The sequence below is a fragment of the Periplaneta americana genome, chromosome 9 (assembly GCF_040183065.1).
Source record: "Periplaneta americana isolate PAMFEO1 chromosome 9, P.americana_PAMFEO1_priV1, whole genome shotgun sequence".
Taxonomy (NCBI): domain Eukaryota; kingdom Metazoa; phylum Arthropoda; class Insecta; order Blattodea; family Blattidae; genus Periplaneta; species Periplaneta americana.
In genome coordinates this window covers 177,539,225-177,602,839 of record NC_091125.1, presented here as the reverse complement: position 1 = coordinate 177,602,839, position 63,615 = coordinate 177,539,225, and the positions used below count along the sequence as shown (strand labels likewise).

General features: G+C 38.9%; 2 protein-coding genes across 2 annotated transcripts; one reads left to right on the top strand and one right to left on the bottom strand.

Moving 5' to 3' along the window:
* Positions 1 to 17,479: 17,479 nt before the first annotated feature.
* LOC138706817 (uncharacterized) lies at positions 17,480 to 19,491 on the bottom strand. The gene has a single exon (XM_069836546.1). The coding sequence runs from the start codon at positions 19,367 to 19,369 to the stop codon at positions 17,822 to 17,824; it is 1,548 nt and encodes a 515-aa protein (XP_069692647.1). The 5' UTR covers positions 19,370 to 19,491; the 3' UTR covers positions 17,480 to 17,821.
* A 7,014-nt stretch (positions 19,492 to 26,505) lies between these two features.
* Mcm3 (minichromosome maintenance 3) lies at positions 26,506 to 62,228 on the top strand. Its single transcript, XM_069836545.1, has 16 exons — positions 26,506 to 26,762; positions 27,526 to 27,638; positions 28,531 to 28,739; positions 32,006 to 32,136; positions 32,440 to 32,539; positions 33,075 to 33,213; positions 36,257 to 36,496; positions 36,750 to 36,914; positions 39,522 to 39,720; positions 42,560 to 42,708; positions 44,331 to 44,486; positions 50,080 to 50,230; positions 50,314 to 50,454; positions 51,191 to 51,304; positions 56,488 to 56,675; positions 60,711 to 62,228. Exons 1-16 carry the CDS (start codon positions 26,691 to 26,693, stop codon positions 60,910 to 60,912), a joined length of 2,469 nt encoding a protein of 822 aa, XP_069692646.1. The 5' UTR covers positions 26,506 to 26,690; the 3' UTR covers positions 60,913 to 62,228.
* Positions 62,229 to 63,615: the final 1,387 nt, after the last annotated feature.

Below are 63,615 nucleotides of genomic sequence, written 5' to 3'. Positions count from 1 at the left end.
CTTCTTGGTCATGTCGAAGATTAAGAGCGTTCATAAGGCCGCCAACATCATTACGAAAAAGATCTTCATCCTTCATCAAACAGAATGGAACATAAGGTTCATGCCGAACACGAAATGCTGACACTCTAGCATCTTCTGCTAGAGTCTGGAAGTTAATACTACTTCAGGTTAACTGAGGTCCAGATCTCAACCAAACCTTTTCGTTCTCCTTGTGTGATTGAGGCATTGTCGGGGAAAAATTTTTCTTCCGAGTCAGCGGGTTAATTTGCACTTCTGTTTCACTTGAGTGAATATGCAAAAAAATTATCACTTTTATCAACACACTTACGAGACATATTTTAATTCTAACTTGTAAAATATAATTAATAACAATAATTAAAACATACTGAAAAGAAAATTCACGTCTTGAACAGAATATCATCTACACTGAAGGTTGAAACTAAATTAAAGAAAATAAATACGACCTTTACTAAACCACTCTAACAGAGTAATAAATCAAGACATGCATCAGTAAATAGTTCTACAAAGGTGGTATACCCGTCTTAATATTGTCTTAAACATTGCATTGTTGTCATATTTGTACAGAGATGTGATAAACACGAAATAATGTGAATTTTCAAGGTTATATAATGCAGTATAATATAAAGTCAATGATTGTGTTTCTCAAAAACCCAAACTTGTTATTTTTTAATTCAGCAGGTCGAGATTAATAAGAATTTTGCCTCTGGCACAAATTAGCTGTTGGCCAGTGTTATCTAAATTAGAGTCCTGCATAACAGGTTACGGAAAAGACAGAACGCCTGGCGCTATAGACAGTATGCGAAGCTCTTGCGTCTCGGTTTAACAAGTCCGAGTCTCACTCGGTTGGACGGCTCTGGATCATGAAACACAGGTAATATTGAGCCATCCAGGAGTTCCAAGAATCGTTGCAAGGACGCGATTATCATCGTTTACCTTTCAAATGATATTTCCTCCTCTCTCATTGATTGAAGCACGCATAATGAAATTACAATCATTAGACTTGAGAGTGCTTTTATTTTTGTTAATAACTTATCTCCCTAAAAACGATTTATTAGAGAAATAATAATACATCCACTTAGAATAATTAAAAGACATAGGCTATATTAACAAATACTCTTTAAGAGGTAGCCTACGTATTTTGAGTTTAAAGTATGAACGTTACAATAGTAAGTGTGTACTTATTTACTCTTCTCTTTTGTAAGTAATTGTAATTTATTTTATTCTTGTATTTGTTTACACGTCAGATTTCATTTATGCATTACGCTTATTTCCTTTGTTGTTACCGGTGTCCATTAGTTGATTTGTATATTAGTTATGAAGATAAATGTACCAAAGTGTCCAATCAAATTATAACCCTATTTCAAGCTAACTTATTTACAAATGACTTCTAAGGAATCCCCGGGTTCATTGCTGCCCTCACATAAGCCCGCCATCGGTCCCTATCCTGTGCAAGATTAATCCAGTCTCTATCATCATATCCCACCTCCCTCAAATCCATTTTAATATTATCCTGCCATATACGTCTCGGCTTTCTCAAAGGTCTTTTTCCCTCCGGCCTCCCAACTAACACTCTATATGCACTTCTGGATTCCCCATATGTGCTACATGCCCTGCCCATCTCAAACGTCTGGATTTAATGTTCCTAATTATGTCAGGTGAAGAATACAATGCGTGCATCTACATTGTGTAACTGTCTCCATTCTCCTGTAACTTCATCCCTCTTAGCCCCAAATATTTTCCTGAGAATTTTAAGCTAACACTTTTTTTAATTAGGAAAAGTAAATTTCCTTCAATTGTTACTCCATTTGTGTAGTTAGAAAATGTCATCAGAGTTCCTGTGTTAAGAAATGCGCTTGGTATTCTGTCCTATATAGGGTGGTTCTGTCTAGCCAGGCGCAACCGCTTCAAGGTCGGATATTGAACGAATGTCCAACCTCGCCGGTTGATCTGCAACCGGTCGAATAGAAACCGGTTGTAAGCGCTGTTCTGCAGCACTCTGATCTAATTCTTCCCTGTCTGTTCTCTGCAGAAGATTAAAATAATTCACAACAAAAGGTAATAGTAACATGCGTTACAAGAGCGGTATGTTGAAGTTTTCATGTTCGAGGAAAAGTTTGAAAAAGCGAAACGTAGTTGAGCTTTTTTAATTTCCGAGAATTGAAAGAAAACATACCGCTCGTGTATCGTACATTATTTTGTGCGAAGATCGTTTATTACATACCTAAAAGAAGAATTTCTAATTAGTTGCAATGAAATCTCCATCTTGGTTTCTGTTCAATGACGGCAAATTTGCAAAACAAAAATATCTATCTTCAACATTGTTGCTTTAAAATGTTTTCTGTGTTTACTATACTCCAGCAGGCCGTGATATACGTCTGTCTTTTTTTTCCCCCAGTCTATGATGAGTCTGGAATCTTGTTGATTTTTTCACGGCTTCCTTAATGTTACTTGCATCACGAATGCAGTAACTTTAGTGGAGTTGTGGAGTTTACTTAATTTTTGCAAATATTTAAAAACAATAATTAACAGTGCAATTTAGGTGAAATTGCAGTGGTAAGTTTCCAATTTATAATTATTACTACCGTACATTGAACGTCTCTAAAAATAATATGTTAAAAGCCTAAAGCAGTAAAATCAGTATGTCACTTAAGCGGTAAGAAGAGGGAAATTGTTATGTATGTTAGGTTGGGAATACTGAATGTGGAATTTTAGACTTTCCGTGGATTGGTTTTGTGCGGAAAACAAGCAAATACGCACGATCTCGCACAAAAAAGTTTCTGTATCATTATCAATTCACGTTAACCAAACGCTTAGCAACCCGTCATATTTGCCAGTAATAGAAAAAACTCACGAAGAAAATCATTTGACGATCATTGAAGTTCAGTGCTGTGTGCTGTGACAAGCTAGGCCCGCTCCCACCACATGCTGCAATATCCTAGTTACAACTCGACTCTTCGCGTATACTTCAGGAACGCGAAGGATTTATGGGAGGGATATAAGCGCACTGCCCCACGACACGACAGCCCCGCATCTCCTCTTGGGGTGTAGGCCTGCGTACGGTACATGTTCGAAGTCGGACAATTTCTCTTTATAATAAATAGAAAGAGAAAGTAACTGTGATGATGTGAACTTCGAGATCTTCAAGGAAACATCGACGAGCCAGTTCAAAAGGAAAACAACTCAAAATTTAAAATTTTGAGATAACTACATTTTTAAGTTTCATGTTGCTGTCAAAAATCCAATTAACACACTCTAATTTGAAACTTACAGTACATATAAAACATCATTAACAGAATTTGGAGTAATTACAATGATCCAGGAATCTTGTTCTTTTCTGGCATATTTCGAGTTGTTGCCTTTTTGATCTGGCACTTCGGGTAAATTAACAGCAATTGTTTTGAAACAAAGTGATCTTAAATAGGGAGGAAAATAATTACAGTGAGAGATTTCTTAAACGATGACAACAGAATATTAAATTCTAGAAAATGATTATAGTCGGGGGTAAACAAATCTCGGGTACCAGGTTATCATGACGCCTAAACATTTTTATGTGGAGCCTGAGTTTCTTTACCGAGTTAAAAATGTTTAAGACCTAGCCTCGGCGGTGGTCTAGTGGCTAGAGTGCTGTAGTCTCAAGTACGATCCCTTAACCTCGATTTATAACTTTTGTTGGGTAAGCCCGTGATCCAGGTAACATAGGGATTTTCTCCAGGAGCTCCGGTTCCCCTGAGCCATCCCACAAATCTCTATCACCCTCATCTCATAATTTCGACTTCTGAAAGTGTGAACTCGAATATAAATGGCTCAGCAGTTTGTATTTGAATTTCGTGCCGATCATTTCTATTTGGCCTAGGCTATGTACATTTAGTAGTTGCCCAAAATAGTTTTTTCATTTGTTCAGGATTGAATGAGAGTCTGCAAGCAATTCACCATTTTCATCCTTGATCACGTTTACCCTTGCCTGATATCCATTCTTAAATTCCTTTATGTCCTTACATAAATCTCTAATGTTTTTATTCTTACTATTTGTTTCTACCTCATTCAGTTTTTCCTTCAAGTAATCTCTCTCTTTATTCCTAAGTGTACACTTATTTCTCGTCTTTCATTGAAATAATTATCTCTGTTCGCCTCAACTGGATCCTGTAAGAATTTCAATTTTGCCTGTTTCCTTCTTTCTACTACAATGGAACAATCGTCATCAAACCACGGTTTCTTTTTCTTAGTTTCATAATAACCTATGCTCTGCTCAGCTGCAACTTTGATATTATCTCTGATATTTTCCCACACTCTATTAACATCTAACTCTTCCTCAACTTCGTCGGAACTTCCTAAAGTGACAAACAAATTCGAAATTTCGACACGATAATGTTGTTTAGTTTCCTCGTCCTTTAATTTCAAAATATTAAATTTATTAATATTAATTTGTTGCTCTATTCACTTAGCTACTGATAGTCTTTTTCTTAGTTCTCCAATTACCAGATAATAGTCATTATTACAGCCTGCCCCCTGAAAGTTCTAATGTTTGCTATACTAGTATGTCTTCGTTTGTCTATCAAGATGTGATCTATTTGGTTGTGTGTCAATCCATCAGGAGAAGTCCACGTATATTTATGTATATCCTTATGGGGGAATGTTATACTTTTGACAATTAAATTTTGTGATGTCGCAAAGTTGACTAACCTAACTTCATTGTCATTATTGGTTATGTGTAGGCTCTCTTTTCCAATAGTTGGTTTAAAAATATCCTCCCGTCCTACTTTAGCGTTGAAATCCCCCAATAAAATTTTCACGTGATATCTAGATAACTGATGAAAAGTATGTTCCAATTCCTCATAGAAGCTATCCTTTATATGGTCGTCTTTCTCTTTTGTAGTCAACGCTGCAGCTCCATCATCCCGTCCAACTTCCTCAGAAGCAAATCTATATGTTTATTCTTATTTCCTTATTTAACACTTTCCAAAGAAAATAGTTAAACAGATATAAATAACGCAACACTTTGTATTCCTACCATGAGATATTTCAGCAGATGTCATCGTCTACGCTACAGAAACCAATGGCAGAACATCAATCTCCACATTATTATTATTATTATTATTATTATTATTATTATTATTATTATTATTATTATTATTATTATTATTATTATTATAACTTGTCTGTTGTGTATCCAAGATTCACTCAATGTTGTACGCAGCTTTCTTAAAAGCCAATCTGAGAGTGTAATGAGTCAGTATCAACCTGTGCGCAAAATTAATAATATTAATAATAATGTATTTTAATTTTTGTCCGTAGCAGTGGTCCCGAATTGCTGCACGCTCTACCCCTGTGCAATAGACTGAGCGGTGCGTGCCGGGCGCATCCCCCGTCCCAGCTGCCGCCTGGCACGCGACAGTCGATAGGGGCGCGCGCCCCGCCTGGGACTCCGGCCATCTGTCGCAGCAGGGATGGGTTGGATGTCGAACTGTCCACTACAACTGTTGAGCCGTGCCGGACAGTCCGTCGTAGCCTGATTACTAAGTCTGAGGTGGACACAGACAGTAAGAAGAAAAACATTAGAGATTTATATAAGGGCATAAAAGAATTTGAGAACGGATATCAGGCTAGGGTAAACGCGATCAAGAATGGGAAAGGTGACTTGCTTGAGGACACTCACTCAGTCCTGAACAGATGGGCAATTACTAAATGTAAGACTACATAGGTTAAATAGAAATAAACGAGACGAAATTCAAATTCAAACTGCTGAGCCATTTATACCCGAACCCATACTTTCTGAAGTCGAAATTGCTATAGAAAATCTGAAAAGTTCAAGTCTCCAGGTATCGATCAAATTCCAGCAGAATTAATACAAGAGGGTGGAAGCACATTATCTAGCGAAATTTATAAGCTTGTACTTGCTGTTTGGGAAAAGGAAATTTTACCAGAACAATGGAAGGAAGTTCATAATCGTACCTATCTTTAAGAAGGGGGACAAGGCTAACTGTAGTAACTTTCGAGGAATATCACTTTTGTTGACGTCGTACAAAATGTTGTCCAATATTCTTTTGAGAAGATTAACTCCATATGTAGATGAAATTAGGCGTAATAGATCGACTATTGATAAGATTTTTTGTGTTCAACAGATATTGGAGAAAAGTGGGAGTATAAGGGTACAGTACATCAGTTACTCATAGACTTCAAAAAGGCATATCAGTCGGTTAAGAGAGAAGTTTTATATGATATTCTTATTGAATTGAATTTGGTATTCCAAGAAAGTAGTTCGATTAATTAAAATGTGTCTCAGTCAAATGTACGGTAGAGTCCGAGTAGGACAGTTTCTATCTGATGCTTTTCCAATTCACTGCGGGCTAAGGCAAGGAGATGCACTATCACCTTTACTTTTTAACTTTGCTCTAGACTAGAGTATGCCAGGAAAGCCCAGAATAAGGGAGGGGATTGGGAATTGAACGGGCTACATCAGCTTCTTGTTTATGCGGATGGCGTGTCTATGTTAGGAGAAAACCCACAGCCTATTAGGGAAAACACGGAAATTTTACTTGAAGCAAGTAAGGAGATAGGTTTGGAAGTAAACCCCGAAGAGACAAAGTATATGATTATGTCTCGTGACCAGAGACAAAATGGAAATATGAAATATGAAAATTGGAATTTTATTCTTCGAAGAGGTATAATAATTAAAATATCTTGGAGCAACGGTAACAAATATAAATGATACTCGGAAGGAAATTAAACGCAGAATAAATATGGGAAATTCGTGTTATTATTCGGTTGAGAAGCTTTTATCATCCAGTCTGCTCTCAGAAAAGCTGAAAGTTAGAATTTATGAAACAATTACGGTATATTATTATGCAAATCTAGTCTTTCAGGTAAAGTTCCCTGTAAAGCAGATTTGAATAATTTCAAGGGAAAAATTGTTCCGGGGCCGGGTATCGATCCCGGGACCTCTGATTGAACGTACCAGCGCTCTTTACCAACTGAGCTACCCGGGAACTCCACCCGACACCGTCTCAACTTCTCCCTTTATATCCACACAACTCGCGTGGGCTGACGAAACGCCAGAGACCCATATCGGGTGCACACAATCTCTGTGTGACTTGGAATTGTGGTTTTCTGTTAACGTACACAGTGACGTAAATTATTCAGATCTGCTTTACAGGGAGCTTTACTGAAAGACTAGATTTGCATAATATACACGTCACTGTGTACGTTAACAGAAAACCACAATTCCAAGTCACACAGAGATTGTGTGCACTCGATGTGGGTCTCTGGTGTTTCGTCAGCCCACGCGAGTTGTGTGGATATAAAGGGAGAAGTTGAGACGGTGTCGGGTGGAGTTCCCGGGTAGCTCAGTTGGTAAAGATCGCTGGTACGTTCAACTAGAGGTCCCGGGATCTATACCCGGCCCCGAACAATTTTTTTCCCTTGAAATTATTCAATTATATTATTGGTTGTTCTGTCTGGTTGTGAAACTTGGACTCTCACTTTGAGAGAGGAACAGAGGTTAAGGGTGTTTGAGAATAAGGTGCTTAGGAAAATATTTCGGACTAAGACGGATGAAGTTAGAGGAGAATGGAGAAAGTTTCATAATCCAGAACTGCATGCATTTTATTCTTCACGTGACATAATTAGGAACATTTAAATCCAGACCTTTGAGATGGGCAGAGCATGTAGCAAGTATGGGCGAATCCAGAAATTCATATAGAGTGTTATTTGGGAGACCGGAGGGAATAAGACCTTTGAGGAGGATAATATTAAAATGGATTTGAGGGTGGTGGGATATGATGGTAGGGACTGGATTAATCTTGCACAGGATAGGAACCGATGGCGGGCTTATGTGAGGGCGGCAATGAACCTGCGGGCTCCTTAAAAGCCATAAATAAGTAAGTAAGCTTATTAAAGAGGCTTTCTTTCTTAAAATAGGAAATATCGCAGCTTGGATACTATTCACTTGTTCAATAGTTTCCCATCCAAAATAATTTTTGCTCGTAAGGTATCTGGCTCTTTGAAAGTTAAAAACTTCAGTTTCTTCATTGATATATTAAGATTATAATTTTTTTTAGATATTACTTAGTTGAAATGTAGCCTTCTGCAAATCATCTTCTAGCTAGATATAAGAACCTGGTCATCTGCAAAAGGTAGTGTATCAAAATATTGATTTTTTATTTTAAAATGTGATTCTAGGTTTGTCTGGCAATTATAAATAGCATCGTGCAAATTAAGCTTTCAGGAATAACTCCCTGTAAAGTTAATTTGAATAATTTCGAGGAAAAAAATTGTTCCGAGGCCGGGTATCGAACCCGGGACCTTTGGTTAAACGTATCAACGCTCTCCCGCTGAGCTACCCGGGAACTCTACCCGACACCGATCCAATTTTTACCCTCTATATCCACAGACTTCAAAGTGGGCTGACAACCGTCAAGCAACCAACATTTGAGTGCACACTAACTCTGTGTGACTTTAAATTGTGGTTTTCTGTTACGTACAGTGACGTGTATTATGCAAATTAAGCTTTCAGGAATAACTCCCTGTAAAGTTAATTTGAATAATTTCGGGGGAAAAATTGTTCCGGGGCCGGGTATCGAACCCGGGACCTTTGGTTAAACGCACCAACGCTCTCCCACTGAGCTACCCGGGAACTCTACCCGACACCGACCCAATTATTCATAAATAGCATCGTCAATATAGGCATTAAAAAGGGAAAGCGAAAAGCGGACACCCCTGTCTTACCCCTCTATTTATGATTGCCGTTGTATCTGTCCTATTTTTCATTCCAATTTCTACGAATATCTTGTTTTCTACGTATATACTTCTCATTACAGTTATTAAATGTTGAGGTACACCTTTCTGTTTCATGATATTCTATAGTATATTTATATTAACTTTATCAAAGCCTTTTTCAATATCTATGAATAGTACTGAAGTTGGTATATCATATTCTCTGTGTTTATCAAATATCTTATTAATAGTAAATATACAATCTGACCAGGATCTGCCTTTCCTGAATCCATTTATTTTTTTTTATCGTTTTGATTATTTATTTACGTTATTTTATTTTAACCCGAAATAAAGGGGATTTTAGTACATAAATAATATAGCCTATCAGTAATTTGTAGTAGTCCAGCTATTTAGTAGTATATGGTTTTATTATTATTATTATTATTATTATTATTATTATTATTATTATTATTATTATTATTATTATTATTGTGTTACACAATAGTGGTAACTGACAGGCACGCTGTTTTCCCGTGATGCAACGCCCGTAACCTAGTGACCCCAGCCTAGGCAGTTGAGGTCTGGATCGGGGTCGCCGCTGGCAGTCTCCCAGACCGCAGCGAAAGTTCACGCCGCACTTAACCCTTCGAGTCACCACCATTCCCTCTACAGTTGTTTGTTTAGTCAACTGTCCGAAGATAGATTTGAATCTCACGAGGGATACCAAGAAGGCAACACTTGTGAGGCTATACTAGGCCAGGAGATAATGGGGTAAGGTGGCCAGTTCCTTTCCTCCTCCATTGCATACATCGCCGACTAGAGTCAGACTTCAGATGCATACAAACAAATTGTTCTTCCTCTGACACATATCGTCAAGTGAGATGTACTGTCTGATCAGCCAGAACGTCAATCAGAGGATCCCCTCTACAGTCTTGCTAAGTTACAGGACGGATGGCGCACTGAAAGCAGAAGAGATACAAAATGCGCTGTTGACAGTTCAGGGAACAGAAGAAAAGCAAACTTCAAAAGCTTCAGTAGTAGCCTACTTTCCTACAATATGCAACGTCAGTTGTATTTCCTGCGATGGTCCGCATGGTCTATGAATACAATGATGCGACACCACGTGACCATCCTTTCGAAACCTGCTTGGGCGAATGTCAGGTAAGCCTATGGCGAATTATCGCTAAATGAAATGCGGCGCCGACGCTACATAACAGCGTAGTTGGTGCAGCGTCGTTTAACATCTCTGAACCCTAGAGCTTATTAAAGATTCCTTGCAAGCGAGAGATCATCTTATTATGAATGATGGCCAGAGCTTCGAAAATGTCGTGTTTTTCTTTATGTAACCGGAATGTTTTGATTTTAATTGCAAATAGTATTCTTATTGTGCCTATTAAAATGTCACAAGTGTAAGTAAAAAATGCGTTAGGTAAAGGAAGCTATGCTTAGGTGGGCCCCTAGCAATTAGGCTACAGTTGCTATGGAAGTAGATGAATGTTATTATTGGTCGGTTTCGATTTACATGCGAAATAAAATAATACAAATAAAACGCGTTGAAACTTGTTAATGGGAGAATCTACAGTACAATCTGTTAAGAGAAAGTTCAGAACAAATTATAACAAGAATTGACGTAACTTGGGTTCGAGGTGTTCAATGTGTGGCTCAGCCACTCCACAACAGTTTCTGCGTCATGTTAAAATCTTTTATTCTCCTCCTCATAACAGGGTCATGTACACTGCACTTCATATCCTGTCAGACATCGTCATAGACTTGGGAGTCTTTATTCAAATCGCAACACTTTCAATGTCGGATGTGATCCTTCTGCATCGAACCAACGATGAAAGTGAGTCCTCAAAGTCATATTTTTGTTTGAATATTTTGTCCGAATTAAAATTACCAAATGTGATGGGCTACTGCCCCAAAAACTAATTTCATAACGGACAATATGTCTTCCTTTGTCACCTCCAATTAGTGCTTGCCTCAGAAGGGTTTTCGGATTATTTTTAAAGTGGGTGTTAGAATTGATAGTTTAAACCGGATTGTTTGACAGATTTCCCAAGGCCAAGAGTAAGCTCTTGATGTACCAGCAAATACCTTACTATAATAATACCGGACAGCTAGCAGTTTTGCGTGCGAACGACGCTGGTGCTGCTACCTACTTGCCGGTGTGGAGATACTCGCGAAACAAGCTGTAATCAACTGCAATGTATATTGTTGCTGGGCTAGTTAATAGTTTCATTAATTAGTGCTGTGTTAAAATGTCAGGGTGTATGTGTGCTGTTCATAATTGTGACAATTGCAGCATTACAAATTGCTCCAAATCGCACTTTCGATTTCCGACAGTTCATAAAACGTGAGTCAACAAAATTCGTTATTAGGCCTAATGCCTTTGTCTCTGTGTTGATTGAACAATAAAAATTAGCTTTTTTATTTAGGCCTAATAAATGAATAGAAGTTAAAATATAGCCTATTGGAAATTTTAAGGTTTTAGCAAATTAACTTTTAATGTTGTCTACATGCCTTTACTAATAATTATTACAAGCATCAGAATACTACCATTTTTATTTTTGCAGTTGTCAGCAATGAGTATATAAAGCATTATTGTAAATTCATTCCTAATGTCAGAACTGATTTTGTCTCACTAAAGCAAAGAAAAAATATGTAACAATTAATAATTACGGAAAGTAATATGAAGTATGCAATATTCTCATAATATGCAGCTCTGATATAAAGTAATAATTTTACATTAAATACTATTCAACATTTCTTCAGTGTTTCATATATAATACCACAGTAGTAACTGACGTTTTAAACAATAGTCCGAATCCCGCTATGTTAATATTTGTATATGTAGACGTAATTCCATCCCGCTCCGCTAGATGTCAGGTCCGTGATATTTCGCACTCATGCCAATGCTACTAGTATGCAGTTGTCCGGTATTATTATAGCAAGGTATTTGGTACCAGTGTCTCCTAGAAAAGAAAGCGAGAGAGATATCTTCCCAACAATGAATGACGTCATAAGTCTTGGGCTATTTAAATTTGAATAGAAAATGTAGAAGTCGCATTTATTTATTTACATTCCATGGTATTCGTACATTGCTTCACAGCTAGACTATGGAACATGTCAAACGGAAAAAATCTTAATATTAAGTTACTATAAAGTCTTAATAAATAGTCACAGTCTAGTTGAAATATGTACGGAAGAGTTTTACAATGCAGCTAGTCTACTATTACAACACAAAGTTTTATTATCCATTCTTAATACAACACAGAAATATTCATGCACCGTCGCTGAATGTCATGAATTCACCTACTGAGTAGAAGGCGTGAGAAATTAGGTACTTTAATTTGGCCCTAAATAATCCTGTTTTCAGTTTGATTTTTTATATCGATAGGAAGGCTATTAAAAATGTTTATTGCCATATAACGCATTGCTTTTTGATAGCACGATAGACTTGCCGATGAAGTATGAATAGTACATTATGGAACGAGCCTATAATGGTAGTAATTAAGACGTGAGTATGTTTGTTTATGAAACTCGCTTGCGCTCGTTTCATAATGTTCATACGAGCGTCTTAATTACCATTATAGGCAAGTTTCATACGACTTTTTATGCTCGACCATATTTCTAACTTGAAATTATTCATAAGTATTCATGTTATGGTTATGTGAGGAGCGGAACTGACCTTCTAAATTGTGAGATGTGCGCAGACGCGAAAGTATTGATTTTTTCCGAGGAACGAATGTCATTGACCTTGATATAATCTAGAGAATAACATGAACATTAGGCTTGATATAACCTGGAAATTGATTTAGAATTGAAAAACGAGATGACAAATTGAATTTATTTGAATATTATTTACAATTAACGCTAATTATTATAGTAACAGAACATAACCTTCTGCGACAGTATTGGATTTCCAGCCTCCGTGACTCTTTGCTAGTTGTCTTTCGATTGCATATCCGAGAATAATCGATACTTGCGCTTTCATATTGCTACAATGGTGTTTTCTGATTGGTGGAACACCTGAACTTTAATTAATAGGTGTATTTTAATGAGGTCCATTAAAGGGCTGCTACCAGGTGTATAATTATTACTACATTTCGGCATGGTCGAGCATAAAGTAATTTTTGACGTTTATTTATTTTATGAAATGTTGCATTAGTTACAAAGTTTTCACGATTACATAAGAGGAAGATTATTAATGAAAAAATATACTGACAAGCCATGGGCATTATTTGTAGTTTTTTTTAAGTAGTCCTATACGATTCCCTAGATTTGGCGCCTACCATTATTCTAATTACACTTTTTTGTATTTGGAATATACTGTTACTATCTGTGAAATTTCCCCAGAATATTGTTCCAAAACTCATTACCGAGTGGAAGTATGCAAAGTATATTGATTTTAAGGTATTGATATTTACTATGTCTTGCATAGATATAATAGCAAAACATGCTGAATTTAGTTTGGGGGTAATTTCTTTAATACGATTTTTCCAATTCTTCTAATTAATAGCCTGGGGGAGTGGTTTTATACATATTCTATAACACTTCTTAAAGAAGAGGTGATCGTCGTCATCTTAAGGTGTCGGAGTGAATAATATGAAGTCGGGTATGTGACGAGTGCTAATGTTTACCCATTTTTGTTGATGAATGTATCCTATAATGACTTACCTAGCAGGTTATTGTAGTTAATCTGTAGAGAAACATTTAGTGTGATTATTTACATATTTTTTTTCACTGATGAAGACCGTCCCAGTTGTGGAAATTTAATTGCAGTAAATAGTCGAGGAGGACTCTGTTATCCTGCAGAAGATGATGTCCAGTGTGTTTCATAATATAGGCATGTATTATACCTACTAGTCAACAAGCTCCTATGCCTACTGCATGGAAAACATTTCTGTAACAACAAAATCAGCTACTGTATCAACAGCTTGTGCTATTATAGGCCTACTAACGTGCTAAAATTGGCAGTGTCTATTTGGTGGTCATAACTGCCAGAAATATGATGCTACAGACATTTTAAATCTTGCTCTGTCATCACGTTATTGAACAACTATGTGACGAAACAAAATAAGCGAAAACTTCAAACTTTTAATGATTACTGAAATGTTAAGAACACAAACAGCCAACCGACTCTATAATATGTAGCTAAGTAAAAACGCGTGCCATCATTACCTAGACCTTCTCTACTTAATTATTAAGCAGCACTTCATTGTCAAAGTCTGTGTTCAAATAGGGTTCGGCAATGGATATGACGGTTTTTTACAGCCTGTTGTGGGACACTCAAGACGAATTAAAAGAAAACGCATATACTGGAAGTAATCTAGTACAATGCAATTTATTAATGTCTGATTACTTTTTAAAACTATATTTCGTAAGTAGTTTTCACGGCAACGAATACTTTTAGATAACCCCATAGGAAGTAATCAGCTGCAGACAGGTCAGGAGATCTTGGCGGCCAGGCAATGTCTCCAAATCGTGAAATTATTCGTCGTGGAAACATGTTACGCAGAAACAGTTCATTGAACCACGAGTAGTGTGCGCTGATTACTTCCTATGGGGTTATCTCAAAGTAGGGTGTATCGCAACAAGCCTCGCACCATCATCCAGCTGAAGCAAAACTGTTTTGTTGGCAAGAGTTACGCAGAACTTTCATAGCATATTGCCGGAATGTTTTCGTTGTCGTGGAGGCTACTTACGAAATGTAGTTTTTAAAAATTAATCAGACATTAATGAATTGCATTGTACTAGATTATGTTTTCTTTTAATTCGTCCTGAGTTTTCCACAACAGGGCTATAAAAACCGTCATATTCCACTGCCGCACCCTCTATATTATTTTTTTCTTTTTATTTTTATTCTTCATGCTTTTCTGCTTGAAACACTCACAGAAAATTGCCTCTAGTTTGCAGACTGATTCCCACTAAGAACATGTATTTTACACAAGCAAACTATATAAATAAAGGTTAACTACTTCAGTATTGAAATAATGGAATTGATATTAATGTCCAATCGATAAAATGAAACATGTTTGATGGAAATTAACACTGCTAGACCAAGGTGCATGACGTCACATTTTGTGTTCTAGGAAGCATTGCAACGTTTCCAGGTTTTCTAATCAACTTCGCTCTGTTAAAAGTACGTTTTATGTTGTCCAAGACGGAACATGTTTCTTTGAATTTCTTCACCATTCTTTCAATAATTACCTTTCATCGTGGAACTTACCTGCACAGAAATGTCACGCTGAACTCGCCTTCACTATGGCAAACAATTAAATAAAAACTTTTCACAAACTGTATGCCATTTTGTTTGTTATAATATGTTACTGTTTAAAAACATCAAAGTCCATCACGTTGCATGACACAAAAGCATTGATGTACGTACATGCAGGTGCATGTATTTGTATCTTTCGTAATGGCTCTGTAGTATTACAGTCGTGAACGTTCTACAGAGATGCAATACTTTGTTTTTCATCATCGAAGTTCGTTTGCCTTCCCTGAAACCAGATTTTATGACGTCATGAACGTGTGTGAATTGAAGAGAAGAGTACGAGTTTTCGTGGAGCGAAGAAACCGTCATCCTCCAACATCACTCTAGCTAGTACCGGGAATCGAACCCGAGTCCGCGCCTAGTGCTGAGGGTTCGCACAAGCACAAATGTCCCGCCCGGGTACAGAGAGTCCAACAGAGCTCACCCAAGCGCCTCTCCGCTCAGTGTTTACTTACAGCGGAGGTGCAAGGTCAAATGGAATAATGAGGCTGGGCCCTGCTTAATTGGCAGACTTTGGCTCCTCAATAATCTAATCGCTGAGTCGTGATTTTTCTATTTTCCTCACGGATCCGTCAGTGACGGAGAGTTGCCTATCATTCTGTTACGATAATTAGGGCACATCTGAAAAATAAAATTAAACTTTTTCGGAAAATGTAGAGGGTTATTATACTCTTGGACAAAATTTGGGATTATCAACCATGTTTTCAGATATGATATCGGGACTGTTCACATCATCAATCTCGTATCGCCCTTCAACAGCTGGTGGTCAGTCAATATGTAAGCCGTTCTGACTTGACGACAGTCAACATTGTCAACTTCAGGAAAAGTAATTAAAATTTGAAATTTTTTGAGTTTCGAGGATACGACATGCATTGTGACGAGTTTTTCCTATTTTGAAAATGACATTTGTTACAGAGAGCCTTGCGTTCGAAGAATGTGCTATCTGATCCAAAGAATTCACACCTCTCAATGATTATTTTCCGAATACATGACGTATTAAGTGTCTCTGCTTCTTGTATTCTCATGACATATTCATCACACTTCTTGTATAACACTTTTAGTTTTTTTTTTTTTCATTTGTTACATTTTTTAATCCTGCCTGGATACTCGGCGCTGTATACCCGTTGCCGGGTTCTTTGCTTCACAATCCATTTTTAATTGGCTTATTTTACTAAATTTTACCAACTGCAATAATTATTTAGCATCTGAATGAGATGAAGGCGATAATGCCAGCGAAATTAATCCAGGGTCCAACTCCGAAAGTTATCCAGCAACCGCTCTTACTGGGATGAGGAAAAACCCCGGAAAAAATTTCAACCAGGATAAGAACCCGGGCCTACTCGTTTAACGATCAGACATAGGCACTAACCATTACTCCACAGCGGAGCCAACATTAGTTTTGCCTTAAACATTCAGATGCAAATACAAAAACATTCCTCATTTAATCAGTCTGTAAAGTGTGCTCTAATCGTCAACCATGTTGTCTAATTTCAACAGTCTGTAAAGTGTGTTCTAATTCTAAGGCATGTTGTCTCATTTCACAGTCTGCAAAATGTGTTCTAATTGCCAGTCATATTTCTAATTTGAATAGTCTGTAAATGTGTTTTAACCATCACTCACGTTGTCTCATTTCCACAGTCTGTAAAATGTGTTCTAATTGCCAGTCATATTTCTAATTTGAATAGTCTGTAAAATGTATTTTAACCATCACTCACGTTGTCTCATTTCCACAGTGTGTAAAATGTGTTCTAATTGCCAGTCATATTTCTAATTTGAATAGTCTGTAAATGTGTTTTAACCATCACTCACGTTGTCTCATTTCCACAGTCTGTAAAATGTGTTCTAATTGCCAGTCATATTTCTAATTTGAATAGTCTGTAAAATGTATTTTAACCATCACTCATGTTGTCTCATTTCCACAGTCTGTAAAATGTGTTCTAATTGCCAGTCACATTTCTAATTTGAATAGTCTGTAAATGTGTTTTAACCATCACTCACGTTGTCTCATTTCCACAGTGTGTAAAATGTGTTCTAATTGTTAATCATGTTTCTCGTTTGAATAGTCTGTAAAATGGGTTCTAATTGTCAGTCATTTTGTCTCATTTTAACAGTCGGCAAAATATTTTCTACTCGTCAGCAGTATAAAACAGTATTATTTGCTGGCACTCGCATGTTTGCCAAGCTCACAACGAAGTCCTTAGATGTGGAATGTTTGACAGTTATCCCACATGCGACATACACATTTTATAGCTCATGCATTAAAAAGTGCTCATGTGGTTCAATGCTATTGTTGGTAAGGTCAGCATCACGAATGGTTGTCATTTAAGACAAACACAAAACAGTTTGCGACCTCGATGTTGTTTAATATTTAATTTGGGTGTAAAAGTTCAAGTTGTTTAGGTATGTTCGACTTTTAAAATCTTGCATGAAGTTCCTGTAGGAGAAGCACTATTTTGTAAATGACCACGTGTTGAATGAGATATAGTGTTTGTTTTTATTCAAAGTTGTTTGATGAACTTAGCTTCAAGGATTACATTGAAGGAATATAATAAAATTACTCTATTAAATTATTAATCATTTTCTCCTGTCCATTAAACCAGCAAACAAATCTGTTATTCGGGCTTGTTTGATATTATCACATTAGCAGTCTATCAATAAATAGTAGTATATATTATTCTATAAACGCACGTGGCTTATATTAAACTTAGTTAAGGTATTCCTGTCCAATGACTAGCAACAAATTATGACATTTTGTTTAAAATATATACATTACATTGTTGGCTGCACACAGTCTTACAAGTCAGTCACACGACACTGTCAGTGCACGGGGGCGGCCATAGTCCGGTACTGGAGGCCGTTTCGCGCCTGCACGAGGGCGAGCACGTTGCGGAAGGGCAGCTGCAGGTGGTAGTAGGCGAGGTACGGCAGGGGGTCCCAGAGCGCGAAGAGGGCCTCGCGCTTGTCCAGCACGGTGCCGATGAGGCGGCTCACGGCCTCCACGCTGGGGTGGCGCAGCGTGCTGAGCACGGCCTCGTGCATCCAGTAGCGCCCCGCGTCCGCCACCAGCGGCCCCGAGTTCTGGCGGCTGAAGTGCCTGCACGGCCGCCACACGATGCGCGGGTGCACGCTGGTGTAGCAGATGCAGGGCATGGACACGCCCACGCGCACGCCGAGGGGCAGCACCACGTCGGCGGCGGGCTCCACGAAGCGGAAGCTGACGTGCCCGGTGACGTGCCGCAGCTCGCGCGTCTTGCCGAAGAAGGTGCGCAGCCAGGCGCTGACGGCGGCGTGCTCCACGGGCACCAGCCCCCCCGCGCCGGGCTCCACGCGGCACGTCACGTTGGCCACCACCTGCGCGTCCTTGACGGTGGTGCAGGTCAGGAAGTGGCGGCCCGGCGCGTCGTGCAGCGCCACCCACGGCCGCTCCGCGCTGGGCTCGTGCGGCAGGCGCAGGTCGCCGCGCTGGTTGGGCAGCGCCACCTCCAGGCGCTCGCGGCAGCTCGTCAGCACGTGGCGCCCCGTGCGGAAGGCGCCGGAGGCGTACAGGCGCGCCAGGTCGTCGCGCGACGTCACGGCGTGGTGGGCGGGCGTGGGCAGGCCCGCCGCGGCGCACAGCCCCAGCGCCTGCAGGGCGTCGTCCAGCAGGGCCACCTCGCGCACGGACGGGCAGAACACGGCGCAGCCCAGCAGCTCCAGGTGCGGCTTGGCCAGGGCGTCGAAGTGCGCGGGCGTCGCGGCGCTCACCGGCACGTAGAGGGCGGCCCGCTCGCGCTCGGCCAGGGCGCACAGGGCCTGCACGTAGCGCTCGGGGCGGGCGGCGTCGGGGCGCGGCACCCTGTGGAAGCGCTCCACGGCCGCGGAGAAGCGCGCCAGGCCGAACAGGCCCTCCACCTCGCACACCACCACGCGCGCGCCGGCCGAGTGGAAGTTGCGCGCCAGGTGCACGGCCTGCACGGTGGAGCCGCCGCTGATGAGCACGGTGCGCCTGCGACGCCCCCGCCACCTGGCGAGCGCGAGGGGCAGGCGCCAGAAGAGCCACAGCCAGGCGGACAGCCAGAGCGTGGGGCCCAGCAGCAGCAGCTGGCACAGCAGGGCGCGCCAGCCGGGCCCGGGGGCGGCGGGCGGCGAGGGCGACGGGGGGCGGCCGAGGTGCGCGAGGCGCTGGCGCACCGACTGCACGCTGATGTGGCCGGCGGACAGCGACGGGTGCAGCGGGCGGCGCCGCACCGTGGGCGAGCGCGGCGGCGTGGACAGCGGCGAGAACTGCGACGGCGGCGACGTGCTGTGCACGGAACTGCTGGCGCTGCCGGCCTCCGAGTCGCTCCCCCGCGGGGGCCACAGCTTCTCGCTCCCGCACAGCGGCATGACTGACGCGGCCGCGCGCCTCCCGCCGCTTTTGTGCCGGCCCTGCGCGACCGTTGATCCTGCCTATCTGTCCTGCGGCCCGGGTTCGACACTTGCACGCGACCAGCATGTCCTACTGCTTATAGAACTCCGTACAGCGTTGTTTCATACTAGTAAGTCTGGTGCCATATTTGTTGGTGTGATTTTGCATTTTTTTGTACTTGTCGTTTATGATTTACTTTTTAAACTATTTTTAGATCATCATTACTTTTTTCGTCTCTTCAAGAAGATAGATTTTTTAAAATATGTATCCATGTTTGTCCATATTTCGCTCATGGCTTGACGTGGAAACAATTCGCGGTCTATATTACAACAGATACTCCGACTTTCAGAGACTGTGCGATTGTTTCGCGTGTAAATCTAACCATTTCTTTATTTATGAAATCAGAAGAGTGTTTATAGGAAATCTGTGCCTCATAGGTTACCTCCTCTATTTGTTACCCGCGAAATGTAGGTAACATTATTTTTTAGTTTCAAGCTATTTTTAATGGTCATAAATGCAGCTTTATCTTATATTTTTGGCTGATTTTATGTATCCTAGTACTAGTAAGAAAAGTGCGAACGGAATGATTCAAAAGATGTACCGATAGTTCTTTCTTCATATATAGTCTATATTGATTTGGTTACTTAACGACGCTGTATCAACAATTAGGTTATTTAGCGTCGATTGAATTGATGGTAGCAAGAAGATATTTGGCAATATTATGCTGAGATTTCGCCATTTGATTACCTAACTTTCGCCTTGCAGTTGGGTAAAACCTATAAAAACAAACAAGTATGTAATCAGCCCAAGCGGGTATCGAACCCACATCCCCAGATCACCAGACAATCTGGCTACCGGCTGTTGGCTTCCTTATTCTTAAGTTGTTATGATGGTGACCGTTATTAAACGTCATCGATCGTTGCAGTTGAGCAGTGTTCCGCATGTTTGTTAAGAAATGCTACGGTCAATAATTGTACAGTGATCATTTTATAAAATTAAGTGTGAATTCCTTACGCGCAGCTCCTCCACTACAAGTGTGGCTCTTCCATGAGCCGTGTCCGTCTGGCTGGCCCAATATATGAGATGATGAGGTGGAATTCGTGAATTCGACGCTGACAGGTGGGCCATCTTACCTCAGTCCTTGATAGAGCCAGGTCCCGTCCGTTACGAGTAGCCTGATAAGCACCAAGCCCTTTCTATATCATCATCGGCTTCACGGCAGTCTATTTTTACTATTGCAAATTGATAGATGAAGTGAGGGGAAGTCGAGAATGTTGGTGGAATGATAGAGGGAAACAGGAGTACCCCGAGAAAACTCCCGGCAACGTATGCTTTGTCCACCACAAATTCCATCACGACCAGCCCGGGAATCGAAGACCATCTCGCTAGCACTTGAGCCACACACGCGGCATGAGTTGTATCGCCGACATAGCTTATTGGCTAATTTTGGTATTTGCCCCTATTTATCAACTACGAATATAAAATACTTTCTTTTTTTCCTTGTCGATACACCCAACCTTTGTTAGGCTTCACTTATATGCGCGTCTTGTAATTCACTTATGTGCTCTGAATCGTAATTTCTAGTTATAGTCTTGCTTATATTTTCCAAAAATGGCCACGTTCCTAGTAAGAAGTGTTCCGTCCACGAGTATTGAGCCCGAAAAGAAGAAACAAATATTATAATTATTATCTTTCGGTTTTTCTTGGTGTGAGTGTGTCGTATGCTGCGCAATGCTTCTGTAGTTCGTAGTAAATTGAAATGGCGTTTTTTTCAACAAAACGTTCCTCTTCGTTTAGCAAAGATTGCAATTATTTTCGCCGCCTGTTGCAACAGAACAAAAAGCAAGCAACGTTCATGACTCGTCGGTACCTTTTTCGGGAAAATACAGGAAACTAGCTATAAAGTAGCTGAACTTATCGTAAAAGCCACACGCGATAGCTGAAACGTTGTTCTTTGTTATTTAACGACGCTGTATCAACTAGTCGGTTATTTAGCATCGATGGGATTGGTAATAGCGAGATGGTATTTGGCGGGATGAGGCCGAGGATTCGCCACAGATTACCTGGCATTTACCTTACGGTTGGGGAAAACCTCGGAAAAACCCCAAACAGGTAATCAGCCCAAGCGGGGATCGACCCGCGCCAGATTGCAACTTCAGAGCGACACAGAGAAGGGGTACTGGGAACAAAAGCATCACGGCATTTCCACAAGCCTCTGCAAGTGTGTGCGATCGATGTAATGTTCGGAAGGGAAGTGAAGCCGAGAGTTCCATGTCACAGTTACCTGCGACCATGGCTCCTGTCAAACAAGCACCTCATTGGAAAGCTGTAAGTCAATGTCACTGTCACATGGTGCGGCCCACACGACGCTAACAGTCACTCACTCCTCTAGATATAGTTGGGTGTCATGCTAGAGCGGACCGGAGTTCAAATCTCGATGCTGTCAAGGCTGTGAGAGTTCTTCTCGGGATTCTCCCGTTTTTCCTCGCAATTCCACCAAAAGTCTCAACAATTCCACTTGCATTGTAGCCCTAATGTTCGTTCAGAAAAATACAGTAACGTCTGTGCTTGCATGATGCCCATTCGTGGATTTTCCAAAGACTGGTAGGTGGCGAATGATAGATCTGCGCATCAAAACTCCCCACCATGAAGTGAGGTATGATATAGAGACTTGTTGGCTGGGGAGCACAAAAAGTCTACTGGGCGAAGAGCTTAGGGATACTCCATATCCCGCCAGATAAGCATCTCTGTACCTCTATAGGCACCGTGCAAGCTACGCCAGCGCCGCGATCCTAGAACTAAACATAGGATAGGTGTTTGTGGTCTAACTCTCCAGCTCTTGTATTCAATGGAGAGTAAAAAAACGCGAGAAAAGCAATATTAATTTTGCGTAGTGGATTGTTCTAATTGATGTAGTATTTATACATTTCCTACAAAAGCACAGAAGTAGAACGAAGCAAAGTGCCCTTTAAATCACATTGTGCTATTACAACTCTGAGTTACTGTTGATATAAACTTTGTGCTAAATTACAAAAATGCCAGTCCCCTATAAAGTTTAATGTCATTAATTATAAAGTAAAATGTATTTTATTGATGGAATCACAATGGGAGCCAACTAAAAGTTCAAGGTCATCCCCAAAACTTTACCCTTATGTTGTGGTGATACAATCATAACAAAGTTGATAGCGGTCTGCTGACGTCGTGATAAGGGATTTCCGAGAATAAAAACAAACTTTTCTGGCAGTGGTGCTCACCTCATTCTTGCACGAAGGAAAATTAAAAGCTGATGAAATCGAAACAACATAGTGTAGCAAGCGTAAGGATTCATGTGGGAAGCTGTGTTCTGCGGATAAGAATATGTGGCTATAGTTTAAATCGCCAATTAAACTTCTTCACTATGTCGATGACATTATTCACATGTGCTCCATTTTAACAAACTTACAGCCTTGAATAATACAATGAAGTATGTTGTAAAGCGTTAGTAATAACACATCAGCTATCATAATATGCTTTCCATATAAACATTCTTTCATATTATGTGCAAATTACCAATGAAAATGACTTTCTTGTGAAAATGTCTGGCAAGTAATAACAAAAACAGAAGTTCAGTGTGTAACCTTAATTGCTGGTTCCTCCAATGTCTGCAGGAGACTGGCATATTATAGTTACATTTACAAATATTTCGACCCGATCAAAAAATGTAAGGCTGTCATGTGGAATTCGGAAAGTTTTCAAATTACAATTGTTTACTTCAGTGAGAGCACTACGTAGGTGAAGATCACTGCAATGATAATTATGATAATAATTATAATCACGATGATGATAATTTATTAATACCTTTGATTATTTTATGCTTACATATAATTTTATTTTGTAAGGCAAACGTATGTCGTAATGAAACTGTCCACTAACGCAAAAATTATTTCCCCTGTCAAGTGAACTCTTTGTAATAAGATGCCTGCAGGCCCTATTATTGACAGAAAGCCGCATTCAATGATAATATCGCACATTTCTTCAGTTTAATCAACTGAAACGAGTCGTACCGTCTGCTATGAAGACTCAGAGACAAGGCGCCTCTATAGCAGTATATGCACCTGAGGAAATATGCTGGTTGAAAAGTTCGAAATTCGAACCAGTCCGAGGATTGCGCAGCGTGATGTTCGGTTGTGCAACATGTTTGCTGCGTCGCATCCCTATCGGTTAATGCTCCGAGCCGGCAAGGCCGCCGCGCGATAACAGTCCCACTCCACCTCACTTCTTCGCGATTTCGACTTCGATGTCGGTCGGGATGCCAATAAAATTGTCTCGAATTTTGGGACTTTTATTATTTAATTCACTGGAGTAATTTTCCCGTTTTTTCCTTGTAATTTATCTGAATATTGAAATATTTTTCTTTACGTAACACATGCACTCATCAGCAGAAGCAAAACTGATTCCATTGGTATAAAATTGTGAGAAAGTGCCTTTTTTTAGTTTCATGAAAATTCTATCTTCTGTGTTCAGAAGATCTTCGATTTCTCTGAAAAAAAAAATCCTCTACCGAAAACGGAATCATTATCATTACAAGGAAACAGTCAAACTCATTCCGAAAACAAAAGAAGCAGCTATCGCATTGGGAGTTTGGATGCTTTGTTTGTAGATTAACTTATAGTGTCTTAAAACATGCCGCCAGAAGTTTTAGAAGGAGAAGGGTGCAACAGCAAGGCGGGCTTGAAGTGGGTGGGGATTTTAAGCAATGCAGCCTGCCTCCTTTGGCTGAAGTTCATGAGCCTCGGCTATACCGCCCTGCAATGCCTATGTTGAGAGTTATTACTCTTCAGGATTTGTATATAAGTTAGAAAATGAGAAACAACTATTGGAATCTGCTAGAAGCAGCATAAAGTATAAATGAACGTAACGTCAGTGTGTGTGGAGTAACGGTTAGCGCGTCTGGCCGCGAAACCAGGTGACCCGGGTTCGATTCCCTGTCGCGGAAAGTTACCTGGTTGAGGTTTTTCCGGAGTTTTCCCTCAACCCAATATGAGCAAATGCTGGGTAACTTCCAGTGCTGGTCCCAGGACTTATTTCACCGGCGTTATCACCTTCATCTCATTCAGACGCTAAATAACCTACTAAAATAAAAAAAAAAAATAAAAACATAAGTGTGTCTTATAAAGTTTTCTGCCTACAGAATTATTTTGGAGTGTATTATGTGAATTTTATTTCAGTTCTTATTTTATGTTACTAAAATTTGGTTGGTTGGTTTGTTTAGACGTGTGTACATTGTTGCAATTCTGTGTTTTACGGTATTAAGACAAGATTGGTAATGTTTTGTGTAAAACGGTGGGTTAAAACAACTTGGAAATTATGGATACAGAATCCCCAAATTTTGCGCCTACTTGTGAAAAATGAGAGGTGGCAACCCTGAATTTTAACCTTTCCTGTCGGGATCACTTCAAATTGTATTATCTTATTATTACCTTTGTTTTGCTTTTGTGTTTCAGCGTGAGCTTCTGCTGTTACATAGAATGCACAAATTGTTTAATTATCATGGCGAAGGACTTTCCTTCTTTATATTTCTTGCGACAACCATGGTCCTCACCTTGTTTGCATTTATCTTCATTCCATTGTGCTCACAGCTGTCATTTAGCACCAGTAGCATATCCCTTAGTACCATCTTCTCTTCTGCTAACAAAGCCATAATCATCAGCAAATCTTATGCACTTTATTCTTCTGCCTCCTAATTTTACCCCTCCTATGTTCTGAAAACAGTTCTTTACTGAATACTTCAAGTAGATGTTGAACAGGGTACATAATAAAGAGCATCCTTGTCGTACTCCTCTCCCTATTTCACTTCCTTCAGAGATTTCTTCTTCTATCCTGACTTTGACTCGTTGTTTCATATGTGGATTACTGAATAGTTTCTAATCTTTCCAATGCATACTTATTTTCTTCAAGATGCCCATCACTTTGTTCCAATCCACTCTGTCAAATGCCTTTTCTAAATTCACAAATATTATATAGGCCTACACTTCCTTATTCTTTTCTAAGTATTTTCCCCGAGCGTTTTCAATTCTTCACATTCTTTTGTCCTTCGATTCCATTTTTTTTCCAAGAAATTTGTAACTTCTCCGGCTGTTGTTCCTTTCTTCACTTTTCCCACATATAGCCACGCTGTTTTTGCTGCTGCTTGCAGTTGGTCTTCCTGTTGTCTTGGGTTGGTCTCTTGATTGTAGGTTCTGTCTTCGTGTGTCTCGTGATCGATGACGCGTCTCATTATCTTCTCCTTCGTGTATAACTGGATTTACTTCTGCTAGTGTGTCCACTATCCTGCTATGAGTTCTGCTGTATGATACTTCTGTGAAGTCTTCATTCTCCATAAGGTCCTTGTCAACTTCCTCTACTGATTCCTCGGTTTTTTCTGCGTCTTTTATTTTATCTGTGCGTTCTGCTCAGTTCTCTCCTCGCCTTAACTGCCTCCTTGTCAATTCTTGAGCCTCTTGTATCATGGAGGATTGGAGGTGTCGGGTATCTTTGTTTGTGTTGGTTATCTTTCCTTGCTGTGGAGTTGGTCTCTTGTTATTAGCCCCGTTTTGGGTTTTCACAAATTGTTCTTGCATCTTGTTTATGGATGCGGTCAATTCATTCAGCTTCCCTTGTGCGGTCCATTTCTTGCTTGATCGTCTTTCCTGCTTTGTGGATTGGAAAGTCTTGTTCGCGTAGGATATATGATCATCTTTGGTTTCCAGCCTGCAAACCATCACGAAAAATGGCAAGGAACCTACCCTCGAAATCCAGCAAGCTAGCCATCCAAGGAGCCACCAGAGCGCATTACTTCCAGCAAGTGAGCACGCAGGCTACCCATCCGCGCAGCCACTTTCGAATCTATCACAGAAACATGCACTGTCTGAACCGGGCTTAATCACTAACGAGTTTCTGTAGTGAATCAGCATCCATGGAACGAACACACTAAAACATGCATATTTTGCGCTTTTCTACATATTATTAATATGTTGTGCCGCATGTAACGCTCCTGCCATCTAACGGTATAACTTTGCATAAGATAACCGTATTGGTAGATATTCTAACTCGTTGGTAGCAATTAATCTATTGGCACACCTGTGCCTCTTTTCGCGCCATTTATGTATCAACTCCCGCCAGTACTAATAAGAGGGATAGACTTTTATTCTATTCGTCTTGACTATTAATAATTACTGTATTCTGTAGTGTTATACTATTATAATAGTGTGCAAGAAGCGTAAGCGGGACGTAATTGTGTTGAAAGTATATTTTGTTAGTGTAGTAACTATATTATAAGAAATGGGAGAAATGGAAATTGATCAACGTTTACGAGATTTGCAGCGTGAATACTTGGACTTTTTAGATGATGAGGTGGAGTACAGCTTGTTATTTAGTTTAGTTTATTGCAAATGACTAATCTATATTTTTACGATTAATTTTGTTGTACAGGGTAATGAATGCATGACGTTGCAGTTTCAATAATGCAATATTTATAGGCTAATAATAGCCTAATCAGGTACAGATCAATTTGGAAAGTAATTCGTCGTGTTGTGAGATATATAATATGTGTAATGCTTACGAAAAGGTACTTTTCAGTGTCAGTAATTTATTTTGTGTGCACAAGGTTGGAATTTTGAAGTATGAGGGAAAGGAAGGAATTCGTGTTCTGAAATTTTATTATAAATTTGTTACTGCTTATCAACATAACATGCGAGAGGTCAAGAACGATATACTAGATAAATTAATATTGCGTCCTGGACCTCTCGAATGGTATATTTGTAACAAGTGGGGACTACAACAGTGCATTAGAATATACAGGTAAAAGTAGGGGGAGACTACACCAGAGCATTAGAATATATAGGTAAAAGTAGGGGGAGACTACACCAGAGCATTAGACTACTTGTAAGTATCGAAGGATTTGGATTTTCTTGATGAAAGTAATTATTGTGGCTGCAAATTAAAACCAGGAGTTTATCACTGTATTAGCTCACAGAAGGCAGTGAAGCAAAAGAAAATTGTGCCTTCTTTGTATGTAGCTCTTTTGGAGAATAATAAACTAATTGGCCTATTACTATTGTGATTACCATATTTTTGTATAGGTTAATGTCATTTTACCAAATCTGTTTCCTTGCAGGAAAATGAGGGAACGTACACTCAACTTGTGAAAGATCTGGTTTCAGACAAAAGCAAGAGACTGCTAGTGAACATAAATGACTTGCGGCGAAGGAATCCGACGAGAGCTGCAGGGTTAGTATGGAGGATTGCGTCATTGCCATTGCCTTGCTCTTACTGTTAGTTAGTACGTGTTTATGTCCCCAGTCTAAAACCAATCTTTACATCTCTAATGTAATGCAAAGATTACACTTAAAATGCTTCATGTTTTAGTTTTGCCTTATAAACATAGGGATTTAAGGTGCATCAGTTAACAGTGTTGGTGACTGATGTGCTGCTGTAATTCATTACAAGTTCTGACCGGTCTTTCGACTTGGCCTCTGTCTGTGGTTGCGTCATCCCCTAAGGATCACCAAGCACAATGAAGTGCAGAATGAGATTGCAATTAAAAAAAATAAGCATTCGATTTTCTCTTCATAATTTTTATTTCACACAAGGCTCTGTATGAAAATGTATTTTTAAAATACTAAATTTTGTCTTGGATGTGAGTCCCTCTTTGTTGAATTATGCCCTTCTTTGTTCTTGTTGTGGTAACTTTAAAATGAACTGCCACGGTAGTCTAGAGGGTAGAGCACTGGACTTGTAATACTGTTAACCCGGGTTCGATACTTGGTGTGGTCCTGATTTATAACTTGTGTTGGGCAAGCCCATGGTCCAGTTAACAGGAGGTCTGGTTTCCCTGTGGCATACTAGCCTATCATCTCATCTCGTCGTGGGTGTAGCGTAGACCAGCCTCCTGTGGCGCACCCTGGGCAACAACTCTGTCGGTACATTGGTCTACACAACTGACTTCCTATGGATAAATGACGAACAGTCAAGAGCCAACCATTAGTTAAAAAAAAATAAATTAAAAATGCAATTAAGGGATGTAGTGTTGTCTTGTAAACTTCCTACCAATTTCGATGTACTCCTCATAGCTGAGTTAGCTGTGTATGTTTGACGAGTATTGGTGTGATTTGTGCTGCAGCTTGCTGAATAATGCTTTTGAAGAACAGTTGGCATTCCAGCGGGCATTGAAGGAGTATGTAGGCACTGTTGACCCAACATATGCCAAAGAACATGAAGAATTTTTTGTAGCTTTTGAGGGAAGTTTCGGCAACAAGCACGTGACTCCACGCTCTCTTACATCCCGGTACCTGGGCAACCTCGTCTGTGTGGAAGGAATTGTTACCAAGTGTGAGTACATTTACCTTATTAATGTACTCTCGAGGACAGGAAGGTTCACATTCTATATTTTTAATAGTGCTAAGGAACTGAATTTTATTGTATCATTTCAGTGTTAGTGTCTTATTTCGCAAGTAACGTGAAATGGGATGACTAATTCAGATTTCTAGTAATGGGTCTTGCAGTAAGATTGTCACACTTTTAAAATGAAACAAATTGTATAAACGAAAGAGGTTTATTTATTTAATTAAGCACACTTAATGTCGTCATGTATGGAAGAGAATGTCAGTTAAATGGTTGCTGCGGCTTCATTGGGTTGTGCAAGCATATATGGATCTTTTAATTTTCAGTGATAGACAAACATAAATCAAGCTCAATTTCACGAATAACGCATGTGATACTGTTCCTCAGTCATTAACTGTTTCTGGCTTGTTGGCATAAATCCGAACCCCATAAGAAATAATCCAGCAGTGTTAAATCACATGATCTCGGGGCCATATAACATGACCACCACGCGAAATGATGAAGTGTCTGAACTTGTCCCTGAAAAGATCAACTGCTTCGTGAGCATCTTGCTGAAACCAGACGTTTCTGAGATCCATACCTTCCATTTGAGGCCAGAAACAAACCCTTATGATAGCCCAGTATTTTATGCACACCATATACTTCACTTAATGCATGGAATGCTTGGCAAATGGATGACCCATTTTGATAATAAATCTTAACTATTTCTACGCATTGCAGAATGATGTAACAACAACTGTATTCATGGGAAAATATGACTGCTATACAGAGTGATTCAGGACTCTGCAACAAACTCTGGCGATCGATAGATCTCGCAATTAGGATTATTTTTCGTAAAACAACCCATGTTCTTCAATGCCTCGTTTAGGAGCTAAGCAACATCGAAACAAAGACAGGTTTTAGTGACATCAACAATTATGAAATAAATTATTTTTCAAGTATGTTCGCTGACAAGCTACAGGTTTTCAAAGTGTCTTTCCTCCCTGATCCTGGTTACATTCATTACACTGTCGTAGCAGTGGTTATCGGCCTGTGTCGAATTTGATCGAAAGCGGCTAATACTCGCATAGTCGGTTCCTCTCTGGTGTCAATTCAAGTGTCCCAAAAGAAAAAAAAAATGGCGTGAAATCGGGTGATCATACTGACCACACAATAGGTCCGGCTCTTCCTATCCATTGCTCCCCATAGATATTGTTCAGATATGCTCGTACAACCAGGTTGAAGTGCGTTGGGACGTTATGTTGAATCACATGTCCTCTCACATCGTGAAGGTTACATCCTCCATGAGCAGCGGAAGAGCACTCCATTCAAACAGAGCAGCAAAATGACAGGACATTCGTAACCTGTCTGCAAGGGTACTTGAAGAAATAAATGAATAAATGATTTCATAATTAAACTGTAAATGTCACGAAAAATCTGTCTTTTTTTCGACGTCGGGTAGCTCCTACACGAGGCATCGGAGAACATGGGTTGTTTCACGAAAAATGATCCTCATTGCGAGATCTCTCGATCCCCAGAGTTTGTTGCAGAGGTTCTGAACCAACCTGTAGCTTCATAAACACGGCAGCTGTTATATGTTAAAAATAGGACACACTTATTGGAAGACCCTTTACATGCACCTTTGTTTGTGTGTTGTGTCTGGCCAGCTGGAATGTTTTTTCACTTTACTATGATATCAATTAAATCCACCAATATTAATAAACATTGATAATTCGCCAGTGTGAAGTAACAGATAGCATGTCATGCTGTCAACTTAGGAGTAACAAAACAGTACCCATTAGCCAAGACACTAAGATTCAATGCCTGTAAAACTTGTAAATATATATATATATATATATATATATATATATATATATATATATATTTAAATAAAACGGTCATAATACTTAAATTTAGAGTGTTACCTACCTGTTACATTAATAATAAGTATTTAAAGTAGATGATACTTGATCAAACTTTTTGTTGCGGGTCTAAAAATGCCAACAGTTATGCTTTCTATAATGTAATGTACTTGACTACTTGTTTTTGTTTTGTAATGCCTTTTCTCGTAAACTGTTGGATTGGTATTATTTATATACAGATTGTAGAAGTTAATTGACTGATAAATTTATAGCAAGTGAAATTTCAGAATTTTCACAAATGCATAAAAATTACACTTGTGAATATAGTGAAATCTCAGCATAATGTACATCAGAAATATTTGCTATTTATACTTTATTTTGAAAAGTATGTTGTAATGGAAAAAGAAAGTTTTATCCAAACAAAATTGTTTTGATGCTACAGTAGTCAATGCAGTGCTATTCCACAACATATCTAAGCTTTCATTTACTGTGTTTACAATCCGTGTAAGATTCAGCAAACACAAGAAACCCACTACGCTTATACAAAACTGCAAATAATATTCATATGACTCAATTTTAAAATTATAACACTAAAAAAGTATGTAAGTTAAAAGAAAAAAGTTACTATATACAACAAATATAAATATGGGACACAGTAAAACCAAGATTTGAAGAAGTTCTTATCTTTAATTAGTTTTTTTTTTCTCTCAGTAATTCATCTGCTACAAATTGTTCAAATACACTCAATAAAGATGACTTGATCATTCTTGCTAAAGACTGAGACAAAGATCATATGCAAGATGCTACATTTCACTTACAGTGCTAAGTTTCCAAGCAAATGTTCAGAATAAAACCAGAAACACAGATTACATAAATTCTGCAGCCAACACTAGATGATATAAAGATTCATGGAATTTTTCCTTAAAGGGGATTATTCCTGTGTTCGTCCATGTCTGGAATTTAGGTTAAGTTTAATTTTAAGACCTCTCCTGGCACCACATTGTCATAATCATCCTATCACATCATCGGGGTAATGTAACTCCGCCTTCCAGGCGCCCCAACCTCAGAAGTGGGTTACAATTAAGCCACGGCCAGGAGAGAAGACCAGAAATGTCGAAAAGACAACCTGGTGGCATTGGATAAAAAAAAAATAATAAATATTTCTGAATAAAAAAAAAATAATAATTTTTCTTTTATTGAAATTACCAGTTTTTCTGAAATGGGTGTTCAAGAAAAAACCATTTACAGTTAGTGTTTAATAACTTGCTGTTTTCTCCTAGTTGATGTTATTAATATATGTACGCAGATGGGCATGCTTAGAACCACTTTCCTGCATCAGGGATGTGAAAACGTGTATTTTCGTGGAAGCCTAAACACGGCATGACTTCCTCTGTATAATAAATGTGTTGGCAGGCTCGCTGGTGCGCCCAAAGGTGGTGCGCAGTGTGCACTACTGCCCAGCAACAAAGAAAGTGCTGGAGCGGCGCTACACGGATCTCACGTCATTCGACGCATTTCCCTCCAGTTCGGTGTATCCAACAAAGGTAAATCTTTGTAATTGTACAGTTTTCTTAATCACTAGTGTATTAGGTAAACAATATACTGTATTAGTACCTTTTGTACCATTGTGATCTTATCTTCCTACTAGTACTGTACATATATATTTTTTTATTATTATTTCTCTCATTCTTTGTATCTGCAATTTTGCTACTATTTCTTATTTCCTTCTTCTCTCTGCATTTGTTTCTTGTATATGTCTATTTGTATTCTGGTGATGTGGTAGAGAGGGCCTGATGGCCTTAACTCTGCCAGATTAAATAAATAAATTTTGATCTTGTTTATTGCAGGATGAAGATGGAAATACTTTAGAAACTGAGTATGGCTTGTCAGTATACAAAGACCACCAGACTATTTCAGTCCAGGAGATGCCGGAAAAGGCGCCTGCAGGTAATGCTCTATGAGGATCATTTGCCTGTACTCGGAATATTTCCCGAAGTTTCGTAATTTTTTCTCTGAAATAAATATTGATTCAAGACGATGCAGTAACAGAATTAGCTACTCAGTACAGCTGTTTTTAGTGTATATGTTGATAAAATAAATTAATGGATTTGACGCATTTGAACATGATGGCACAAGACTGAACTGGGCTAAATTTAGACGTTAATTTGTTTTCAAATTGCACAGATCTCATATTATATCCCTGCCTCTGTGCAGTGTCACATTTGTGGCAAGTTGTAAGATACGCCACTGACCAGCAGAGATATAACACGCGCTCTGTTATTTGGAGCAATTCAGATTGCTTGGTTGTACTTCTGAATCGTGCAGACGAACTCATGTCATGTCGGTAATGATCATTGCGGTTCTTGTTGCTCTTTTAAAGTAGATGCATAACTAATCCAACGCAACATGATTTCATGGCTGTGTGATGTGATATAGTATGTGAATTTTGGTCAAACCTCTAGAATCATGTTGTGTACCATAGGTCAGTTGCCGCGTTCAGTGGATGTGATATGTGACAACGACTTGGTGGACAAGTGCAAACCTGGAGACAGGGTCCAGATTGTTGGCAATTACAGATGTTTGCCGGCCAAGCAAGGCAGTTTCACATCTGGCACCTTCAGGTACGTACACAGACTTCCAGTTTTATTAATGTACAACTTCATTAGAAGCGCATGTCTGAATGGTGACACCAGCATTATTAATTTTACGAGTGGGCATGAAGCAGCCCAACCTTTTCATCCCCAATTCCACTGAAATTGTTACGAGATCAAATTAACAGCACTACTATGTAGGAAGTAATTAAAATGTTAGGTATTAGCTTACTACTTAGGAATAAAACAAACAAACAGGATGTAGACTGTGAAAGTTAACCACGAACATTATCGATTTATGTACAACAATAACAGAAGCTGTGAAGGAAGATTATACAGTTCTGGGAAAAGGTTTTGAACCGCATGAAATGAATAAACCCAGTTGGAAGACACCGCGCATGCTTAGACATTCCATGCCTTCATGCAAAAGGTACCGTGAAGGGAGCTGTTTAAATTCCTTCAATTTGGAATGATATCGTAACCAATTCCGAAATTATGCGAGGAAAATTGATTTGTTGTAAATAACATGAATATTTATAGATCTTGCAATTAAAAAAAGTGTTCAAAAGATTTTGCCCCTGGCAGGTTCGAAACTGCCGAGCTTTCAATATGCATGCGAGTACGGAGTCTCGAAGCTACCTGGACACACACTGTGAATGCTGAAATCTGATACTTGTGTGATTGTTAACATTATGAAAGTAGACGCTAATTTGACATATCTTTTCCTGTTGTTATTAGACACTATGTACTCTAAGAGTCATGACGTCTTTTCAACATGGCTGATCGTCAAGTGTTGCATCAGCTACTAGTAGCTCTGATTGAAGCAGGCTTTCCTGCTTCTGAGGTAGGTCGTAGAGTAGGGAAGAAGACATCAAATGAAGGTGCAGATGAATGAAAACGTTCTTGTCCATTGTAAGATGGCATTTCAAATAGTTTCGTTTTGCTTTCACCTGAATGTCATAAATAGATTGCTGAATCCCTTTCCTATTAGTCGCACGATATGCCATCATTTTCGATGGAAGGAAAGCACGAAATGACTTGACTTCACATTGTTGAACAGTGATTTTTAACCTCCCAGAAGCCACCGGCATGGTTCAGGTGGTAGCACATTTGCCTGCTGATCCGGAATTGCACTCAAGCATGGGTTCAAATCCCACTTGGACTGATTACCTGATTATATTTTTCGGAGGTTTTCTTCAATCGTAAGATGAATGTCGGGTAATTATGGCGAATCCTCTGTCTCATCTCGTCAGTTCCCAACTCGCTAGCACAAATTCCATCGATACTAAATAACCTAGTAGGCCTAGTTGATAGAGCGTCGTAAAAATAACCAATTAAAAAAAATTAACGTCCCAGCAGCGGCTTGCATAATTCCAGTGGCGGTTGCCAGTAATTCTGTACAATGATCCTGCTTTCTCGCTCGTTTTGGAGGCCTGTCTCATCTTGCGTGTCACTGGCACATTCCGTTGTTTTTATTACAATAGTCAATATCACGAGGATTCCACAAGACTGGACGTAATTTATGAGATCCAATCTACTTCAGACCACTCCATGCTTGAGGTGTGCGCGCTTCGCGAGACAAATGGCAACGAACCCGTCCACACTGCGGCAACGAATCCCTTTGTGTTCGCGAGAAAAACCGACAGGGAACGGATCGCTATGCGGCATTTGAGCTGTGCGCGTTTGTGCCGCAGCGCATGCTTGAAATTGCGTACAAACGAGCGAACGAAGCCTCGAATTCTGTTCGACCCTTGTTGCATTACTGCCGCGGCGCGTCTGTATATTCCCAGCTTTAGCTAGCAGGTCGAGATGGGAGGCTCTCTAACTTCATCACAAAGGTTCACGCCTAAAGTAATGAATTTCTAGTATTTACGTAATTATATCAGTATAAAAAAAGAAAACTCATACTTCATTTGCATATTTAAACGGAATCTACATGACACTGCTTACTATTAAAATGTTGTTGTTTTCTAATGCCAGGCATTTGACAATAAAGTCATTTGATCTCTCGCACTCCAGTATTTTTCAAAGATATGGTCAGCCACTGAAGCACAGATTTTGAGGTGTTCCGAATCCATTTCTTGGTTTGAGTTGCACATTGGGCAGTTAGGGGTGATATATTCCAATTCTATGCAGGTGTTTGGCCAAACAATCATGGCCTGTTGCCAATCTAAATGCAGCTACAGACGACTGTTAAAATGTTGTTATTACTGTATTATTGTTATTATAATCATCATCATAGATAATATTGTTTGAGCATGGCAGTATAAAAACTGCTACGCGGTTCTTCATTGATTTTTCATCATAATTAAGAAACAAGGTCCTGAGGAACTCTGAAAATAATCATTATATTGTATATACTTTTTACAGGCTTTCCACTTTACAGCAATTTGACTTCAATTCCTGTTTTCCAAATATTGCTGTTCTCCCGTTACCCTACTTCCTAACCTCTCTTTACCATGGGTGTGCCTAATCCTTCATACCAAGTCTTCCAAGCACATTACATATAAAAGAAAATGGCAGCGACCACGAGACTCGAACCCCTGGCTGCCTGCCAGCATTGAGAATGGAAGTCCCAGAGTTCTCGGCTACTGCGACTAGACATAAGATCTTTCATCTGCATATCATATCTAACCCCAACATGAAGGTCCGAGTTCAAAATATAACAAACACAATCATGTGAATGACACAATGAAAGCAGTTCCAAGAGTCTAGAATGTATTATGTGTAACAGTATGGGAGTGTTCTGAATCAAGCTTTAGTCGCAATTTCAGAACCTGAGTGTGGTGGAAAGCGGATGTGTACAACTAGCTTTTAGTATGTGTTGACTTCAATACATAGATGCTACTTATTTTAAACCATATATGTTCATTTCCGAAAATAGTTGGCAGAAAGTGAAACTCATCTCCCTTACATAGAGGTTAGGTGTGTCTTTTTGGTAGTTCTGTGCCCGGAAGATCCACTACATGTGATTGTTTAGCATGTGTTAGTTCAGAAATCCTCTCAAGAGCTAGAGGAAGAGGAGAACAGCAAGAATTACAGTTCTTAGCCTTGTTGGCACTTTCTTTTGCAGGACGGTTCTGATTGCCAATAACATCTCACAGCTGAGCAAGGAGTCCACACTGCTGATCACCAGAGACGATGTGCAGAAGTGCAAAAAGCTGGCCCGCAATAAGAGTGTCGATATCTTTGAGCTGCTTAGCAAGTCTCTAGCCCCGTCCATCCATGGGCACGACTACATCAAGAAGGCCATACTGTGCATGTTGTTGGGGGGTGTCGAGAAGGTGCTGCCCAATGGGACGCGGCTCAGGGGGTGAGTCACCCACCCACACAACTTTCAAGTTTGCCTGACGATAAATTCTTTACCTGCCATAAATCCAAAACACATGCCTAACAGCTTTACTTTCCTTCTGCAGGAAACCAGACTAAAGATTCTTAACACACTTTAAAATCAGTCATTCTTGGCTGGATTCGAACCTGGAATTCATTGCTATGTTAATTAAACTACCCATATGCTTCAATTTTTATTATTTTAAGATGTCACAGAAATTGTTAAAATATTGCAGAGATATCAATGTGCTGCTCATTGGAGACCCCAGTGTTGCCAAGTCACAGTTGCTGCGGTATGTTTTGTGCACTGCCCCACGAGCCATTCCCACGACAGGTCGTGGATCATCTGGTGTCGGTCTCACAGCTGCAGTCACAACCGATCAAGAGACTGGTGAGAGGAGGTGTGTATCTACTACAGTAACAATGGCAGTATAGGTAACTGTCATTGGCCTTATATCGAATGTGCCTGCTGAAAAAATAGTGTGTACATCTGATTGCATATTATGGACAGATAACACAGACTAAGAGATGTCGAGGTTTCAGCAATAGTACACTGTGTAGCCAACTTCCATGCAGTATACATTGAAACAGCAGATCTTAATTTATGGTGCGTAAAGTATCGTGCTATATATCTGCGGAAATATCCTGCTATTCAACAGTCTAGAGTTTTGAGAAGAATTTTGGAGAAATCAGCTCATTTTTAAATAGAAAAGGTGCATAAATCGCGTTCTAACTGAAGAAAAACTCGATGACATAGGCTATAGGCTAGAACTGACTCCACAAAATAGTTAAGAATGCTAGCCCAGCAGTTTGGTGTAGCCAAGGCATTTTCGAAAGCAACAAAATCATTTAAACTAAAGCTTTATGAGATAAGTCCTTAAAATGGGCCATGTGCACGGGTTTCAGTTCCATTCAAAGAGATGAAATACATCATGTGCCTAGAAATCTTTAAAAAAAAAAAAAAAATGCGAAATGTGTATTAGAGAAGATGCTAGATGTTTTGGCACTCATTATAAGCCGTAATGTAATGTGAGAGTCACTGCTAAGTAGGCTGTTACTTGTCCATGTCACTCATTATCTAATAAGCTGTAATGTAATGTGAGAGTCACTGCTAAGTAGGCTGTTACTTGTCCATGTCACTCATTATCTAATAAGCTGTAATGTAATGTGAGAGTCACTGCTAAGTAGGCTGTTACTTGTCCATGTCACTCATTATCTAATAAGCCGTAATGTAATGTGAGAGTCACTGCTAAGTAGGCTGTTACTTGTCCATGTCACTCATTATTTCTCGTAATGTAATGTGAGAGTCTCTGCTAAGTAGGCTGTTACTTGTCCATGTCACTCATTATCTAATAAGCCGTAATGTAATGTGAGAGTCACTGCTAAGTAGGCTGTTACTTGTCCATGTCACTCATTATCTAATAAGCCGTAATGTAATGTGAGAGTCACTGCTAAGTAGGCTGTTACTTGTCCATGTCACTCATTATCTAATAAGCTGTAATGTAATGTGAGAGTCACTGCTAAGTAGGCTGTTACTTGTCCATGTCACTCATTATCTAATAAGCCGTAATGTAATGTGAGAGTCACTGCTAAGTAGGCTGTTACTTGTCCATGTCACTCATTATCTAATAAGCCGTAATGTAATGTGAGAGTCACTGCTAAGTAGGCTGTTACTTGTCCATGTCACTCATCTAATAAGCCGTAATGTAATATGAGAGTCACTGCTAAGTAGGCTGTTACTTGTCCATGTCACTCATTATCTAATAAGCCGTAATGTAATGTGAGAGTCACTGCTAAGTAGGCTGTTACTTGTCCATGTCACTCATTATCTAATAAGCTGTAATGTAATGTGAGAGTCACTGCTAAGTAGGCTGTTACTTGTCCATGTCACTCATTATCTAATAAGCCGTAATGTAATGTGAGAGTCACTGCTAAGTAGGCTGTTACTTGTCCATGTCACTCATTATCTAATAAGCTGTAATGTAATGTGAGAGTCACTGCTAAGTAGGCTGTTACTTGTCCATGTCACTCATTATCTAATAAGCCGTAATGTAATGTGAGAGTCACTGCTAAGTAGGCTGTTACTTGTCCATGTCACTCATTATCTAATAAGCTGTAATGTAATGTGAGAGTCACTGCTAAGTAGGCTGTTACTTGTCCATGTCACTCATTATCTAATAAGCCGTAATGTAATGTGAGAGTCACTGCTAAGTAGGCTGTTACTTGTCCATGTCACTCATTATCTAATAAGCTGTAATGTAATGTGAGAGTCACTGCTAAGTAGGCTGTTACTTGTCCATGTCACTCATTATCTAATAAGCCGTAATGTAATGTGAGAGTCACTGCTAAGTAGGCTGTTACTTGTCCATGTCACTCATTATCTAATAAGCTGTAATGTAATGTGAGAGTCACTGCTAAGTAGGCTGTTACTTGTCAATGTCACTCATTATCTCGTAATGTAATGTGAGAGTCTCTGCTAAGTAGGCTGTTACTTGTCCATGTCACTCATTATCTAATAAGCCATAATGTAATGTGAGAGTCACTGCTAAGTAGGCTGTTACTTGTCCATGTCACTCATTATCTAATAAGCCGTAATGTAATGTGAGAGTCACTGCTAAGTAGGCTGTTACTTGTCCATGTCACTCATTATCTAATAAGCCGTAATGTAATGTGAGAGTCACTGCTAAGTAGGCTGTTACTTGTCCATGTCACTCATTATCTAATAAGCTGTAATGTAATGTGAGAGTCACTGCTAAGTAGGCTGTTACTTGTCCATGTCACTCATTATCTAATAAGCCGTAATGTAATGTGAGAGTCACTGCTAAGTAGGCTGTTACTTGTCCATGTCACTCATTATCTAATAAGCCGTAATGTAATGTGAGAGTCACTGCTAAGTAGGCTGTTACTTGTCCATGTCACTCATTATCTGATAAGCCATAATGTAATGTGTGAGCAAGATAATCTGTGAAACCTAGATCAGTAGTCAGCAAAGCTTGGCACTTGTGCAGGTTGGAGGCTGGCGCTATGGTATTGGCAGACCGTGGGGTTGTCTGCATTGATGAATTCGACAAGATGTCTGACATGGACCGAACAGCCATCCACGAAGTGATGGAGCAGGGCAGGGTTACCATAGCGAAGGCAGGCATCCATGCACGACTGAATGCCAGGTGTTCAGTGCTGGCTGCTGCCAACCCCGTGTATGGCAGGGTGAGTGAAGAACTGTTTCATGAACTGAAGGATTTCACGTGATAACTTTCTTTGATGGTAACTTTTTTCAGAGTTCTTTTGTTGGTTATATTTGCAACATGTCTCAACAAATGGCTTTAGAGATTTTGATCAGTAGGTGATACTTGAGTATGGCTTTAGTGATTCTTTCTTAATCAGTTGGTGATACTTGAGTATGGCTTTAAAGATTCTTGATCAGTAGGTGATACTTGAGTATGGCTTTAGAGATTCTTGATCAGTAGATGATACTTATGGCTTTAGAGATTCTTGATCAGTAGGTGATACTTATGGCTTTAGAGATTCTTGATCAGTAAGTGATACTTGAGTTTGGCTTTAAAGATTCTTGATCAGTAGGTGATACTTGAGTATGGCTTTAGAGATTCTTGATCAGTAGGTGATATTTGAGTATGGCTGAGTATGGCTTTAGAGATTCTTGATCAGTAGGTGATATTTGAGTATGGCTTTAGTGATTCTTGATCAGTAGGTGATACTTGAGTTTGGCTTTAGAGATTCTTGATCAGTAGGTGATACTTGAGTATGGCTTTAGAGATTCTTGATCAGTAGGTGATACTTGTATGGCTTTAAAGATTCTTGATCAGTAGGTGATACTTGAGTATGGCTTTAGTGATTCTTTCTTAATCAGTTGGTGATACTTGAGTATGGCTTTAAAGATTCTTGATCAATAGGTGATACTTGAGTATGGCTTTAAAGATTCTTGATCAGTAGGTGATACTTGAGTATGGCTTTAGAGATTCTTGATCAGTAGGTGATACTTGAGTATGGCTTTAGTGATTCTTGATCAGTAGGTGATACTTGAGTTTGGCTTTAGAGATTCTTGATCAGTAGGTGATACTTGTATGGCTTTAAAGATTCTTGATCAGTAGGTGATACTTGAGTTTGGCTTTAGAGATTCTTGATCAGTAGGTGATACTTGAGTATGGCTTGTGATTCTTGATCATGATACTTGAGTATGGCTTTAAAGATTCTTGATCAGTAGGTGATACTTGAGTATGGCTTTAGAGATTCTTGATCAGTAGGTGATACTTATGGCTTTAGAGATTCTTGATCAGTAGGTGATACTTATGGCTTTAGAGATTCTTGATCAGTAGGTGATACTTGAGTTTGGCTTTAAAGATTCTTGATCAGTAGGTGATACTTGAGTATGGCTTTAGAGATTCTTGATCAGTAGGTGATATTTGAGTATGGCTTTAGTGATTCTTGATCAGTAGGTGATACTTGAGTTTGGCTTTAGAGATTCTTGATCAGTAGGTGATACTTGAGTATGGCTTTAGAGATTCTTGATCAGTAGGTGATACTTGTATGGCTTTAAAGATTCTTGATCAGTAGGTGATACTTGAGTTTGGCTTTAGAGATTCTTGATCAGTAGGTGATACTTGAGTTTGGCTTTAGAGATTCTTGATCAGTAGGTGATACTTGTATGGCTTTAAAGATTCTTGATCAGTAGGTGATACTTGAGTATGGCTTTAGTGATTCTTTCTTAATCAGTTGGTGATACTTGAGTATGGCTTTAAAGATTCTTGATCAATAGGTGATACTTGAGTATGGCTTTAGTGATTCTTGATCATGATACTTGAGTATGGCTTTAAAGATTCTTGATCAGTAGGTGATACTTGAGTTTGGCTTTAGAGATTCTTGATCAGTAGGTGATACTTTAGTATGGCTTTAGTGATTCTTGATCAGTAGGTGATACTTGAGTTTGGCTTTAGAGATTCTTGATCAGTAGGTGATACTTGTATGGCTTTAAAGATTCTTGATCAGTAGGTGATACTTGAGTTTGGCTTTAGAGATTCTTGATCAATAGGTGATACTTGAGTATGGCTTTAGAGATTCTTGATCAGTAGGTGATACTTGTATGGCTTTAAAGATACTTGATCAGTAGGTGATACTTGAGTTTGGCTTTAGAGATTCTTGATCAATAGGTGATACTTGAGTATGGCTTTAGAGATTCTTGATCAGTAGGTGATACTTGTATGGCTTTAAAGATACTTGATCAGTAGGTGATACTTGAGTTTGGCTTTAGAGATTCTTGATCAATAGGTGATACTTGAGTATGGCTTTAGAGATTCTTGATCAGTAGGTGATACTTGTATGGCTTTAAAGATACTTGATCAGTAGGTGATACTTGAGTTTGGCTTTAGAGATTCTTGATCAGTAGGTGATACTTGAGTATGGCTTTAGAGATTCTTGATCAGTAGATGATACTTGAGTATTGTACAAATTTCAAGAGAAGCAAAACCGTAACAATTTCGAAACATTTACAATAAAGTTTAATTAAATATTCAGTTTACTGCATTGCACTCTACTGAGTAAGAATATGCTTACAAAGTTTGTTTTTGAATACTGTTAAATTCCAACCGTATCTGATGTCACTGGACAGGGTAGTGTATGCGGCTACTCTGTGTGTAGAGGTTGTGATACGATGATAGGTAACTGAAGTGGGAGGCAAGGTAAATAGGTGTAGAGGTGTGACGGACTTGGAAAAGGAGAACAAGGGAATGAACATTTCTACATTTGTTAAGCCGAAGCTAGTTTAGAGTTTGGAAGGCTGGCATGATATGGTCAATGTGACAGACATCGCTGACAAAGTGAACACGAGAATTATGAAATATACACTGAAGCTCGACAACTTTTTAAATCGCCTTTTACGAGTGGAGTCCTTGTTAGAGCTTAAAAATTCTTATTTTCTATTTATAATCATTTTCCTCCATTTTTTACCGAAATAATGATAAGAGTTGTGTAGGTCTCCCAGAATGCTAACGTACACATATAATATTAGTGAGATGCTGGTTGTTTCTTTCAGTACGACCAGTACAAGACTCCGATGGAGAACATCGGCCTGCAAGATTCCTTGCTGTCTCGTTTTGATCTGCTGTTCGTGATGTTGGACCTGGTTGATAGTGAACATGATAGGATGATCTCAGATCATGTTGTGCGTATGCATAGATACAGGTAAGAATACGAAGTTGGTGGAAGTTAAATAATACTACAAAAATATACAAGTTTCTAGGGGACTAATTATTTTTTCCTCAAATGTTGGTTTTTCTTACAAATGAGTTACTTTGTATGAGTAAGGAAGGGCTGACAGCAGAAATTAAAACACTGTTGGACCATTTATTTACATTATGTGTGTTTTACATATTCTGAATACCCATTAAATTTACTTTTAGCAAACACACATTTACAATAATAAACTTTGCAAACACACAATACGATATTTTCACACAGTTACTATAACATATTCTTAAGTACTCTCCCCCACCCACTGGCGAGGCCCCTAACAAGCGTGGCTAGTAGACCCCGGGTGCTGGTCATGAACTGTTGGGATGTGTTGCCTGGACCACGAGCAAACACAGATATTGTACAGCAATTGGTTACAAACGTTCAGAATTCCCTTAAAGTAGGGTTCCTTCACAGCACGGATCAATCACATTTTTATGGTAGTTCCGTCAGCGTTTTCTTAAAAGCAGGGATGTTACAATGAGTTTTTACTCTACATTATGTCTGTTAAGAAGTTGTGTACTGTTGTATCCTCCAAATTATCGAAATAATTTATACTGAAATAGTAACGAAGGTTTTGAAAGATACATTGAGGGGAAATTTTTGTCAGTTTTGGTGGAGAAGTTCAATTTTTTTTTCGTTTTTAACATTAGACCTTGAAGAGTGTGCTCTGGAAACTTGCTCAATCCAATTGCCAATTGGTCATTTTTATTATGTATACATAATAATCGGAGCTAAAAGGAACTAAGTCACTAATCAGGAAAATCAAAAAACATTCCACTAATAACACAAATGTATATATTTTTATATTATAGAAGACAAAAGAATAATTACAATTCTCAGTTCCTTCTTCCACCAATCGATATGCATGACATCCATTGTTCAAATTGTTGCATAACCCAAAACTGAATATTTTGACTTAGTTCCTTTTAGCTCCGACCGATTCTATATTATTATGTTTGAGACTTCTATCATATTTTAAGCTTGTTTTCATCCAAAACAGCGCCAATCCTCGTCTTTTACTTCATGTTATTGTGCATGTCACTTGAAAACTTGGTCAGTCCGTAGACCGATGGGTAGGAAAACTAGCCCAGTTCTTTCATAAAAACGGACTGAAAGCGTTTTGGGATCACACCCTTCAATTCTATATGATTCAGAGAATCTCACCAGAAATTTTCATGCATATAGACCCTTCAATCAGCTGTTTTGGGCCATCATTTTCAGAGAATTAAAATGTAAATTGAGGAAAACATTATTCTCATTGGTGGTTAGTGTAAAAGAAGAGAGACTAAAGTTAAAAATCACTGAAGAGCAGAGCAGGTGGATTTTGACCACTGTCACATATCGTCTTTTATAAGCACAGACATACATCGATCATTTACTGTTTTATTGGTATAAGTATGAGATTGCTAGGAACTCAACAGGTAGAGAGGTCTGCAAAATTTTTAATAATCCAGTTTAGTCTTAAAGCATGAATTTGAAAAAGGCCTTGAGAAATTCACGTTGCACTCTTGTTTTTAAGATTTAAATGAATCCTGCTTTCATGTTACGTAGACTGTTGAACTGCTTTGCAGGAATCCCCGTGAGCAGGATGGAGAAGTGCTGCCTATGGGGTCGTCTGTAGAGATGCTGAGCACACAGAATCCAGACCTGGAAGATGGCGATGACTTGAACACTCCAATATACGAAAAATACGACGCCCTCCTTCATGGGGGGTCGCGCACCCGAAAGTGAGTCACTTGCTTTATTTATAGTTCACAGTTACGACAGGTGGCACTGTGCGTGAAAGGAGTAGACTGTGCCACAGAGGAAACTACTGTTACTGTAAATTAAAACAAGTTGCTTATGACATTTTCACAGAATTCGCATTTTCAGCAATCCTGATAACAAGAGTTATTTTTGGCATGGCCAGCATGAGTTTTGTTCATGGTCCATATGTGCAAGTCATGGGAAGGAATAAATAACAGTGTGCTCTTTCGACTGTTATACTTTGAATTTCTAACTTACAGATGATGATGTGACTAATGTTTCTGCCTCCAAACAATTCTGGGTGAAATTAAATATTGATTTCATAATAATGCCCCTAATTTAGAGCAAGACACGTCAGTCAGCAGGAAGTATGGCAAGGAATAGCACAGTCAGCATTAGTAGCAGTTGCTTGCTGCCTTCACCTTGAAGGAAGTGTCGAGGCTCAGTTGACCACAGAAACCTTACAGCTCCGCTAGCTGCAGCCATGTATTGTAATGTCAGTGCACACTCCAAGCAGCTAATATGCTTCTTGTAAAGTGAACTGCATCTAACAGTGTTGCTTATGAGTACTTGCTTTCACCATTTTGCATAGGCCAGATTAATTTCAGAAGTAATGTCAGGAACAAGGAGAAGAAATTATTTTAGTTACTTACTTACTGGCTTTTAAGGAACCCGGAGGTTCATTGCCGCCTTCACATAAGCCCGCCATTGGTCCCTATCCTGAGCAAGATTAATCCAGTCTCTACCATCATATCCCACCTCCCTGAAATCCATTTTAATATTATCTTCCCATCTACGTCTCGGTCTCCCCAAAGGTCTTCTCCCCTCTGGCCTCCCAACTAACACTCTATATGCATTTCTAGATTCGCCCATACGTGCTACATGCCCTGCCCATCTCAAACGTCTGGATTTAATGTTCCTAATTATGTCAGGTGAAGGATACAATGCGTGCAGCTCTGCGTTGTGTAACTTTATCCATTCTCCTGTAACTTCATCCCTCTTAGCCCCAAATATTTTCCTAAGAACCTTATTCTCAAAAACCCTCAATCTCTGTTCCTCTCTCAAAGTAAGAGTCCAAGTTTCACAGCCATACAGAACAACCAGCAATATAACTGTTTTATAAATTCTAACTTTCAGATTTTTTGACAGCAGACTGGATGACAAAAGCTTCTCAACCGAATAATAACAGGCATTTCCCATATTTATTCTGCGTGTAATTTCCTCCCGAGTGTAATTTACATTTGTTACTGTTGCTCTAAGATATTTGAATTTTTTCACCTCTTCGAAGGATAAATTATTTTATTCATAATAATTTATCACAATATGTTGCAAATACGTTAGCTTCATTGGAAAAGAAAAAGGAGACTACAGATTAGTACAATGCGAGGTGTGGACAGGAGTGGCTGTGCTTCTCATTCACGTGCTTGTTCTGGCTCATGTCAAAGTCTCCAGGTGACATGGTACATACTACAGCGTTTTCTTGTGCATTTAAAGTGAAAGTGTAAACTGTATAATGGCTAATCAAATGTTTATTACTGAACAACGTGTATACATTTATGATTCATGTGTGTTAACCCAGTCTGCCAGCCAAGTACGAAGACAGTTTGAAACACAATTCCCTGCTGTAAAAATCCCATCACATACAACAATGCATAATCTTTATAATAAATTTCAGCCAACAGGAAGTGTTCAGCCTAAGAAAGAAAACAGACAGCATAGGGTTCTCAGAGAAGAAACATTAGATGACATTGGTCATCGATTGGATTGCGATTTTCATCTCTGTGGTACATTAAAAAAATGTTGTATACAAGACAAACCCTGGAAGAACTGAATATTTCATCACGAAATTAACAGCATTAATCGACCAGAACTACAGCGAGTTACGGGACATTTCATAAAAAGGTGCCGAAATATGTGGATGATGAAGGCCAGTTTCAGCAGCTCCATCAGTAAAGTTGATTGATAAGTAAGACACTTTAAAAAAAAATAGTTATGGAAACTTGTATGGTTGTATAGCTTTGACTATACTTTCCGTTCCCTGCCACGAATGCGTCAGCAGTGCACAGTGGAAACCCCGTCGCTCTGTATTATGTTACTCTTTCACATATTGTATTTCCTATTATAAGAAAACAGCGCTTTGAAACAAAAAACACCAATTAATAGGCCTAAATTACTATTCCTGCAAAGTTCAATGATCTACGAAGCAAAAGTGCTCAGGACTTGAACCAATTCGTGTCGAGCAGAGATCCAGAGAATCTTATGTATGGATCTCAGTAGAATGCTGGGTTGTTCTTCTGTATTCTGGTATTCTAAACTTTAAAAAAAGAAATAATAATAATCAGGCTTCGCATTTTTGTCACGTTGAATTTATCGAGGAATATAGCCTTGTACAGAGGGAGTTCAAATGTCTGGCGCTCACTGCATAAGTGGTGGTACAGTAGGCCTGCGGTGAATGTAAAATATAACGGAGCATATCATGACAGCACTGCAACTTAATTTTAATGGTTTGCACGATCGAAACATTTTGAACAAATATGTTTGCCGCGCCATTCATTACAATTGAATTTCAAAATTAATAATCTGATAATAAATATACAGCAGAAGTTTTATACATATATACAAACAATAATTTACATCTATTTATTGAAATAACTGCGAGGTAGCTCAGTTGGTAGAGCAGCTGGCTACGGACTGGAAGGTCCGGGGTTCGATCCCAGGTGGTAACAGGATTTTTTCTCGTTGCCAAACTTTCAGAATGGCCCCGAGGTTCACTCAGCCTCCTATAAAATTGAGTACCGGGTCTTTCCCAGGGGTAAAAGGCAGTCAGAGCGTGGTGCCGACCACACCACCTCATTCTAGTGCCGAGGTCATGGAAAGCATGGGGCTCTACCTCTATGCCCCCCAAGTGCCTTCATGGCAAGTTACGGGGATACTTTTACTTTTTTTTTTTTTTTTTTTTTTTTTTACAATGACAAAAAATATACATTCTAGAATATGTTACCATTCCTTACACAAAAATAATCATTTCCAAATTCCGAAATAAACAACTGCAGTGTAGATATGGGTGACGGAACTTGTCTCCTGGTGTACTGAACAGGATCACAGTGAACTCATCGACATAACAATGTGCCCCCCTACACGACACAAATCAGACTCATAGAGGTCTTGAAACCTGCTTGTGCCTTTTATTGACGTCATTAATGTACCAGGAGAAATTACTCCATCCGGTATAGCTCTTGTGACAAATATGCGAAGTCTGATGATAATGATAATAATAATAATAATAATAATAATAATAATAATAATAATAATAATAATAGAAAACATATTTTAGGCATCAAAATACAGTAGCATTGGCACAGTTCAGATGTAATTGTAAATGTCTGTGTAGGAAGTGTCTAATAATAAGAACACCATATCTGATTTTACATTTCAACTTATATTAACTTGAAATTTACTCCAATTTTTTTTTTTTTACGAAAAATTATTTTTAAAATATTCTTCGTGTTTTGAAAAAATTGAAATTATGAAGTGTTCCTCCATTCCCGAAATGTTGTTTTCTAATGCCAGGCGTTTGACAATAAAGTCATTTGGCCTCTTGCACTGCAATATTTTTCAAAGACATTATCATGACCAGCCGCTGAAGCACAGATTTTGAGGTGTTCCGAATTCTTTTCTTGATTTGAGTTGCACAATGGGCAGTTAGGGGACTGATATTGTGACAGCTGCAACGGGGTTTGAACACGCGGCAGACGAAACGCTGGTACGGGGAGCATCTGCATGCTGAAGGGCAGAGGGGGTGTATTACGTCAATGCGACGAGGGGAGGGTGCGCGCGCAACTGCTGCGTGCGGAGTGAAGGGGGGACGGACCCTCCCGACTCTTCCAGAAGTCCGTTGAAGTGGAGATATCCAGATAATTCGAGAGAGCTATCTCTGCACACCCGTAGAAATTTCTCGCAACTATGATTTTGCTATAAAAGAAGAAACGCGAGCGAACTTGGGCAGTTTCAGTTTATTCAGCCATTCATTGAGTAAGCCAGAGCAAGCAAGCCAGTCTTGTGTACCGGAGTTCGACTCGAGTGTGCGTCCGCAACTGTGTCAGCATCCGAAGGCCTGAGTTCGAGCGCAGTGGACCGCAGTTGGAGGGACCTGAGTTCGAGTGCAGTGGACTGCAGTTGGAGGGACCTGAGTTCGAGTACAGTGGACTGTCTCTGAAGGTCTGTGGTTCGAGATACTGTGAACTCGAGTGACTGAGTTAGAAGAACTGTGAACTGAGAACTGACAGTTCTGATTTGTAAATAGTGCTGTGTAAATATTAGTTAAGATTAACAGTTCATTGTTGTTCGTAATCGTCCAAGTAAATTGTCATTGTCGTTTGTGGAGTGCAATAACGAACGCTGTGAAGCCAGTGAACAGAGCAAATCCCATTGTTGACGAGAGCGTTTAAGGTGAATTGTAGAAAGGAATCATTGTTGAGATAATAAAGTTACATTGTTGTTTAGTTTAAAAACGTTACAATATATTCCAATTCTATGCAGATGCTTGGCCAAACAGTAATGGCCTGTTGCCAATCTAAATGCAGCTACAGACGATTTTCGTGGTAAATCGGGAATTAACTGTGGATTATGATGCAGCGAGTTCCATTTTTTCCCTTGAGATTGTGTTATCAAATTTGTTGAAGTCTAAGTATGTAGATTTAGTAACAGGTCTGTAAGTAGCAGTGCTGCCTTCTTTGCTAAAGCATCCACATTCTCGTTTCCCAGGATTCCACAATGTGATGGTATCCATTGGAATACAATTCTTTTATTGAGTGATATTAATTGAGAGAGCATTTTAGTTATTTTTGTTGTTTGAGATGAAGGTGTGTGTCTAAGAGACGATTGATAGAATAGCTGCTTTGGAGTCTGACAATATAACTGCATTCCTAAATTTATTGATGTGGCATAGAAGATTCCTGAGACTTTCACTTATTGCAATGTTTTCTCCATCAAAACTTGTGCCATATCCAAGAGATCTATAAAGTAAGAACAGACAGCACGTAACACCTGCACCAGCACCTTGTTGTCTGGAGATCAAGGATCCGTCGGTGTATAAATGAAGCCAGTTTTGTGGAGGGTACCTAATATTAATTGTCTCTAAAGACAATTGTTTCATTATTTCAGTGCTTACTTCTGATTTCACAGTATTTCTTGTGTTAAATTTAGATTACCGAAATGTAGGGTTCTCCCTTCTTGAAGGTTGCATGACTTTCGATGTGACCAGTTCCAATGTTTACTACAGGTAATCATTTTATGAGTATGAATTACCTGATTAGCAACTGAACTGTGACTTGACTTAGCCATAAACTAACAAGTTGGCAGTTGGTGCTAATAAGTACACTTGAAGACAGAGAATAATTTCTAAATGTCGACGGTAAGAAAAGTAATAGAAGCCGCAATCCATAGACTTTATTACTGCAGTATTGAAACCACAACCTCTTGAACTGACTCTTTCTGCAGCTCTTACTTTCACCCTTTCTTTGTTTTCATTTTATTTCTGTCAGTGCATTAACATTGTATTTATTGTGTTAATAGAGATAAAATCATCAGCGTCAAATTCATGAAGAAATACATCCACATTGCGAAGTGCATGAAGCCCACCCTGACAGAAGCGGCGTCCGAAGCCATTGCAGAGGAGTATTCACGCCTGCGTTCACAAGACACAATGGACACTGACATCGCCAGGGTGCATATCACATTTACAACTTCAAATCACGTTCATCGTATGACTTGTCCAAGCACTTTGAATAAAGTCCTCTTTTATTACAGACGCAACCAGTGACAGCACGGACCTTGGAGACACTGATTCGTCTGTCAACGGCTCATGCCAAGGCCAGGCTGTCTCGCTCTGTGGACATCGAGGACGCTCAGGCTGCAATAGAACTGGTTCAGTTCGCGTACTTCAAGAAGGTGACAGTCAGAACCCACGAGTAAACTAGCTCTTAGTTGTAGTCTAACTGAAATACAATATCGTCCAAAAATTGTGTCGAATTTGAATTTCCTAACTGCAGCCTAGTGGATAAGTGCTGGACTGATGATATCGCCATAATGCGTTTATTTTATTTTTTTATTCCAATTTTATAGTTTATATATTGTTGTTAGTTTCTTTTATTGTTACATTTATTACATAATTGTATTACCATGAAGAGGTGATATTCTGTGAGTACATGCACATTTCAGCATCACCTATCCTAATAGGCCTTCTTACACTATAAGAAGAGAAAGGTGCAAGTTATGCAGAGAAATGTTTTGAATACACGTCACTGTTTGTTAACAGAAAACCGCAATTTAAGTCACACAGAGTTAGTGTGCACTCGAAGTTGGTTGCTTGATGGTTGTCAGCCCACTTTGAGGTCTGTGGATATAGAGGGAAAAATTGGATCGGTGTCGGATAGAGTTCCCAGATAGCTCAGTTGGTAGAGCGTTGGTACGTTAAACCAAAGGTCCCTCGAAATTATTCAAATCAACTTTACAGGGAGTTATACCTGAAATCTTGATTTGCATAGATGAGTCATGTCCACAATATCACTTGGAGTGAAGTTCCTGACCACAACAAATCTCTGATATTTCAAGAGAATGAGCATTGTTGTCGATACTTAATGTGACATGTTTTCATTTTGCCGTCTCACTCTGAGTTTACTTGCAGGTGTTGGAGAAGGAGAAGAAGCGAAGACGTGAAGGAGAAACAAACGAAGCCTCAGAAGATGACAGTGAGTCAGAGGAACATCAAAGGAAGAAGTCAAAGAGAGATTCAGACAGGGTTAGAAAATACAATAGTTACAAAATACCTTTTTATGTTTCTACAATAATGTGTCTTGAAGTCTTGGCAATTCATACATGAAATAAATGTTCATTACAAAATTTGTTACTTCTGATGACAAAATATAGTGGCTCGCACTGAAGATTGTGACAAAAGCAAGACATGCCAGCTAGTTCTATTTATGTTTTAACCTGTGCAAAATTCATAGTCAGTGTGGAGCCATAATAGTAATAGCTTTGAAGAATTAACATGATTGGTAAACAGCTTTACGTCTTCATGGTTTCTGAATGAGAGCCATATCAATCAAGTCAGTGTGACTGTAAATGTTCCTAGTCACACAGTTCGCTAGCCTTACATGGCCAATATGATTCCTCTCACAGTCAAAAAGGTTATCAGCAATATTTCGGTTTGTAACCTTGGTAGCCTTGTGTAATAATTTGTTGATAGATTTATTCATTCCATAATCTTAAATTTGCTTTATAGCATACAATAAAGAACATGTCTAATTCTTATGTTTAACATATAAAATGCAAATATGAAATATGTACAGAATTAATACCTTAATAACAATAACATATTATGCAATGCAATATGTTTACCATTTAATAGTATTAAAATATTTACACAGTACTGTGAAATGTCGAGAATAGAAAATGTGAGATAGTAAGTAATTTTGTAGTTTTACCTTAAATAATGCAGGATTTTGGTTATGATTCTTAACGTCTTCAGGAAGACTATTGAACATTTTTATCGTCATGTAACATATTCCCCTTTGATAGCATGATAAATTTGATGTTGGCGTATGAAAATCATTCTTTTTGCGGGTATTTATACTATGTATGGCTGAATTAGTTGGAAAATTTTCTTTATTACATAAGAGAAAATTTATTAAGGAGTATTGTGTACTGATTTGTTAAGGTTAGAATCTCTATTTTTTTTTTAAATAATCTACACGATTTTCCAGCCTTTGCTCCAACTATTATTCTAATGGCTGTTTTGTAATAGAAATATATTTTTACTATCTGCGGAATTTCTCCAAAATATTATTCCGTATGACATAGTGGAATGAAAATAGGAAAAATATATTGTGAAACCTCGATACATCGTTTTGGGGGGGGGGGGGGGGGACAGAGAATAAAAACGATAATACCAGGAAGCCATAAAAATTACCATACTTAGGTGCATAACAGACGCAACAGACTTATGAAAGTATTACACTGTTTCCTAGATGATTTAAGGGGGAATACCCACGTAATCGATGCATTTAATTTCTAACAATAATCATAAATAATATAAAATCATAATGGACATGTCTTGTACTATTTTATTCTTATTTGTAAACTTGCAGTAAACAGAATCTGTTGTAGCACAGCCAACTCTAAACAAGTTGCAGCAGTATACTGTATATTCCACAATAATACTATATCAAGTGTTTATGCACTGGCTCTACATTGTTCTTGTGTGGAAAAGTATGATTAATCAATAAGTTGCTATAAAATTGCACTTTTCAGAATCTAATACCTGTCTTCATAGCACAGATCACACACGTAGTAACTAATTTCTGCATTAACAGACTATACCAAACATACGTACACTAAGATGACCAATCACGTCACGTATCATGGCGGCATAATACATTTTACGTTTTTCCGCGAAGTTTGACACAGTCTCCGGATCATAATCTTCTGCATCCTCTTGCTTCGTGGAGAGCAAAAACTTCGCCCTTTCAAAGGAAAAGAAAACTATGTGTGCGGGAAAATATGACTTGGGACCATGATTTTTCAGCGATCGATGCGATACAATGATAGTTCGAGGAACAATGGAATGTTATTATATGGGACTATTTCTGGGACAAAAAAAAAAGTGGACGAAAAAGGCGAGAAAATGACGATAACAGGAACGATACATCGAGGTTCCACTTTACTGCTGTTTAGAAATTGTTGTAACGACCTAATTGCAAAGCATGCTGAGCCAAGTTTGGGTGTTATTTTCCAGTTTAATATATTATTAATATACAAACCAAGAAATTTGTAGGCCTTCATATCAATGACGAACCCTTTCTGTAGTTCCGAATTCCTCCCTTAAGCTTTTTATGTATTTTCATGATAGGTTTCTGTATGATTTTTGATTGAGGTCCAAGACAGCTCCTCTTCCTTCTTTCGTCAGTGATTCTAGATACAGATACTTTCCCTATTGATGAGCAGAAATGTACTCTACAGGCTCATACAGTCACACCACAGTGCACGACAAATGTCCACCTCAATTCTTCCTCGTGAAGAAACCCACTCAAAGGATTTACGGCACTCCTAAATATCCACCAGACACAAGTGCTGATCTTGGATTTTACGCATTTTTTATAAAGCACTTACAAGGGACACCTTTGACCTCAAACGATCGAAACTGCACGAAAACATGCTTAGAATAACAATCGATCATAAACAAAACAGTGGTTGTGTCATTTCCATGCAAAACGTTGCATTCTACCTCAAGTGACATTTTAATAGAGCAAAACAAAGTAACAAGATATCAATACCATAGGAGGGAAATTATACGTAATTCAATGACGTCAGTGTATCATTACATTTTCAATCAACAGTGCCAAAACCTCTCTGCTTAAAGTACTTATAATAGTGCATATACAGCAGTACCACACACCTGACAGTGCTTATATTAGTCCTCGAAGTGCACATGCGGGATTTCGATGAAGTGGTTAAAACAAAGTGGAAGAGAACAATGTGCACACCTCACAAAAGCCACGTTCACATCCAAATCACTTTCGCATTCACGCAAACCAATATCAAAAGCCACACTAATTACATTTTTAAATGATGATGTTGATATGTCCATGTCATAACCTGGCATTCGCCAAGCATATTGCAACATAGGCTTATATGTAGGTGCAGCAAATTGGTTGTAAATCACAGAGTGAAGTTTCATGATGAAATAACGATCATGTATCTTCACTTGTGGTTTGGCACATTGTAGTCTTACAAAATCAGTAATCCTTCTGGTATAGAGTTTATATTGCCGAAAGAAGTAAACATCTAGGGGTTGGCAATATTTTGTTGTTTTCGGTGGCAGTATCTTCAGCATAACATCTTTGTTTGGAAAACTTGCATCTAGAAGGGTACGATCTGCATGACCTGACCAGGAATCGCACAACAATAGGCTCTTTTCACTTGTTACATGTTCGCCAAGGACTGAAGTTAGAAAACGTTTCATGTGTTCTTTAGTCGTTTATGCTTGCCTCCACGTGAATGTTTCGTGGACAGGTGGTTTCAAGTTTCTTTGAAATATCTGGGCAGAAAGTGCCTTGCGTGTCTTGAAAACAGATGCACAACTTGTTTGCTAGTCTGCCGGTCATTGATAAAGCCACATCAATTGTGTAACTGTGGGCAGAGCTATGTACAGACTGCAACACACTAGCTGCAGTTTTCTCTCCTCTGTGGGACAGTGTTGATGATGAAGACATTTCATACTGGAATTGACTCTGGTCACTGTTCCAAACATTACCTTTCTCCACACCCTCCTCTCTTATAAACATGTTCACTTCCTCCACAAACTGTTGTGCCTTCTGACGTATACTATTGTCGTCTTCTATGTCCTTACGTGTGACAAATGTAGTAATATGCCTGGATGAAATGCCATATTCATGCTTGAGATGGTCGATAAAGGAAATGGAAGCTTTGAAATTGTCCAAGTCAACCATTTTAGCCGCTTCCAGTGCCCACATCTGCAGATGCCAACAATGAACTGTAGATCCATACCTCCTTGCACTATCAAATTGCGATATTACATGCTCTTTTATAGCTTGTAATTGCGACAGTCTGATCCCTTTGAAACGAGCTCCTGCTCGCCGTTTGTTAGACATAATTTACAATTAATGAGCAATTTGATTTACTTTTATTGCACTTATAGCGCTTCATTAGTTTGCTATAGGAATTGAAGCCATGATTGTCTTCATTAATGTTCTCTAGTACGCTGTCATCAATATTTTCTACACTGGACCTCGACTTTTTGGGTGGAAAGAGTTCGTACTCACTTTGACTTGACTGTTCCTGTTGCTCTGAACATGAACGTCGTGTACTGCTGGAACAGCCACCTTCAGGTTCAGGTTCCTCCTCTCCTTCAAAATTAATATACCTATCCAGCGTAATGTCATGCATTTCTGTGTCATCCCCATTATATTTCTGAATTATTATGTTATATAATATATCCGCAAACTCCATATCCTCAGCCCCGTTGTCATTTCCATATTCAGCACGTCGCACCTTTTTCCCTAATATTTGGACCATATTCGTAGGCTTAATTCTCTTCATGGTATCACTGCACTGTACACAGTAACCCGCCTGCGAACACTCCAAGAGACAAGTACGTACTGCAGCACTGGTTAGTGCAGCTACAATATGCCACCGTCTAATGGTGCTAGCAGACAAGTGCGGAGTTTTGCATGGAAATGACACACACCACTGTTTTGTTTATGATCGATTGTTATTCTAAGCATGTTTTCATGCAGTTCTGATCGTTCGAGGTCAAAGGTGTCCCTTGTTAGTATATGTCTCAATTTGCAGAATAAATCTGAGGATTGTCATTATTGTAAGCCAGAATATGAGAAATGCGTCTGACATCACATACTTACTGTTCATATTAAGCAACATCCAGTTCTGAACTGGAGTTCTACAATTTTTTTTCCTCCCACTTCTTGTATCACGTATTAGCAATTGGTCTCCTATATAAGCAAATGTCACCACTGGTCTTGATCATGGGCTTAGGTTTGTATTATAACTGTTCTGATACATCAGCAACTCTTCCTTCATTTAAGAATGTCAGAAAAAGAAAAAGAAATTGGCTGGGTCACTGGCTAAGAAGAAACTGCCTGCTAAGGATGCACTGGAAGGAATGGTGAATGGGAGAAAAGTTTGATATTATACGATAGACAGCTTTAAGATATATGAATATGGCTGAAACTGAAAGGAAGGTGGAAAATAGGGAAGACTGAAAAATGCTGAGTTTGTAGTGAAAGACCTGCCCTTAATTGTGAATTAATTAATATGCTGCTATGACAGAAGTGTGATGGTAGCGTACAGGTAGAATGTAACATTTCCCTAAATTAAATTTTAAGGCATTAAAATCAACCTAGGGGGAAGAGACAAGCTAAATGCTAACTTTATTAATCTTTCCAGCCAAGGAGGAAGCCAGGTGATGAAAGCTATGACCCATATGACTGGGATTCTGAAGAGGAGAGAGAAGAAGGGGGCAAGAAGCACAAGACTCGTAGCACTACGTCATCTACAGAGGGCGCTCCTCTCCCTGCATCTGCAGAGACTCCTGCAGCCTCGTCCACAGAGCCGGCTGTCATTGCAGACGACAGGTACTCCTCCACAATTACACAAAATGTATCCCCTCCAAGGAATGAACGGTATTGTTTCTAATGAATATGTACCCAAATGATTGAATATTGTTTACATTGCACTATTCTGCAATCCCTTCCCATAATAATAATAATAAATTGTCCATGTATAGTTCCAAGAAGCACAGATTCTGCACTCTTTGTCATTGTTCTTTGCTATATTCAATCAACGATTTCATTCTCTGTAAGCAATGGCTGAAGTGGTATCGATCACAGAGGCTGCACAAGATTGAGGTGAGTAGCTTGTGGTGAAAACCATGTAGTGCTAATCTTGTTAGGGTGCTGCGCATGTCGTCCAGCTATGGGACTGTGAGTCAGAGGAACATCCATGGGTATTGTCACAGAGAGATACAAAGGGAAAGAGGACCAAAACTCCTACAGAGGTATAGCACTAGAGAATGCTATTTACAAGATATACACAAATCTCCTAACCAACAGATTAGTTGAGGCAACCAAAGAAAAGCTACCAGAGGTACAATATGGCTTCAGAAAAGAAAGAGGAACTCTGCACGCAATCAACGACTGGGGAATATAGAGGAGGCAATGAGACACCCGGAGAAAAGTACTTCACTGCCTTTGTAGATTTTATTTAATGTAGCTATCGCAGACGTAATAAAGAGTGACACAGTCAACATACGCAGACAAAAGATATTGTTCTAGGATTGACCAGTAAAGAAGACTAGACACTACAACATTGGGCAAATGACAGGGACCTACCTATAAACTTGGAGAAAACTGTCCTGATGATATTTAGGTAAGGAGGAAGAATTGCAGTAGAAAATGTCATATTTTGTAAAATAATATTCTACATAGTATGCAGTGGTAGCCCTGCTTTATGTCACCATGCAGACTGTACTAAAACAACTGAAAAATTGAAAAAAATATGAATTCAGGAAAAAGAGAGACATTTCTCACTGTCGTGATGTTCTTGATTTTTGCATCTCACTTCTTCATTAGCAGCTGAAGAAATAAAGTTAACTAAATAGCACTCAGTAGCAGTCTGTGATACAGAAGTGTGTAGCTGTGTTTTCTTAGCACCCTGCATAACCTGATACACACTTGAAGGTTTCTTCGTCAGGACATCAGAGCCCTTTTTAATGTCCGTATTCTCGCATTACGTGCCATTCTCCTCCGAGAAGATGATAATGCTTATAATAATTGAGAGTAACTTTATAGCTGGCTGCTAAGTACTTGGCTGCTCTTCACTTGGTGTTCAACAGTTATCCTGGTGACTTCCGTGCCATGGTTGAGAATGTAATAATGGCAGTTTGGGAATAGAATTTTGCCTTTATTCATAAAGGAAGGGATATTACATGGAGTAAATCTACTAGCACCATGGTTGTATTGTCAGTGGCAGCAGCGCTCTGCCACATTTCAAATGTTTGTGGTATCTTACATTTAAGCTCTTCAGTTATATGTATATATCGATCTGTTCGACATTTCTGAGCAGTATTAATTAAGTGCTCAAACATTGGATTTTCTAATATGCCAGTAAATGTTGTGACGTTAACACTTTTTATCTGAAATGTTAATTGATATTAAATTGTATGGTTTAGACCAATGGTTCTAAAACTTTTTAAAGGCGTGACTCACTTTTGGGTACCACACCCCATTCGAAAAATACAGATTCCTGTAAAATCGAAAACTGCGACAGTTTTACTCAAAAGCAGTGGACACCACTCAACTTCTAATGTAGCCTACATCCCCTTCACTTCAGCACTTTTAATACTAGTTTGCAATTCCAAGATGTTAACATAATAACAGTCGGATATAAAATCGACGAATATAAAGAAAACTTCATTTCTGGTCGACATCATTTAACAAAAAGGAATGTGATTCATTTTAGTGTATCATGAAAAATTTATCCATGTACCAAATGATATGATAAATACTGAGTTCGTTTTAGTGGACGTGCAATTAAGTTTGCACAATTTTAATCAACACCTTTTTTTTATTATTTTCCAAAAGAAACTCAAAAACAATTACAACAGTCACATTTGGATACTGAATTCGTTTTTAGACAGTTGCGTTCAAGTTGCTGAAATTCCAAAGCATATTAAGGAAAGACCTATATTTTTTTTCCCAGAGATCAGTTTTTGTGGAAAAAATGCAAGAGTACCGGTACTTCGAGCTTGCAAAAGACGCTGTTAATTTTTTTTTTTTTTTATAAAGTTGTTATCTAATGCCGGGCTTTGGCAACGAAGCCATTAGCGGTCTTGCTCTCCAATATTTCTCTGTGGTGGATCCATCAGGTAGAACTTTACAGGTTTGTAGATGATCTTCAGTTTTTATAAAGTTTGCAAACCTCGTATTCGTGCAAAATAAGTATCTTGTCTATGATTGCCATCAGAACAAAAGCGAGAAATCTCATTGATATTGAAAATATCATTGTGTGTGTATCGAATATAGAGTTCATACCTTTGTGAAAAAATACACATTTATCACATTACACTGGTAACTTTTTTCCTGTTGATTTGCATCTGACACGCGATTCTTAACAGATTTTTTGTGCTGAATTCGAAAATAATCTCCAATTTTTTCCAGTATGTCTGGTTTTCATATAAATCATAAAAATGTGAATAAATGCTAATAAATTGATTGCCGTCTAGAAATGAAGTTGCAGCTTTGTGAAATGTCATGAAAATTATTTTCAACGAGCATTTTGTGAGAAAAAACTGGACTACAATTTGCTGTTAACCATTAACAATCACATTCCTAGCCTTACCTCAATGTTACACTTCAATTTTCCTTATTTTTGAGCTCTTCTAATGTTGTTCAGATCAGTCCCTTTTCAACATCCAGCAATAGTCAGCCATCATGTTAACACTCCACTTCCTTCGATATCTCATTTCCATTTTTGATATTGTGGTGAAATCTCCTAAATTATCAGGAAAATCATTTCGATGGAAATGAAGGAATGTACTTTGACACTCATGTTCTATCCAATCTGTTTGAAATTTTGTAATATCACTTTCACTATGTTAACACAATTTGGATCGTTTTTATTTCTAAGGAAATTAAAAACAACGTTTTGAACACATTTCAGTCTCATATTCTGGAACTGCTTGATGCCTGACCATCATCAATTTTCAAATTTGTGGGCTAATTGATATAACAGATTTAATTTTTTCATAGATTAATGAGGGAAGTTTAACACAAGGGTGTTTAGAGCACTCACTCTCTTTATCTAGAGCTTCAGAAATTTTTTCATGAAACCTAATTTCACTCATTTCGACTTTTCTATGAAACAACATATTATTCTATATTCTGAGAACTGCTGACACGAGATTGAATCTCCAAGTTTAAAACAACAGCTTTTAAAGCGAGGTAGGTTATCTCATGTAGTCTCTCACACCCCCATAATCTGAATACCTGACCCTGTGTCAATGAACTCCCCCATGGTTTGTTTCAGTAGCAAGCTCTTAGAAGAGTAAATATTTCCTTCAGTAAATTTTTATGACTTGAAAACACTTGGATTTTAACTTTCTGTTTATAGATGATATTGGGTGGAGACAGATAAGAATCTTCAATAGTAAATGACGGATGTCCTACCAGTAGTTCATTTTAAGCTACTGAAAGAACGGAAATAGAAGACTGGACTTCACTCAATATAGAAGGAAGAATACCCTTCGACATTTTAAGTAGTAAAGTTGAAATTATAAACTGTCGTGCCTTTCAAATAATTGTTTTTAACAAACATCAAGCACAGAAAGAAGATACTTTTAATAAGGCTTTTTTTGTTTTATTTTATAAATCCTCTTAGAACCATAGATGGTCGCGACCCATACTTTGAGAACCACTGGTCTAGACTCATTCATATGCAAGCATTGGGAGCCTCCTGCCAAAAGAGACCATTTGTGCAGGATATGGTGTTATCAGGCAGTATATTCCACAGTCACACATAATTTATATACCAAAAATTACACATAAGAGGAACTTCGATTGTATTTTGTAAGCAAAGCAGCAAGTGTTGACTGAAATCTGTGTTTTGGACAGGTTGAAGTTGTTCAAGGCAAGCCTGGTGAAAGTGTTCAGAGAAGAGCATGCACAGTCACTCCCTTTGGAGCGAGTGGTGGAATTTGCGAACCAGGACCAGGGTGGCGAACCTTTCAGCCAGGGTGAGGTATCAGCAGCCATGACACAGATGACTGAAGCAAACCAAGTCATGATTGCAGACAACATGGTCTTCCTGATATAATCAGAGCAGGTGCAGATGCGGACTCTTGTTACTACTTTTGAAGGGGACATGTATAAATCAATAAATTACATCCATATGTACGTAAATATTTGTTAATATAATTGATATTTCGAACTCCTAATAATCATGCCGTTCTGTTCATACATTGGAGGTCTCTCTATATTGCATTGCATGTAAAAAAAAAATTCAAAGAGAATAAAACAGAAGCAATTATTCCACTAACAAAGGTGGGGGAGGGAGTGTAAAGGAGGTGTTAATCTTCTTTTCAGTGTTTTGCTTCTCTACCTGTGTGATCTTTAAAACATTATTACCAGCAAATATAAAACATCTGACGTCATTCTCAACAGTCACAAAGTGCATAATACATCAGACCTCCTAACTACAAGAGCTGTGAACCTGGTAAATGTCACTCTTTTTAATAATAATAATAATAATAATAATTTTTATAAGATTTTCTGCAATGCTGTATGCAGTTTTCCTCAACTAAACTTGTAAACCATGCAGTATCATTGTTTCCTATCCAAGGCATCTGCATGTTGTAATCCTTTCAGCCTCATACATCGTCCCACTCCTTCCATCCATTTTTCAGTTGGTCTTCCTTTCCTATTCCTTCTTTCCGGTTCCCATCGCATCACTTCCTTCGGTATTCTTCCATCTTCATTATGTGCCCATACCATTGTAATCTTTTTTGCATTTATAATTTCTATTCCATCCTTTTCTACATTCGTAATCTCCCTTATTACTGTATTCCTCATCTTTTTCCTTCTTGACTTCCTAGCTGCTCCACTTCAGTGCCTCTTAATTATCCGTCTTGTATCCTATTTATTGCACAAGTCTCCGCTCCGTATACTCTCTACTAATGCTTTATAAATGATTTTGTTTTGGTCAATATGTTGCTGTAATGTATTTAACATCCCAGTAGCTCGCTTCCCTTGACATATTTGCTTATCTATTTCTAATTTTGATGATTCATCTTGTTGCAGTACTGAAACCAAATATTTTAATATTTTGAATTTTATTTTGTGTCCTTCAATATCCATTTCAGTCCTGTATTCTCTCTTACTCAGATTTATTTTTAACCCCCATTTCCTACACATGTACTAAGCATCTTCACTGTCATCAGCAAACAGTAAGTTACAGATAAATACATTTTCGTACTCCAATTCCTTAAGTTTATTTCTATTAAAAGATGGCATATTTAGCATTTTTGGAGAAGACTTTTGCTTGTGTAGAATGGCTGTGATAATTTTGATCCTATTTTTACTTTACATGTTTATTGCAAGTTAATAAAACAAAACAATGGGTGCAGTTTTGTATGTATGTATGTATGTATGTATGTATGTATGTATGTATGTATGTATGTATATATATATATATATATATATATATATATATATAGTGAATTTTATTTCCACTCAACAATAGGATTTTATTCTTCCAACAATAATTCCTTTCTACAATTCACCTTAAACGCTCTCGTCAACAATAGGATTTTCAGTCAACACAGTATTCGTTATATCACTCCACTGACGGCAATGACAATTTACTTGGACTATTACGAACAACAATGAACTGTTAATCTTAACTAATATTTACAAAGCACTATTTACAAATCAGAACTATCAGTTCTCAGTTCACAGTTCTTCTAGCTCAGTCACTCGAGTTCACAGTATCTCGAACCACAGACCTTCAGAGACAGTTCACTGTACTCGAACTCAGGTCCCTCCAACTGCGGTCCACCGCACTCGAACTCATGCCTTCGGATGCTGACACAGTTGCAGACGCACACTCGAGTCGAACTCCGGTACACAGGACTGGCTTGCTTGCTCTGTTCACTGGCTTACTCACTGACTGGCTGAATAAACTGGAACTGCCTCGCGTTCACTTGCGCGCGTAATTCATACTCCCACCACAGTTTCTGGAAAGTACGACTTCTCGAATTATCTGGCTATCTCCACTTCGGACGGACTTCTCTAGAAGATTTGGGAGGGTCCGTCCCCCTTTACTCTGTAAGTAGCAGCTGCGCTCGCACTCTCCCCTCGTCGCGTTGACGTAATACACCCCCCTCTCTTCTCTCCGCCCCGCGCCGTCCCTCAGTGCTCCGCGCGATCTGCTCTCTTGCAGGACGCTGGTCGTGAGTTCGAATCTCACGTCGCTGTCACAATATCTATATATTTGAACTATTTCTACATTTGTAAATTTCAACACTGTGGACACTATAAGTGCTTTCTGAATATTGCAACAGACAAATTTATCACTGACATCACGTTATATTTTTCACGCCATTCAACGAAAGTACTTGATGTAGTTCATCACGCGCCTGTGAACAAACCTGTGACTGATGATGTTCAGTCAACTGTCCGAAGACAGGTCTGAACCTCAGAACTGATACCAAGAAGGCACCACTTATGAGGAAACTAGGCCAGGAGATAATGGGGTAAGGTGGCCAGTTCCTTTCCCCCTCCATTGCATACATCGCCAACTAGCTACATATTACACTAGTTAAACTTCAGACGTATACAAACAATTGTTCTTCCTCTGACACATATCGTCAAGTGAGATGTATTGGCTGATGTTATGAATATTATATTTACTTTGAAAGAAAGGGACTGTTGGAGTGTATGTATCTTTTTCTTCATCCACATCAAATAGCTGAGAAGTGGTTTCTTTGAAACGAATCGTGGAGTCATGAAGCACATGAGG

Excerpts from the sequence above, each read along its gene's own strand:
- LOC138706817 (XM_069836546.1), bottom strand. The coding sequence starts at position 19,369 with ATGCCGCTGTGCGGGAGCGAGAAGCTGTGGCCCCCGCGGGGGAGCGAC.
- Mcm3 (XM_069836545.1), top strand. The coding sequence starts at position 26,691 with ATGGGAGAAATGGAAATTGATCAACGTTTACGAGATTTGCAGCGTGAA. Across the intron at positions 32,137-32,439 it reads GTTCGGTGTATCCAACAAAG|GATGAAGATGGAAATACTTT; the intron begins GTAAATCTTTGT and ends TGTTTATTGCAG. Across the intron at positions 51,305-56,487 it reads CAAAGAGAGATTCAGACAGG|CCAAGGAGGAAGCCAGGTGA; the intron begins GTTAGAAAATAC and ends TAATCTTTCCAG.